Source organism: Acinonyx jubatus, chromosome D3 (assembly GCF_027475565.1).
Source record: "Acinonyx jubatus isolate Ajub_Pintada_27869175 chromosome D3, VMU_Ajub_asm_v1.0, whole genome shotgun sequence".
Lineage (NCBI taxonomy): Eukaryota > Metazoa > Chordata > Mammalia > Carnivora > Felidae > Acinonyx > Acinonyx jubatus.
In genome coordinates this window covers 75664771-75735558 of record NC_069392.1, presented here as the reverse complement: position 1 = coordinate 75735558, position 70788 = coordinate 75664771, and the positions used below count along the sequence as shown (strand labels likewise).

The following is a 70788-nucleotide window of genomic DNA, read 5'->3' as shown; positions in this document are numbered from 1 at the left end:
GGCAAAAATGACAGGATGTCTCAAAATCATGAGAATTTATACCATTTTCAAAGACAATCAAAATTACCAATAGGATGGTTCCATTTTTCTTAGCACAGTTTATTGTTAGTATCAATAGAAGAATTAGGATCCATTAGGCTCTAACGTGCCCTACAGGTCCCCTAAATTCTCTCTCTAGAAGCTTACACTGTGGCGTTTTTCCTGGCTGAGAGGGCCTCCTTTCCAGTCCCTCCTCCCTCTCGCCTTATATTGAAGACTTAAAGGCAGCGATGCTGGCCAAGGAGCTGACTAAGGAGAGAGCAAGAAGGAAGTTTTCCTCCGAGGTCACAGAAGAGTGAAAAGTCAACCCCAGCTGCCCAGGGGCCCCACGCTAACTGCCTTCTATATTCAAGGTGCAACCAGAAGACAGAGTCGGAGATTAGCGAAGAGTTCTGGAACACTGCATCAGTCTAAAATGATTGAGCACCACCAGTGAGATCGCCAGGCACAAGGAGCTTTGTTTAGTCCCGACGCACGGTGGGCAAAACACTTCCCAGAGTGCGAAGCAATTACTTCGGGAGGCAGCACTGGACAGTTCCCACTGCCAGAAAGTTCTTTCCTTTCGCCTGCCTTTCCGCCCCTTCTATCCTCGGGCAGCCTTCCTCTGGATGTCAGACCTCGAAAGCCTCACAGAGAAGTCTATTCCCTCCTCCAGGGGGTGGCCCTTCAAACAACGTGCAGACAGCTGTCACTCACGGCCGAGTCATCTCTCGCTTTCTCCACCACATCTGACATCCACGGAACTAGATTTCTATCCTCTTCCCCTTCCTGGCCACACTCCCCTCACTGCGCTCGGGTCAGCGCAGGAAAGCGTACACCCGTGCCCACACGTAGGTTTGCGCGGACTTGAACCCAGGGCCTCTGAGAGCCAGGTGGGGGAGCCTGGGGGCGCGGGGCGCTGTCCTTGCCCGAGCCCTACCCAGGGAGCCCCGACTTCCCGCAGTCGCAGCCTTTTCTTGCTCCCGGGCGCGTCCCCAGCGCGGGTCTCCCTTACCTGGCGCTTGTTCATCTTCCTCAGGTCCCCGAAGATGTCCAAGCCGGAGGCCGGGAGATGCGTGCCCACGGCGCCCGCGCGCACCATGGCGGGCTCTCCAGGGGCCCACACGGCCCGCCAGCTCCGGGTGCCACAGACAGCTGCGGAGCACCGGCCCGGCCCCCGCCCACCAGCCCCTCGGCCTTGCGGGCCACGTGACTGGCGACTCGCTCGGGCGTCTGGGGGTGGTAGTCCTGCGCGTCTTAGCCAGCGGGCCGCCGGGAAGGAACTGGGAAGAAGAAAACTACCACTCCCAGAATGCCGCGGGGCGAGAGGCTCGTCCAGTGAAGGCCCAGAGCTCCTGGGGAGGGCAGCGATGGGACTCAGGAGCCTTGTCCGACCCTTCGGAGCGAACTTGGAAAAGAGAGTGATCCTGCATATCGCAGAGACAACTCGGGGAAGTGACTATTCAAGAGGAACTGAATTCCCCAAGACTCTGGTCAGGCGCCAAAAGGACACCTAAAGCTCCCTGGCACTCACCTAACCGTGTACCTTAGCCATTGGATGACTGCGCCGGGCGGAGGCGGGGCCTCTGCGCTGGCAGCCGGCAGTGCTGAATCGGGGAGGAGCCTAAAGAAAGACCAGGCGAGTGGGCGGGGCTTGGAAGAGGTGGGATTTTTGAAACCTTGGAGTTCTGTGCTCTGTAAGAAGTGGTAGGATTTTGAATGCAAGGAAGTATCTTTGTATCCTTTTGACCGTAGTTGTGTTGCGCTAAATGTTACTTGAATGAGTAAATAATCACCTAATTTTGTACACGAGGAAACACAGGCCCAGAAAGTCTATATGATAATGGGCAAAGTTAAGGGACAGAGTCTGGATTAGAACTCAAATTTTACAATTTCCAAATCCTGGATTACTGCTGTCCCGATCCTAGATTAGCTAGATCATTCATTGACTCAATTATGCAGTATTTATTTCATTCGTTTATTCACAAATCTTTTTGAAGCATCAACTATGCACCTGGCCCTGTGCTAGGCACTTGAGAAACATCAGTGAACAAAACAAGCAAAGATCCCTGCCCTTATGAAGCTTACATTCTAGCAGAAGTCGATATAATAAATAAGTGAATTATATAGTATCTAGAGGGCAGTGGTGCTATAGAAGAAATAAGAAAGGCAGGTAAGAGGGGTAAAGGGCTCTGGGGGAAGGGAGCAGGTTGTAGTTTAAAATATCCTGGAAGCTAACTCACTATAGAGCTAATGAAAGGTAAACTCTGGGACCCTTCGCTCGCTCGCAAAGGCACTTTCGAAGGACTTGGAGAAAAAAAATGGTCATATAGTTTTGTAAAGTTTTCAAAAGCAAGGTATTTGAATTGCTGTTGGTTGAGTCTTGTTTCTTTGCATTCCAATCTCCCCTCCACCATACTTCATGTTGGAAGGACAGGAGCATTTTGAGGATCCAGCTAAGGAGAAGTTGAGTTGGGTTTAGTTTGGGTTTAGCAGATACATTTGTGTGGTTCACGGTCATTCCCTGCCACCCTGCTGTAGGAATGGCCTTAACACTAGGCTCTTAAAAACAGGGAAAGAGGCCCTTTGAAGAAGGAGATAAAGCAGAGGCTGTGACACCTGACCGGACATCCTGCCCAAGGGCAGGGTCCACGCTCAGCATCCACACATTCCCTCCGTGTGATATGGTTGTGACAAGTGTGATCTTGGAGATCCCTCGGGAATCAACTCCTGATGCTACTGGGCCCTCAGTTTTGTCTGCTTGTCTTGTTCTTACAAAGGAAGTCATTAAAGTAAGTGAGGTCTCGAAGTACCACTAAGCCACCCCGAAGTCTCCAACCCCACCCCCTGACTGGGGCTTTTGTCGCTTTGTCTCTGTTCTCAGCTCTTCATTCTCTATCTCTGGCAGTTCTGTGATATCAAGTGCAGAGTCTGAGCTCCCAGTAGCTTATTTCTTCCAAAGACCGAGGAAAAGGAGCAGAATTGAATTACCGTAAGCCCTGCTGCCAGTATCTGGGGAGATCTAGTTTCGTGCCAGAAATCAAGCATTCTTCTGCCTAGGTGTTGATTCTGGAGTTGCCTTGGATTTGCTGCATATCTTAAACCAAAATGTAATATTGCTTTCTTTTCCTTCTTCCATGGAGAAATAGGCATACTGATTTTCTGAATGAAGTCACCTAAACACAGGCCGATCCCATACACCCTCCCTTCTATCATGTGGCATAATCAGAAACAAAACTTTAAGAGATCGCCTATATGACAATCGGTTCACTCTCTTACCTACTGATTTGTCTGTTCCATTGAGCGCTAGGAACCCAGAGGTGAGTAAGACACAGTTCTTAAATCCAGCCGAAGCTGTATATGTGCAGACATGATTATCATACGGAGTAAGAGGTGAACGACGTAGGACGTAATCAAAGGTATGCACTCTAGTTTAGAACACTCTTAGCACATCTGGGTAGCCCTTGTGAGTGGGGAGAGGGGGGCAAAGAATTGGTACAGAGTCAATACCAGCTAACATTTTTTTTCCATATTTACTTTGTAGCAGGTAAACGCTTCTTTATACTTATTAGCAATTACCAAAATCGTATTTTACAGAAAATGGAAAATAAGTCTCGGATATGATAAGCAGCCTTCCCAACAACATAGAGCTAAGAGAAGGCAGAGTCAGGATTGGAATCCAGGTGTGCCCCGTCCACACTCATTCTCTTGCTTCCTACACCACGGAGTCTCTGTTGCTTTCTGCCTTTTCAAGCCCCTGGGACTGATGAGCAGACACAGTTCCAAGTGGGAGTTTCAACTTTCAATTCCCAAGTCCAAGCTACCGCCTACAGACCGAAGGTATTGGAAACCGTCCTGAGCGCGGCAGAATCTCAGGGATCTTCATGTCCTTGAGCTGGAGGGAGAGAGGTAGGACTCGTTCTTAAGTGAAGACCAAGCAGGAAGACATCCGATGGATGACTTGGAATCTGGTCAGCCCTCACGGGAACACTGGAGCTTGGCTGGCTGGGCAGGAATGAGTCGCTTCGTGTCAGATCTGAATCAGCAGCACCTGGTTAACGGGGCCAGACACCACATTCTGAGTCGCCCTGTGCCCTTGCCACCTTTTGCGTCCGTGGAAGGATACGCCTGGGAAGAGTCGCACCCTCCCTCGGGGACGTCATCATCAGAGCGTGGAAACTTGGCTGCCTCTTCTCCTCAATCTATCTGCCACCTGCTGCCTAAGCGCTCTTGTCAGAATAAGCCACTTCTCCAGCTGTCCACCTCTTCTGTCCCACCCAGCTCCTCTGATTACCTCCCTGTGCGTCACAGTCGCTACGGCCACCCATGAGGGGACTTTATGCTAAGTGTCAGGAACAGCGACGGGAAGGCAGGGAGGCAGACCACGTTCACTAATCAAAGATGCTCATTGCGTTGTATGTCCCACGCCACTTGGCTGTCACGTGACTGTCAAAAGCTTTTGAAACTTGGCTTCTTGGGGCGCCTGGGTGGCTCAGTCGGTTAAGCGTCGGACTCTTGACTTCCGCTCAGGTCATGATCTGGCGTTGGTGAGTTTGAGCCCCACGTTGGGCTCTGCGCTGACAGCACGGAATCTGCTTGGGGTTCTATCTCCCTCTCTCTGTGCCCCTCTCCTGCCTGCTCTCTCTCTCTCTCTCAAAATAAACAAAAGTTAACTTAAAAAAAAACTTAGCTTCTCAGTTTATCTCTATTTGAAAAAGAGAAAAAGCTAGGCATTTTCTTACATTTGCTCTGTCCACGAGGCTCGGTACTTTGTGAGAGAGTGACAGACACAGGACAATGCCCTGTGGTGCTGGGCACCCCGGAACAAGATCCAGGAGATCTGTGCTGCCCTGCTTGCTGTGCCCCTGCAGGGCAGTATCACCTCGAACCACCCATCTTTCTCCTTGGGCCTCCGTTTCCTCATCTGTAGAAACAAAGTTGTGGCCTCTAAGGTTCCGTGGCAAGTAAAATTTCACAGCCATGGCCTCCAGGGGGCAAAATGTAACTACCTTTTCCTATAGCCTGGAAAAGTTCTATTAAAGCCCCCTTCTGCCTCGTTTGCAGTAACTTAATATAATCACTTTCAGTTTTAAAACTGGGTCAATTTGAGAGTATTTAAATACTCGCTCCTACCCCCTCCTTTTCCTCCCCAGATGGCAACCGAGTTAAGGGAGGCATATCCTGACTTGCAGGGCCTGAAGTTTGCATCTGTTTCTCCTTGATCTGTTTCCCTCCTGTTCCAGAATCCTTGAAAATGTAGTTTGTCTTACCTGGTCCTTGGATGTGAGCTCTTCCCCTACGGAGTCACCGGCTTCTGTCCTTGCTGCCTCCATTGACGTGCCTGTCCTGGCCTCAGCCTTCATGTGCACATGCTTCGCCTCAAGACTTAGGGGATCTACCTGGTCTGCTTTTTGGGTCCTTTCTCGACTGTCTTCCCAAGTCTTTCTGATCCCGAAGTGGGTTTCGGTACATCACTCAGCGTCACTTGGCCTTAAAGCCCTGCGTCCCCTTCTCTCTGCTCTCTTACATCCCTGGAGCTCAGGGGACACTGGCAAAGTGCTCAGAGGCCCAGATGATTCACCTCCAGTCTGGAATGACCAATCTTTGAACAAAGCATGTATGGGCCGCCCGGGGGGCTCAGTCGGTTAAGCATCTGACTTCGGCTCAGGTCATGATCTCACGGTTCATGGGTTCGACCCCATATCGGGGTCGGGGCTGACAGCTCAGAGCCTGGAGCCTGCTTCAGGTTCTGTCTGTCTCTTTCTCTCTCTCTCTCTCTCTCTCTGTCCCTCCTCTGCTCATGCTCTCTCTCAAAATAAATAAACATTTAAAAAAAGAAGAACAACAACAACAACAAAGCTTGTATCTTTAGACCTTGCTCGATCTTCAGGACTCAGCTGGAAGGGGGTGGAAGCAGACAGCCTGGTAATCTGTACCAGCTCTCCTCTAACTTTCCTCTCCATGCCCGACCTTAGAGGTTTCAAAGGGATTCAAAGAAAAATTGCTTATGCTAGAGAGCAGCCCCCTTCATATCCTTTTGCTTTTACATCTGAATGGTGCCTTTGCTCTTAGAAAGCAAGAATTCATCACCTTAACCTGAGATCCTGAAAGGATCCCTTCTGCCCCAAAGGGGGTAACTCCCCTTGGGCTGTCTGTGTTGGGGCAAAGACAGAATCTTGGGGTACAAAGGAAGGGATTACGAAGTAGGACATGGAGGGGCACGCGGGTAGCTCGGTCGGTTAAGCGTCCGACTCTTGATTTCGGCTCGGGCCATGGTCTCACGGTTCATGAGATCAAGCCGCACGTCGGGCTCTGCACTGAGAGCGCGGGGCCTGCTTGGGATTCTCTCCCTCCCTCTCTTTCCGCGCCTCCCCTGCTGACACCTGCCCTCTCCCTGTCTCTCCCTCAGAAATAAACATTTAAAAACAAGAAGTGGGACATGGAAACGTGGAGCAAAACTATTAATAATGTACATGACAATTCTGTGAAGGCATGGCCTGCCTCTGCTAAATGTGAATTCTAAGCTTAAAATGAACAGGCTGCTACTTTTGCAGAAACTCATTAAAATGAATTGCATTTATTGAATCTTTACTGCTTACGTTGTCCCAGGACCTAGGTGCTTAGCAGTGCATAATACTGACGGGGTTCCTGCTTGCATGAAGACGTAAACATAAATAGGACAATTTTAGACATTTATAATGTTACGAATGACTAGGGGAGGTCAGCCATGCCACCTAAATCGCGGGAAGATTTAGAATCCGGTTTTCTGTCAACCCTCTGGGGCAGGACAGCTGGGGAACGTGCAGTTACTGGGAGAGTACAGGGCAGTGTGGACGTAGATCAGTGTCCAAGCGCTCAGCTTGGGGGTCAGCCTCTAAAAACAGGGTGTCAAGAGAGGCGGGAGGGCCAGGAGCCGCCCCCATGTTCCAACAGGATCCTGATCTCAGCCATGGGTCCTGGCACAGATTCCCGGTCACCATGGGCCGACCTCAGTGCCTGTCCCATTGTGGCCTCGGTGGTCCTGGCCAGGAATGGGCGCCATACGCAACTGGCACAGAAAAGTCTTTCCCTCCGTGTCTGGGTCTCCGTGCGGTCACGTTTCCTCAGGAACCACACAAGAAGAGACGACGTGTTTACAGAAAGAAGGAGAGGAGGACCCAGTGGGATGTTCCGGGCAAAACAGAGACGAGAGAAGGGGAGCCCCGACCACGTCTGAGTTCCATGTCCCGGAGGTCCCAGGCACGACCTGGGTTGCACGATGGCCCCGGTATTTTTATAATAAAGTCCGCTTTTGGTTTAACTTGGGGAAAACTAGGTTTCTGTCACGGGTTCCAATAGCCTTAACCGATACAGAACATTCTTACAACCGTGCAGGTGGACTCATGTGAAGAGGGAGAATGGGAAGGAGGCGGGCTGGCTTCCATAATAGAAGGAAGTGAGGGGCTGTAAACATTCTTCCCTTCTGCCCTCCCTGACCCCTTCTCCCCACAGAGGCTCTCTGGAGCCAGAAGCGAGAAGCATCGTAGGCTGGGCCTCAGGATAGGCTCAAGGGCCAATCCACTCAGAAGCTGCTACACGGGTCACAGAACAGATGCTACACGGCATGTCGCTTAACGTGGTTGGCTGGCGATTTTGTGTTTGCGCAAACAGGTTTTTGCCAGAAGTGCCAGCACATCAGGGTCGTGCGTTTGTTAAAGTCGCACGCGGGCCCAGGGAGGCCCCGAGAGGGTCACAGGCCACTCGGTCGATTGTCCCCCCGGTGCCCCACAGCGGGAGGAGCCCACGAGGCTGAGGCTTCCTGGGAGCCCGCGCGCCCCTCCCCGGCCCACCCCGAGCTAGGTCGGCCACAGTGATGGCTTGTCACGGATGACGGCCCAGCAGGCTCAACGGGGCCCCAATCTAACAGCCAGCAGCTGGGGGACGACACGAAGGAAAGACACAGACACGAAGGAAAGGAATCACTTAATTCTGGTGGGGAAATCATGGAGCACTCTAACTGGTTTGACATAAAGGCTGTCCCCTGAGGCCAGGGCTAACGGTAACTGTGACTGCAGCCCCTTCTAGATCCCTGTGATGGGGAGGTTACGGTGGGCGAGGGGCTGTTCTCTAAACACGTATGTTGTCCCCATGAGACGGAGCAGGTCCCGGGCAGAACCAGCAGACACACAATGACTCTAGGAGCCTCTGCCTCTTACTGAGGGGCAGGCAGGGGCTGGGAGAGTAGGTGACCCGTCTGTGCTTATCGAACCAGTAATGAGCAGATTCCACATTAGGAAGGAACTGCCTTCATCTGGGAACGCTGCTTCCTAGTTCGTTTCCAGTCCCCAAATGAAGGCAACCTTCTGACCAGTTCGATGACTTTGGGGCAGAATCTTTGAAAGCAAGACCGTCTGGGAAATCTGACATTTCCCCCCCACCCACCCCGAAGAAGCGATTACTCCCCCCAACAGCGCTTCCCACAGGGCAGTTGCTCAGACACATGGAATTTCACAACCTACCTCTGTTCGATTTCTCCTTCTTTTTAATCTCTTTCTCTCCTCATTAGAGTTTGCGAGGCCATGCGTGAGACAAGCGCAAGGCTCTGAGCTTCCTGGGAGCACAATCAGGCCTGCAAGCCCGATCCCACGGCTCCTGGGGAGCTCAGTCCCATGGCTCCTGGGGCGCTCAGTCCCACGGCTCCTAGGGCACTCAGTCTCACAGCTCCTGGGGCGCTCAGTCCCACGGCTCCTAGGGCTCCCAGTCCCATGGCTTCTAGGGTGCTCAGTCCCACGGCTCCTAGGGCACTCAGTCTCACAGCTCCTGGGGAGCTCAGTCCCACGGCTCCTGGGGCGCTCAGTCCCACAGCTCCTAGGGCTCCCAGTCCCATGGCTTCTAGGGTGCTCAGTCCCACGGCTCCTAGGGCTCCCAGTCCCATGGCTTCTAGGGTGCTCAGTCCCACGGCTCCTGGGGCTCCCAGTCCCACAGCTCCTGGAGAGCTCAGTCCCATGGCTCCTAGGGCTTCCACTCCCATGGCTCCTAGGGTGCTCAGTCCCACGGTTCCTGGGGCTCCCAGTCCCATAGCTCCGGGGGAGCTCAGTCCCATGACTCCTGGGGCTCCCAGTCCTACAGCTCCTGAAGAGCTCAGTCCCACAGCTCCTGGGGCTCCCAGTCCCACGGCTCCTGGGGAGCTCAGTTCCACGGCTCCTGGGGAGCTCAGTTCCACGGCTCCTGGGGCACTCAGTCTGCCAGGCGCAGTCAGCCCCCACATCCTGAGGAGCAAGCAGAACCCTGAGGGAGTGAGCACCATGCACCAAACACCCCCCGTGCTGGGAAAACACCCAGGGCCGGTGCCTCCAGCCAGGGGACGGCAGGGACCACCCTGCCCACTGCTCAGGAGGCTGCAGTTTTATTCCTGCTGCTGTTCAGCATGAGCCCCTCTTTACCCTTAGATAGCTCTGGTCCCATTGCGGTCCCGAGCTTCACTACAGGGACTCCCTTGGGCATGGGTGTGGCCTTGCCCTCCTGCGGGGCTATCTTTCTTCCTTTGCTTCTTCCCTCATTCACCGCCTCTATGTTGCCCTCTGGCCACCCATACCCTCCCTCAGTACCAGGCCCGGGGTCAGAATGTACCCACCCTTCTCTTTCCTACCCCAGCCTTTCTCCCATCCTCCAGGCCCCCCCAGGATGAAGCAGAAGTACAGAGGATGGGGAACCCAGAGAGCAAAGAGGACTTTTCCTGGCCCAGAAAAGTCAGCATAATATAATGAGCATCTAACTGCTAACAAATCAGTGGGAAGCACTTCTATTTTGATCACTATGGCAGCCTAGATACTCAGATCCCTTTCATTACAGCACAGCAAATTTGTTTTTAAAAAATTTTTTATGTTTATTCATTTTTGAGAGACAGAGAGAGACAGAGTGCGGGCCAGGGAGAGGCAGAGAGAGAGGGAGACACAGAATCCGAAGCGGGCTCCGAGCTCTGAGCTGTCAGCACAGAGCCCAACACGGGGCTTGAACCCACGAACTAACAGTGGGATCATGACCTAAGTGGAAGTCGGAGGCTCAACCGACTGAGCCACCCAGGCGCCCCTGAATTTGTTTTTTAATTTAATGCACAGTTGAGCTGTCAGGAAAATAGAGAAATTCCTCAGAGAGTAGAAAGGACAAACAAGCTTGGACTCAGAGGGCAAGCAGTTCTACTGCAGGTATTTTTTTGGTCGCCGGTGGCCTAGAGCTTGGACTTTAGCAGGCCACATGCACAGGGGATAGGAATATCCAAGTTAACTTTTCAAAATGTTTTTTAAAACACACATTCAAGGGGCGCCTGGGTGGCTCAGTCAGTTAAGTTTCCGACTTTAGCTCAGGTCGCGACCTCATGGTTCCTGAGTTCGAGCCCCACATTGGGCTCTCTGCTGTCGGTGTGGAGCCCGCTTCAGGTCCCCTGTCTCCCTCTCTCCCTGCTCCTCTCTTGCTCGCTTTCTCTATCAAAAATAAATAAATAAACAAATAAACAAACAAACATTTTAAAAACACACACATTCAGGGGTGCCTGGGTGGCTCAGTTGGTTAAGTGTTTGACTTTGGCTCAGGTCACGCTTTGGATTCTGTGTCTCCCTCTCTCTCTGCCCATCCCCTGCTTGCACTCTGTCTCTCTCTCTCTCTCTCTCTCTCTCTCTCAAAAATAAATAAACATTGGGGCGCCTGGGTGGCTCAGTCGTTAAGCGTCTGACTTTGGCCCAGGTCATGATCTCGCGTTCAGTGAGTTCGAGCCCCGCGTCGCGCTCTGTGCTGACAGCTCAGAGCCTGGAGCCTGTTTCAGATTCTGTGTCTCCCTCTCTCTGACCCTCCCCGTTCATGCTCTGTCTCTCCCTGTCTCAAAAATAAATAAAAAACGTCAAAAAAATTTAAAAAAAAATTAAATAAACATTAAAAACACACACATTTAAATACATAGGGAGCATATGTCAAAATTTCACTTAAGTCATTAATGAGAGAATCAGTAGAATGATAAAGTCAGTGTAAGGGAAGATACAAGAAATTCATGTGAGTGGAATAGACAGGTGATAGATATATTGATGGACAGATAATAGACAGAGATAGATAAAATACTGGATTGTGATTTCTGAATTATACTTCTTTAATGGCTTAATATCCTACAGGGCAAAAAAAATAAAAAATAAAACAGTCATAACTTGTAGAATTATCTTTTACCAGATAAAAATCTTCCGCATCTCAGCAGGTATTTTTTATAAACATCTAAGTTTACAGAGTTGTAAGGTTTCTGGGTCCTAATCAATAGAAAATAGCGAAAGGAACAAAGCTATAATTCCCTATCCAGAGAGTCAGATGACCTTGAAGAAGCTTGTCAGACAATGCCCTAAAGTGACACGAGGCACTTTCACCGGTGGGTTTGTCATATCAGACGCAACGAGATGGGTTCTCTGATAGAACACTCCAGGCTTGACCCAGGTTGCACGATCAATTTGTCCAATTACATTCTGGTTTAAAAGAAAAAAGGAGGACATAGTTTTGTTCCACCCGTGTAGGTAAGTACATTGCCATGAAATGTAAAAAGACTCCATAAATGTAAAATAGTTGACTAAAAGGCATTTTTTAAAAGTGGCATTCACAGGGGTGCCTGGGTGGCTCCGTCGGTTAAGCATCTGACTTCAGCTCGGGTCATGATCTCACGGCTCCTGAGTTCAAGCCCCACGTCGGGGTCTGTGCTGACGGCTCAGAGCCTGGAGCCTGCTTCGGATTCTGTGTCTCCCTCTCTCTCTGTCCCTCCCTCACTCGCAATCCGTCTCTCTCTCTCTCTCTCTCAAATATACATAAACATTAAAAAAAATTAAAAAAAACCAAAACCTTAAAAGAAAAAGTAAGTTGCAGTGTAATTATGTTTCTATAACTTTCAAAACCAGGCAAATTGACGTAATGTTTTGCTCAGGGATATATACATTTGTGGGAAAACTCTAAAGTGAAGAGAGTAAGCAGCGAACAGTTGGGAGATGGTAACCTCTGAACAAAACGTGGGGCTCCTGTGAGACTCAAGGGGCGTGGTAACGTTTTACTTCTTAAAATGGTCAGTGGACACACAGGTGTTGATTTTATTTTCTTGAAACCCGAAAGGCACATTATGCGCTCTTTTGCAGGCACGACCTATCTCACGCACACAGACTTTAAGGTCAGTCGGTATGCAAATAAGCAAAGAAAGGCGGAGGGAGGTAGCAGGAGAGTTTCTTGGAAGCCCTTTAAATGATGCGGGGGAAAACACTGCCTGAACACCTGCCATATGCCCGGAATGATGCGGCAGAACAGATTTCCTGGCTCGTCTTCCCCCCACGCCCTCTGGTGGACGCGAGAAAAGCCACTCATGTCCCTGCTTCCTCCTGCTGTCTACTCACTACTCAGGCTGGAGACTTTTGCCACACTGGCTTGCTCTGTCCTTTGACTGTTTCTGCTTTGACTCTTTTCTTTCCCCCACGGTTTCCGAGGGTTGGGTCTATGCCTTATGTTTCTTCAGGAACTAGAATGCATAAATAGACATGTCAATATTAATTAACTGGGTGAATACTTTCCTTATTTTCTTCCCCCGGAATCTACACAGGAATGTGATTTTGGAAAGACTGGGTTCAGGCATATAGTTTATGGATTATTGATCATTAGTGTCATTAATGATAGTAGAAGTGTCGGGGCACCCGGGTGGCTCAAGTCGGTTAAGCGTCCAACTTGGGCTCAGGTCATGATCTCACAGTTTGTGAGTTCGAGCCCCGCATTGGGCTCTGTGGAGCCTGGAGACTGCTTTGGCTTCTGTGTCTCCCGATCTCTCTGCCCCTCTCCAGCTCTCTCTCTCTCTCTCAAATAAATAAATATTAAACAATTTTTTTTTAAAGAATGATGTGGGAGAATGTTGTTATTATTTTGGTTTGGGTTTGGTTTAGTTTTTACCAAGTGGCTTGTATGAAAAATTGGTGTATTTATTTTGAGAGAGACAGAGACAGCATGAGTGGGGGAGAGGCAGGGAAAGAGGGAGAGAAAGAGAATCCCAAGCAGGCTCCGTGCTGCCAGCTGCAGAGCCCAACGTGGGGCTCAAATTCAGGAACTGTCAGATCATGACCTGAGATCGAACCAAGAGTCGGTCGCTTGACTGACTGAACCACCCAGGTGCCCAAATGGGCTCTATATAAAAATAACCATGTATATCTTAAATTGTGCATGATGCCATTGACAAGGAATGGGGCAGAAGTCATTAGAAAATACTTTACTTCGGGGCGCCTGGGTGGTTTAGTTGGTTAAGCGCCCAACTTCGGCTCACGTCGTGATCTCACAGTTTGGGGGTTCGAGCCCCACGTCGGGCTCTGTGCTGACAGCTCGGAGCCTGGAGCCTGCTTGGGATTTTGTGTCTCCCTCTCTCTCTGCCCTATCCCCACTCGTGCTCTGTCTCTCTGTCTCTTTCTCTCTCTCTCAAAACTAAATAAACGTAAAAAAAAATATCTGCACTTGGAACAAGGGTCTAAATCCACACATGCTCTCAGTAGTTGAAGAGCAGATCATCTTTGGTGCCTTTAATCAGCGGAACTGTATTTGAATTTGTGAAATAGCATATTTCCCATCACGTCAGTCGCCTTGCTGGCTAGGCGTCTTTACACTAGTATAGCCTTCCAACTATGTATCTGGCAAAAAAGCAGATAAAGCATTGAGGTGCGTTTGTCTCCACGAAGCTGCTGAAGGGCTATTAGCAGAAGTGTTTTCCTGAATTGAAGCGAGGACCTGAAATTACCAAGGACCAACCTTTGCAAACTGCACATAAAGGCCAGCTGGTGAAGAGCAGGGACGAAACCGTGGTTTGTAATTACCTGTTTGTCCAGAAATTGTGTGGAAGCGTCTGGGGAGCCCTTCATTTAGAGGGCCCTCCCCACGTGCCCGCTGCCCTTCTCGGCATCCATCGTTGAACTTGGCAACAACTGTTCATCTTCTCGCTGCCTGTGCCAGGAAAACAGAAGGCATGGGAAACAAAGTCTTGGGGGCTCAATTCAGCCAACACTGCCTCTCCTCTTCCCTAGTGGTTCTTCTAAAACACTCGGAAGTATATTTTTAATGTGTTGTTTAGGACTCCGTCTTTCGAGCTGGCTGATGGCGCGCCTTGTCCTCACAGTCCGAAACCGGGACATTGGAGCCCAGCCTGGATTTGCTGCCTGGCTCCACCCCGTGCCAGGTGTATTCATTGGCGAGAGCCACCGTCCCGAAGGGTGACGATGGGGGGCTTAAGCAACAGAAATTTACTCTCTCAGAAGAAGACAGTTCTGGAGGCTGCAAGTCCAAGATCAAGGTGTTTCTAGCTGAAGGTTGTGAAAGGATTTGTTCCATGCCAATCTCCTCCCTTCTGGAGGTTTGCTGGCAATCTTGGGGTTTCTTCTGTCCCATCACCCCAATCTCTGCCTTCGTCTTCATAATGCATTCTCCCGGGGGCGTGGCTGTACCCCAATATCCCACTTTATAAGGACACCAGTCCCGTTGATTAGAATTCCACCCTATTCCAGGATGGCCTCCTCTTAACTAATTACCTTCACAATGACTCTACTTCCAAATAGGGCCGCATTCTGAAGTCTTGGGCTTCAGGCCCCATCACATGAATTTTAGGGAGATGTAGTTCATCTCGCAACACAAGGTGAGTAACCCGGACAAGTTTCTCAACCTCGTGCACCCTCGGTTTCTTGTCTCTAAAATTAGGAGACTCTGCCCATCTTGTGGGGAGCCGCGAGGAGTGAACTCGATAGTTTGGCACGGTACCTGGTTCCCAAAAGACAACTTAAGATCTCTTCAAATGATGGCACATCTCCAAGCTGCTTACACCATAGCAGCTAGATCAGTTTGGCCCTTGATTATTTTATTTACCAAAAAGAATTACTGTATTCACTGGGTTCCACTTCTGTCTAGAGAAAAAGTCGTGCTACTTTTGTCAAAACAAAACCCAAGCAAACTGATGGAAGAAAAGAGACACATTGTACGGTGAAGAGTCCTACGCTAGGACCAGAAGAAGAGGGTCCAACCCTACCCTAGTCAGGTGCCAACCCGCACGCAGGGTGACCCCCGAGCTTCAGCACCCTCGTTCATGAAATGGGATGGCCACCAGGCCTCCCTACTTTATGGAAGAATGAGCAGGATCATTTATGTAAAAGCCATCCATGAAACGTATGCTGTGCAAAAGAATATACTGTGCTGTCTAGCCATGCTCCGTGATCAGAAATATGAGAGGAATTAATTCCACATCCACATCAGTTGTCCCCTATTTGTCAACTCCGCGTTTTATTGATCCCACTCACCGGCGCCTCCCTCGCTCGATGCTGATTTACAGGGGGAAGGGGGGACTCGTAACGCCTGTTTCGTTCATTATACCTCACACCGCTACAAAATCAGTATAGCGGTTCAGGAAGGATCAAATTTCTCCAGACTTTGGCCCACGCCCGTAAACCATGCAACGTTCCGGAGACTGCCATGCGATCCAGTCGTAAGTAGCAGAAGTGAGAACAGGAAGCCGAGTAGAAGAAAGGGAATAACCTCAAGAGAAGGTCAGCATCCCAAACATAAGGCTTTGGGACTTTGTTGCTCAGCACTGCGTTCTGGGGCTTGGTAGACTGTTGGATTTGTGACCCCCGATGATTCCATTTTTCCTGCCCAAAGCATCCATGTAACCCCAAAGACTCTCCAGGGAGAAGAACCCCGCCCTCCCCATCCCCCGCCCCATTCTAACACAATTTAACTAAAATGTTCCTTGGAGAAGGCCAAGCCAGTTGTGTAAATCAGATGCCTTTTCAACCACGACCAAGGTGAGCAGCCTTGGGAAGAAGGAACCAGACCCGGTCTGTCTTCAGCAACCCATTGAATGGTCTTGAATTAGAGGCACGTGCTGATCAGAAGCCAGGCTTCAAATACGACCTGAGACCTTCAGAAACCACTGCACGTCAGCAGATGTCTCTCTACCTATTTCCTTCAGATTAAACACGTGTGGTTTCTTGCATACACCCACGGCAGCCCCAGCTCCCTCTTATCTTGGGTTTTTCTCAGATTTGAGATTTTCCCATTTCTTTGGCTCTGATTTCACCATTGATTGTTGACATTTCCTTCCTGACCAAGGCCCTTCCTTCCCCACCCAGGACTCTGCAATCTGTCTACTGGCGTCTGACTCGGCACAGGTGTCTGTCTCTAGCTTCAATATTTCTGGTCAGTATACAGATTCTAGAAAGACTGTTTTCTGAGCAGGGGGATGACCAAAATCCGATTAACAACCGGGGCCCCATAGGAATGCGGGGGTTTAAGGCAAACCACACAGAAGGTTGAAAGAGAACCTAGAGAAGGACATGGATATTGGGGAGGAAGGCAGGACCATCAGGGATTGAAAAACAGTAGGAATCCGGGATGAGCAGGAGGCCAGCCAGACTTCCCTGAGGTCCAGGAGAAGCAGGTCGGGAAGTGGGGAAAAGTCTGGCCACAGCCCAAATGCGATATTGCACGCACCGTTTTGAAGACAAACAACGCCGGAAGTGAAAACAAGAAGGCCTTGACCCTAAGGGAAACATTCAGCTCATTAGAGGAACTTCTAGAACTCTTTCTTGGGGAAGGGTCAAGACAACGGAGATAAGAGGTGGGTACGTGCACCTGCCTGGACTTGAAGACCGGTAGGGACACCAGACTCTCCCTTGGTCCCTTAGCACTCAGGCAGGCCACGTGGGTGGAGATGGAAACAGCCTCACGCACAAGCCAGCCCACAGCCTTATTCTGAGTGGGGGCTGTTGGCCACTCACCAGGTCCCAGCCAATTGCAGATCATCTCTTTGGGCCCCAACGGCTCCACTGATTGGATTTTGAGGAAGGGGCGTTGCCAGCAAATGTCAGCGATGTTCCATCCCACAGGCCTGTTCTGCTGTAGCCGCGCTACGTTTTGGGGGACCATTCAAACAAGAGAGGGTGCCAGAAATCCTGTGTCAGAAACACAGGAGAAGCTGTGCCCCCAGACAAGGATGACTCCCTTCTGCGGGGCCCTGCTGTGCTCTGCTCCAGCCCTCAGTAGATCTGAGTCAGAAGTGCTGGCGGGGGGGGGGGGGGGGGGGGTCCCTTACCTGCGGGGACAAGAGCAAAGCACCTCTGGGGGCGCCTGGGTGACTCAGTCAGTTAAGCGTCCAACTTTGGCTCAGGTCATGATCTCGCGGCTTGTCGGTTCGAGCCCCGTGTCAGGCTCTGTGCTGACGGCTCAGAGCCTGGAGCCCGCTTGGGATTCTGTGTCTCCCCCCCCCCCCCGCCCCTCCCCCACTGGCGCTCTGTCCCTCTCCCTCTCAAAGATAAATAAACATTAAAAAAAAAATAAAGAGATTGTCACCTCTTCCGGTACATGGTAGGTCCTCAATCCATGTTAACTCCTCAATAGGCTCACTCCCACAACCTGATGAAAATACCACCCTCCTCCTCTCCCCTCTGGGAAACACCCCCCACCCCACTTGGCTTAACTAAACCCACTCGCCCTGTTTGCAGCAGCAAATGAAAGTTCTCTTTTTGCAGCGGTGAACCAGAGCAGGCCGCCCTAGAAATTGATTAGATATTGGCCCCACTCTAGTGGGGGAATGAAAGGAAATCGTGTTCCCATCTTCCCACGCCTGAGGGCCAGGCGCAGATCCCCGCCGGTCTACAGGTTGGAGACTTAGGTGGCTTGTTCCTCCAGTGGATGCAGCGAGAGCATCTGTACGCTTTCACAAGACACGGCAGAGAAGTAATGTGAGAAAGCTAGACAGCCAGGGAAGCCCTGGGAAATCATAGCATTCTTTCCGAGTCAGCTTGTGTCTGGGTCGGGAGGAGTCCAGTCCCTGTTGCTGAATCCACAAGCAGTCAGCTCATCTCTGTCCACACGGCCAGCCGCCAGGCCGCCTCTGCCTCCATTTGATAGGGCAAACGTGTCTGTCTCTACTTGTTGAGTCAGGAATACGAAATACGTATATTGGCACATTTAATAAACAAATAGGCACGAATTCCTGGTAAGCGATATTAAGGGACGTTTTTGAGATACCAACTTTTTCTTATACACATGCCATTACTGAGGGATTTTTTTTTTCTTTTTTATGTGAACCCCTAGGCATTTTTTTTTCAAATACCAAAGGAAAAAATGTTCCTATATGTTTTTAGAGTTACCACTTGTAACATAAAAATCAACAATTGCAATGTGGATATATTAAGACACAAAGTGATAAAGTTACTCTGGAAGCCAATTTAAACAGACATTTAAATTTTGTAGAGGGAAAAGTGGATATGTACATAGAAACAAAATTCCTGGAAGTTTCCACCCCAAAATGTTAACAGTCATCTTTTTACAGCTTGGGGAAGTAGGATTGTGAGTGATTTTATTGCTTCGTTTCATTTCTTTTCCTGTAGCCTCACTAGTCTAAGTTTTCTTTTCTTTTTTTAAGTAGGCTCCATGCCCGACATGGGGCTCAAACTCACAGCCCTGAGATTAAGAGTTGTGCGCTCTACCGACTAAGCCAGGCAGACGCCCCTCTCCAAGTTTTCTGAATTGAGAACATGTATGGCTTCTTTTTAAGGATGTTATGAGAGCAGTTTTAGACTCACAGCAACTCGTTGAGCACATGTTCAACCTCCCCCATTGTGAACATCCCACCAGAGTAGAACATTTGTTAGTTGATGAACCCACAGCAACAGATCATTACTACCCAAAGTCCATAGTTTGCATTAGGGTTCACTCTTGGGGTTGTGCATTCTGTGGGTTTAACAAACATGTAATGACATTTATCTACCATTGTGGTCTCATACAGAATAGTTTTACTGCTCAAAAAATCCTCTGTGCTCTGCCTACTCATTCCTCCCTCTCCACTAACCCCTGGCAAACTGCTGATCTTTTTTACTGTTCCTCCATAGTTTTGCCTTTTCTAGAATGTCATACAGTTGGGCTCATACAGTATGTAGGCTTTTCAAATTGGCTTCTTTCACTTAGTAACGTGCATTTAAGATGTCTTTTCATAGCTTGAGAGCTCATTTCTTTCTAGCACTGAATAATATTCCGTTGTCTGGATGTACCACAGTTTATTTATCCATTCATCCACTGAAGGACATCTTGCATGCTTCCAACTTTTGGCAATTATGAATAAAGCTGCTATAAACATCCATGCGCAGGTTTTGTGTGGGCATAAGTTTTCAGCTCCTTTGGGTAAATACCAAGGAACACAATTGCTGGATCTTATGGTAAGAGTACGTTTAGTTTTGCAAGAAACTGCCAACGCATTGTAGTTGTACCGTTACACCATTTTGCATTCCCACCAACAATGAATGAGAGTTCCTGTTGCTCCAAATTCTCTCCAGTATTTGGTGTCGCTGGTGTTCCAGATTTTGGCCATTCTGATAGGTATATAGTGGTATCTCACTGTCGTTTCAATTTGCATTTCCCTGACGACGAATGCAGTGAAGCATCTTTTCAGATCCTTATTTGCTCTCTGGATGTCTTCCTGGGTGAAGTGTCTCTGTGAAGGTCTCGGGCCTATTTTTTAACCATGTGGTTTGTTTTCTTCTTACTGAGTTTTAAGACTTCTTTGTATATTTTAAATAAGAGTCCTTTCTCAGATGTGTCTTTTGCAACTTTTTTCTCCCAGTCCATGGCTTGTCTCCTTGTTCTCTTGACAGCGTCTTTCGAAGAGCAGATACTTTTCATTTTAATGAAGTCGAGTTTATCAACTATTTCTTCCACCGATGGTGGATGCCTTGGTGTTTTATCTAAAAAGTCATCACCAGGCTTAAGGTCATTTAGATTTTCTACTGTGTTATCTTCTAGGAGTTTTATAGTTTTGTGTTTTACATGTGGGTCTGTGACCCATTTTGAGTTAATTTTGGTGAGGGATGTAAGGTTTGTACCTGGAGTCATTTTTTGCCTGTGAAAGTCTGCACCATTTGCAGAAGAGACCATCTTTGCTCAATTGTATTGCCTCTGCTCCTTTGTCAAACAATAGTCAACTATATTTATGTGGATCCATCTCTGGGCTTTCCATTCTGTTCCGATGGTTGCCAATACCACGGTCTTGATTACTGCAGATTTATAGTGAGTCTTGAACTCGGACAGTGTCAGTCCTCCAGCTTTGTTTTTCTTCTTCAGAAATGTGCTAGCTCTTCTGGATCTTTTACCTCTCCATGTGAACTTTAGAACCAGTGTGGCAGTCACCTGTGTGAGAGGCTGGAAATGGTAGTGATTCCTCAGCCCCCCCAGGCCTCTGTGGGGTGATGGCCCCCAAACCACTGGCCTGGTGACTCCCCAGTCCAGGCAGAGGGGAAAGTCCAGGAAGGAGAGAGGTGACTTTGGCACAGGGTATAGACAGACCCAAAGTAAGTGGTCAGTAAATACGACCTATCATTAATAGACTTCTTGTAGCACGGTGAAGTCAATAAGTAAATAGTGCAAAAGTGCACACACGCACACACACACACACACACAGAAGTCAGTGTGTTGCTATCCACAAAATAACTTACTGGGATTTAAGTTATTAAGTTATTGTTAAGTGTTGAAGCTATAGATCAAGTTGGGAAGAACTGACACCTTGGAAATATTGAGTCTTCCTCAATAGGACATGGGCTACCTCTCCATTTATTTACTTCTTTGATTTCTTTCATCAGAGTCTTGTAGTTTTCCCCATATAGATATTGCACACACTTTGTTGGATTTATAACCTAAGTATTTCATTTTTCTGGATGCTAATGCACGTAGTATCATGTTTTGAACTTCAAGTTTCACTTGTCATTACCACTATATTGGAAACTGACTTAATTTTGTGTATTAACCTTCTATCCTGCAACCCCATTAGAATTGCTTACTAATTCCAGGGTGCCTTTTACAATTAGAAAAAAATATGTGTTTTCAGTTTATTTATTTATTTACAGAGGGGTGGGCCAGAGAGAGGCGAGAGAGAGATAGAATCCCAAGCAGGCTCCACACCGGCAGCATGGAGCCCAACGCAGGGCCTGATCTCAGGAACGGGGAGATCATGACCTGAGCTGAAATCAAGAGTCAGATGCTTAACTGAGCCACCCAAGTGCCCCAGAAGAAACTTAACAGTTATCTGAGATTGATCTTCTGAGAGGGAGGCAATGAGGCTCATAGTCTCTCACTCCCGTTAACTAAGGTAAGGAGAGAGCTCCAGTGTTGATGTGATTGCCAAGAAGCCCCAAGCAGAGTTGGTTATAGAACCTTGCAGGTGGACGGAAGGTGAACATGGAAAAGAAAGAGCGTGCAGCGGCAGGAAGACAAGACGAGGGGGAAACCCGTATTCACTGGGACTACGTAAGGCTGCTGTAGCGCAGAGACTCCGCCACAGAACGTGTTAAAGAACCGAAACTGGCTGCAGGAAGGCCCCCTTCTCTATCTCCCACGGTGCGGTCACCCCAAGAACGGTCAAGGACGGGTCTCCGCCAGGCGATTTCCAGGCCGCTGGACGTAGGAGGCGCCCAGGAAGCAAGCACAGCGCATGTCACGCATGCCTCCTGGCCGCACGCACGCTTCCGCTCGTCTTCTATTGGTGGGAGCTCGGTCACGTGGCTACACCTGCAAGGGAGGCTGGGAAACGGCGTCCAGACCCGCCCCCGCGTGCCTGGCTGCGAAGCGTCGGCCCTTGTGCGCGGAGGAGAAAGTGTGTGTCTCCCTCACAACCAGGGACAACCGCGTGAGGATGGAAGGCGGGGGTGTCCCCCTAGCCTGGAGAAAATCTGCCGCATCCTTCCTTCCCTTTGTGTGGGGTTTAGCTTCTTCGGAAGGTTCTCACGGACGCCCCGTCGTGTCCTTCTCGCAGCAAAACTGCAAGGCGGGAAGAGCCGGCGTTAGTGAGGAGAAGCTCTGGGGGCCCAGCCTGATTGCAGTCCCAGCTCTGTCGTCTACTAGCCGTGTGACCTTGGGGCACTCGCTCAACTCCTCGGAACCTCACTTCCCTGAGCTGTAACACAGGGAGGTTGACTGTCGACTTCACAGGGTCGTTTACTACCTGGTTGTGTGGATGAAAGGGGACAGTCCTGTCGGGCGTGTGTGGCGAGCACTTCACAGATGGGGAAACGGAGGCTCAACTCGCGTGGCTTGCCTAAAGATTCAAAATCCGGGCCTCTAACTTCCAGTGCGACTGTACCTCAAGGCATAATAGCTCTTGCGGGGCGCACAAGATGGGCAAGTCGCTTGCCCGATTGAATGAAAATCAAGAGTGTGAAAAGAGCACGAACTATGCGGATTAGAGCAGGAAATCGAAGGTGGCTGCGCAGAGAAAGGAGCAAGGAGAGAAGAGAGAAGGAACAGGGATGGGCGGAAGGGGCATAGGGCTGTCGGAGGCACTAAGGCCCTGAAGTTCTCGTTGTCCAGAAAGGGAAACTGAGGCCTGAGGCAGCCAGAGAGCTGCCGAAGCCCGGAAGGAATCGCTTCCCGCTGGAGAACTTTCTCATTCTGGGGAGAAATGCGAGGCAACCACCTGATCCGCTCCGGCGCCCCCCATCCCCCACCCCCGGCTCATAGTGCTACTTTCTGGAATGACTTCGGACTCTTCCCACTGGCTGCCCACGCTGTGATCGGACAAGCGAGACGAGCTGAGGGAGGACAGAGCACCACGCGCATCACAATATGCCCTTCTCTCTTTTGCTTTATTGTAATCCCTCCAGGAACAGGCCCCAGATGACCTTTCAATAATCCGAAATCCCAATAAAGAGAAAGACTCTCTGACAAGTGCACAGTGTTTGGGAAGGCTTTAGTGTTTTATAGCCTTTAAAGATTTTCATCAGCCCTCCGAGTTCTCTGTGTGCTTTGGAGGCAGTGAGGGGAGCAGTATTAGCTGGGTAAAAGGTCACTGCCACAAAGGTGGTCTTTGGCCAAACAAATCGGACACGGCAGAGTGGGAGGCTCCGGACAGATAGGAAGCTGTTGACAGTATCGCGAAGCAGGTGCCACTAGCATTTTCCACGTGCCCGTGCGGGCCGGGAGAAGCCCTTCCGTTCTGTGCTTGTTCCAAGGTGCTTTTCTTCTGTTTTTCGTCTTTCTCTATATTCTCTCGTGTTTCCTCCACAATTTACGTCAGGCTTCACCTGGTTTGGCAGCCGTGAGCACTGCCACTGAGATACTGCTTTGCTGGTTCTCAGACTTGAGCGAGCATCAGAATTGCCTGGAGGCCCCACGGAAGCACTACCTGCTGGGCCGCGTCCCCCTCTCCGGTGCAGCTGGTCTGGGACAGAGCCGGAGAATTTGCATTTCTGACAAGTTCGCAGGTGCTGCTGCTGCTGGTCTGGGGGCGACGCTAGAGCAAAGGACTTAGATACATGTCCCTGGGCTCTGCCTCTGCCCCGGCCACCAAGTCACTCGGCACTCAGACTCCCAAGGGGGTTCGGGCTCCAGGTTTGTCCTTAAGTTCGTGATATCTCGGAGCTGCCCCCACAGTCGGGTCAGATCACAGGTTCTGGAACCCCTAGATCAGCCCCGGCCTGAACAGTCTCTCAGCTGTCCTCTGGACACCAGCGCCCTCCACCAAGACTTCCATCACCAAGGAGCCAGCATCGTCCTTAGCTTGGGTGGGGGATGGGGAGGGGTGGAGGTGGAAAGGACACATCTGGGCATTTGTCTGATGCACCGGGTGTTAAAGATCCAGGAATGTGAGGTCAAGTGTGACGGGCTGTCCTCATCTTAACAATTGAAAACCAAATGAAGCATAATGTGCATTTCAACTTCCTCAGAAAAAAAAGGCAGTGGAAATCACTGAGAAGATTATAAGCTGTTTTCAGTTGAAAAGGACAAATAGATTCGATTAGAGGAGATACGTTTCCAAAAGGATTCGGTGGAAACCTTATTCCGGTCCTCATGATGTTCCGAATTTCCTAGCAGGCTGGCCATTTAAGAGGACACCGTGAATACTCTGACTCTTCTAATTAGCCCAGCAACAAGGCGACAGTTTTCCTAGGAAGCTTCTGGTGAGTTTCAACATGGCAAAGGGACCCTGCACTGGTCTTTCGGGTGCTGCCCTCTCGTGGCCGCCTGAGCACATGCAGCTGAAGCTTTCTTCTGGATTCTGTACATCTCTTTCTTCAAATCAAAGGGAGCAAGAGACCAGAACTGACTCCTCCCCCCAAAAGGGGGAAGGGGGTGGAAGCCTGCCACACCACAGATGTTTCCCCGGCTCTGAAACTGTTGCTATGGCTGTTGCTTCATAGTGTCCTGTGCAAAAAGAGGTAAGAGAAATCGTCCAAGCAGGTCATACTGATTTCCCTAGACTTTGTGAATCCAGATTCTGAATCTACTTAAAACAAAACGGAAGAGAAACCCCTTCCCTTTGCTCCTTTCGGACGCCCGAGCTGCTGTCCTTTGCCTCTCCTTTGCCTTGCTTCCTTCCTGCTTCTCTTCCCGTATTTTCCAGCAAAGAACTCCTTATGCTGTCATTCTGGCTTATCTACGTGCCGCCCTCTTTCTGAGATTTTCAATATTATGTAGGGAGGTTTTCATTTTTCCTTTTGAGTCTCAGTCAAGGGTGTTCTGGTTGTCCCATCTCTGTCTCTTCTCTTCTCCTTTGCACCGTCCCCTAAGACTTGGTGTGCCTCCTCCCATGTCTGACATTGCTGTCAGTTAGAAGTTCCTGCTCAGAAGCTGTGGGTATCAGGCTACATCACGGAGCTCCTCTCTCATGCAGGCTAGACAGCAGTCATTCAGTGCTCTAATTTGGATATCGATTTCGAGCACTGATTCTCAACGTGTAATTTGGGTACCCCCCCCCCCCACTTATACCCCAAGGACCTGAGAGCCTTCCAGGGGACCCAGAAGGTCAAAGCTATTATCATAATACCAAGACATTATTTCCAGTTTTTACCCTCATTCCCTCATGAGTATACACTGGAGATTTCCAGAATGTCCCTGACGTGCGATATCGCAACACGCTATCAGCAGGGGCAGATATAAGACGCCGATGTATCTTCTGTGAAGCTGGACGTGGCAGAGATTCCCCGACTGTAACGCAATGACATTCCTCTTACTATTATTTTTGGTTTTGAAAATACAGGTATTTTCCATAAAAATATGCTATGCTAGGATGTAGTAGACTTGCTGTTCTGTTTAAATGCATTAGTAAGTGTTTAAATTTTTTCTCCAGTTTTAGTTTCGAACACAGTGAGCCTCGATGGCTGCAACACACGTAATAAAGGCTCGTGGCTCCCAGACAATTTTGAGGGTGCAAAGGGGTCCTGAGACCAAAAACAGGGATCGTGATAGTATCCGCTTCAAAGAGACTGGAAGCCTCTGGAAGCTTCTGGAAGCTGATGTGGAGAAACCAGGGGATGGTGGGGGTGCGCCAGAAGCTTGGTCGCTATGATACAGTGTGTAAGGAGAGGCTGAGGGTGGCTGCTTGTTCCCAAGGGTGGAGGAGGAAGGTTAGGGTCAACACTGCTGGCCAGTGTTAGATCGCACCAAACTTTCCCTGAGCCCAGGAAAACCGAGGCTGCTTTGCATTACCTCTGTGCGGAGCCCGAAGAGGCCGAGGCCCCCACTGGAGACGAAGCCACATGAGCCGTGCCCTTGTGGGGCAGCAGGGCTCCCTGGCTGAGGGTCACTGACAGGGATCCTTAGCAGCTGCCGGCGACACGGAGGGCTTGGGCCCGGGTTATCCCTCTCAACCTCTAACCTCTCTTCTGTAGAGCCCAGGAAGCCAGACATGACCTCTCTTAGGTTCCTTTGCAGCTGGCATACTACTGTTAGGGGCTGAATTATGTTCCTGAGAATTCGGACGTTGCAGCCCTAACCCCCCTTGTGTGACTATACTTAAATGGGGTCATCAGGGTGGGGCCCTCATCCAAGAGAAATACTTAGTGGCCTTACGAGAAGAGGGAGAGAGGCCAGAGATGTGTGCACAGGGAAGGGCCACGTGGGAGCACAGCAAGGGGGCCATGGACAAGCCACACTCCCCCCGCCCCCTTCTCCCCTCTGCCACGACGTCACAGGGGATCCCTGGGATTAGCTGACTAAGAAGAAGTTGAGTCCGGTCTTCCGAAAGTTCCACACAACAGTCTGAAATAAGGCAGCAGGCTGATACAGTGTCCTAACCCCCACCGCGGGGCAGGCCCTGTAAGGACAGAGGAACCCTTGCACTGAGCAGGACTCTGGGTTTCCTGAAAGCGGACATGGTCAGACACGGCCCCTCACTAATTCCTGGGCAGCGACTAACCACTTGGCTGCATGGTTAGAAGCTTGGGAGGAGCGAGACCAGGGGAACTGTTGACGGGGTGGGGGCGGGGACAGGGAAATTGTAGGTAAGATCCTCTCAGAGGGAGTCCCAGGGGTGACAATGATCGCACCCTGCGTGACCGTCACCAGAGTGATGGTGGAAGCATCAAGCTTTTGGTCGTGCTCTTGCTCTGGTAGCGGGCACCGTTGGTGGAGGGATCTGTCTGGAACCCTCCCTGGGAGCAGCAGCCCGGCCACCGACAAGGCGGAGCCTTAAACCACAGAAGGGCCACACAAACTCGCGTCTGCTCCGCGTTCCTAGAAGGGTTCACACCCCAGATCACAGGGGGCTGTGCCCCGACGGCATCCTGCTGACCGAGGAGGCGGGCAGCAGGAGACCAGAAGGCCAGAGATCACACACTCAGCAGCCACTCCCCACCCGGGAGACGCTCCGAGGGGACACGACTCCTACGCTCCCAGCTGGGACCCGGTTAGGGCCCATTGGCACGGCAGGAAGACCTGATGGAAAAGTCCTGCGGCACCCCTTCCCCTTCCATTGTGATTCGAGCACGTATTAGGTTGTTCGGCAGATTCGGTCCAGTTTCCTACACTCTGGGGAAAGAGAAGCTCTCCGCCGCAAATCCATTTCCCGAGTAGCCAAGGCGCCTTCCCGTTCCCTCCAGTCCCAGCCAGTTGTACGGCTTCCTGCAGCCACACAGGCCGACTCTGCCGCCGCCATTCCCATCTGGTCCCTCTGTCCCCACCTCCCCACCTGCTCCTCCATGAAACTCTGCCGCTATTTGCTTTTGCCTCGGTACGCCCGGCCTCTTTATCCTTTTCAGCGCAGCCGTTACAACCTGCTCAATTGCCTCGCCCCAAATAGTAACACACACACCAAATTCTGGAAACCGGGAATAGTGACTTCACCAACCAAACGTCTGTACCTCGGGCCCACGATGGATGGAAAACAACCTTTTGGGCTTTCAAAATGTAATTAGCATTCCTAATTAAGTTAAATGGTATTTCTCCAACATTCCCAAGAGCAGGCAATGAAGGATAGAATACCTAAACACCTCACCGGCTCCTGTCTCTTGTAAAATAGACCCTTATAAAATCTGTCCTAGAGGTTTTAGGGAGTGAGATCATGGGTTATGCTCGCCTTTCCAATGCAGAGACAGTCGTGGGGCATCTATTCAGAATAAGAGACGCTCCCTCATAAGACTTGGCTCGATTACTCACGTGGGACACTGATTTGCTGTGCGACTTGAGGCACATTTGTCTGAGGTCATGGTCTGTAACTGAAGACGTTTCCCAAGCAGGGGCTCCTCCGTGTCTCGGAAGGCTTTATGAGGCCATGAGCTTCATCTGATGCCGGAGGAAGAATTACCAGCCCTCTGTGCACATGTCCGTCCCATTCCCAGCGCAGATCCGGAAATCATGGGCTGCCAACCTCTGGAAAGGACTCGGTGGTTTCTGGCCCAGATCTGTGCAGTCCCTGAGCATGTCGGTAGAACCTGGAGGGCGCCAGGGGGCCTTCTGGGGAGATGCAGGGAGACTGAGCAAAGCTGCACAGAAGGACATTTGAAGGAACCCTGGGTTGCCAGGTCTGTTTGTGAGCTCTCCCTTAAATGTCCGTGGTCCTCATGTTCCTTCAAGTGCTGAGGAAACGCGGAAGTCCTCCCAGGATCCTCCACGAGTGCGAACGTTCTGTCTTTCTATCCCCCAAGCCCCCGTTACACTCCAGCTCCCAGCTGTCCCTCCCCTCCCCTCGCAGCCCACCTTCATCGGTAAATGAGGATGAGAACAGCATTTAGCTCAGAGTGCTGTGTTAGGATTAAATGCCTTGGTTTCCACAAAGTGCCTAGAACAGCATATGGCATGTAATGGTCCTCGCTCAACACAGCTGTTATTATTGTCTTTCAAATCTCAGCTTAAGGCTCCTTTCTCAGAGATTCCTTCCACGGCCTCGCGGTGAAGGTCAGGCTTTCTTAATTCTCACCTAAGCTGTAATTAGGTATGTCTGGTGGTGTTTATTATTACCCCCACCTGGGATACTATCAGATCAAAGGGAGCGGAAATTGCCTCTGTATTTGTCAACATTGTATTCCCAGGGCTTAGCACAGTGCCTGGCACGTGACAGGAGCAAATAAACATTTGTGGGTCATACAGCCCCCGAAGGAATGGGTGAGTGAATCTGTGAGTGCCCATTTGCATCCAAATATGAATGGAGGCTGCCTATGGAAGCCATCTTTGGCTGTGGAAGCCATCTTTGGCCAAGGGATACCTGGTGGCTTGATCAACTGACTATGACTCCCAGAGGGAGCCTTGTAGGGAGTCCCTTGGGGCATGAGAAATGTCCCTCTGTGCGTGTCTTGGAGAAGCTGCTGTTTGCACAGGAGAGTCATTAATTCAGACTCTGTGACATGGAACAAATCCTGTTACTCTTTGGGTCCAGGGCTTCAAAAGCATGGTTAGCTACTTACTAGAATCCTTCGGGAATTTTCGAGACAAGCTCACACTGCTGAGTCCCACCCCACCTGCAAATCCCCAGGAGTTTATCCTGGGAACCTGTACGTGTCAAAAGCTTCTCAGGTGATTCTGCTATAAGCAGCCTGCACAGACCGGCACTTGAGAATCCCTCATCTTGTCAAACTCTGTCATTTTATAAAGGAAGAAACAGGCACACTGACACCGTATCAAGATTGAGAGCACGACTGTTTTAATCAACAATGAAGTAAACATAATTTGCCCGGGACCAGAAAATATGCTGTGCCTTTTGAACCAGCACATAATACAAATAATGCATGTTAGGGTCCATTAGCATGGCAGTAAGACCTGATGGAAAAGTCCTGCAGCACCCCTCCCCCTTCTGTTATGATTCGAGCACGTATTAGGTTGTTTGGCAGATTCAGTCAAGTTTCCTGCAGTAGACTTACCACACTTGGCTGGGGTGTATTTGCCAAGTTCAACACAGAATGACCCAGTGCTGACGGCCCCAGACACAATGCCAAGTCCCTCCATGTGGGGCTCTGCACCTGAGGGTTCCTGGTTTCTGAGAACACAGCAAAGCGATCCTTCTAAACTCAGTTTCTCAACCTGGGCACTATTAAATTTATCAGAGAATTCTTAGATGGGGGCCGGGGTAGCTAGCCCATGCACTGTAGTGCTGAATAGCATCCCTGGCTTCTACCCACGAAAGAACAACAAAAATGTCAGCAGACATTGCCAAATCTCCCCTGGGAAGACAAAATCATCCCCTCTCCCCCGCTGAGCATTATTTATTTATTTAACCTTATAAATTTATTACATTGTTTTTTATTTTATTTTCATTTTTTTAATGCTTATTTATTTTTGAGAGACAGAGACAGAGACAGAGTGCAAGCTGGAGAGGGGCAGAGAAAGAGGGAAACACAGAATCTGAAGCAGGCTCCAAGCTCTGAGCTGTCAGCACAGAGCCCGATGTGGGGCTCAAACTCACAAACTGTGAGATCATGACCTGAGCCAAAGTCAGACGCTTAACCGACTAAGCCACTCAGGCGCCCCTAAATTTATTACGTTATTTATCCAACCTTACAAATCTACCTTACAAAGAAGCAAAGGACATTGTAGCATGAGATCAGGAATTTTTACTGGAGCCTTTTGCCCTATGGAGAAAATTAAAATAATAATTATATATATATATATTTCATGAATAAAGCCCCAAAAAGCACAAGTCAGAAGGAAAAGATTGGTAATCTTGCCTATATTAAAATGTAAAGCATGTATCATATACAGAGTTGCCACAGATTGGGAGAAAGTATTTGCAACACAAATAATCAACAAGATTAGTCTTTGGGATAAATAAAGGACAGCTTAGAATCAATAATAAAAAGGCAAACACCCAAGAGAAGAATGGGCAAAGGATATGGTAGGCAGTCTCTGAAAGAGAAGCTCCATGGGGCCATTACACACATGGAAAACAAACATTCAACCCCATTGGTAGGCCGGGAAATGCAAATTGAAGTAATCAGATACCACCTTACATTCGTCAGGGATTTAACAGTAAATTAACAGGTTGATAGAACCACGTGTTGGGGAGGGTCTTGACTGATGGTATCTACTCCCCTTCCTCCACTAGTGACGGTGAAAATTGGCAAAATCACTTTAGAAAACTGTATAGGATTATCAGCCAAGGTTGAATATACATTTACCCTATAACCTTGTAATTACTCTCCTGACTATACACCCTGGGAAACATATCTCCATGAGGAAACACAAACAAAGAGTTTTGTTACAACCATGTTTGCAACCATGAAAAACTGGAAACATACCAAATGTCTACCTACCAACTGGTGAATGGATAAATATTTAAGGAACACGTGCACTCAGTAAAACACTACGAACGCTTAACAATGAATTGACTGGCTAGCCAAACTATGTTTAATGGGGATATCATATTTCGAAAGGACATTACAGCATGGGTCTAATTGTATAATGCTTAAACACAACATACTATATAACATTTATAGACATCTGCATGTTATTAGTAAGCATAAAAACATGGCGGAAACTTGGATAAGAAGCGGGGAAGGCAATGAGATGTGGGAGGTCTACAACTGTGTTCGCAATGTTTTATTTTTAAACAAAAAGAAACACATCTGAAAGAAAAATGTAAACTGTCAACCTGTGTTTCTTAGGGATGATGGACATGTGGGCTATCAGTTGCTTCATTTCTTTAGGCTTGGACTGTGAAATATTTTACATTTGTAAATATTAAACATTCAAAAATAAATACATCTGGAGAAGGCAGAACTACAGGGATGAGAGACAGTTGCTAAGAGCTGGCGGTGAGTGTATGCATCCGTCAAAACTCACGAAAAGTGCACACTTTTAAAAAAGGTGAATTTTTAGGGGCACCTGGGTGGCTCAGTTGGTAGAGCATCGGACTTTGGCTCAGGGCATGATGTTGCGGCTCATGAGTTCAAGCCCCACGTTGGGCTCACTGCTGTCAGTGCTCAGCGCAGAGCCCCCTTTGACTCCTCTGTCCCTCTGTCCCTGCCCCTCTCTTGCTCACGCTCTCTCTCAAAAATAAATAAAACATTAAGGGGCGCCTGGGTGGCTCAGTTGGTTCAGCGTCCGACTTTGGCTCAGGTCATGACCTCATGGTTTGTGGGTTCATGCCCCGCGATGGGCTCTGTGCTGACAGCTTGGAGCCTGGAGCCTGCTTCGGATTCTGTGTCTCCCTCTCTCTCTGCCCCATCCCCACTCATGCTCTGTCTCTCTCTGTCTTAAAAATAAATAAAAAAAATTAAAATAAAAAAATTAATAAGCAATAAAACATTAAAAAAAGAAAAAGGCAAATTTTATTGTATAGAAATTATACCCAATTAAAAAAAAGAAAGATAGGGGCGCCTGGGTGGCGCAGTCGGTTAAGCGTCCGACTTCAGCCAGGTCATGATCTCGCGGTCCGTGAGTTCGAGCCCCGCGTCAGGCTCTGGGCTGATGGCTCGGAGCCTGGAGCCTGTTTCCGATTCTGTGTCTCCCTCTCTCTCTGCCCCCCCCATTCATGCTCTGTCTCTCTCTGTCCAAAATGAAAATGAAAAAAAAAAAAAAAAAGAACTCGCGATAGTGTGGTGCTGGTGGCTCAGTCGGTGAGCATCCGACTTCAGCTCAGGTCATGATTCACGGTCTTGAGTTCGAGCCGCATCAGGCTCTGTGCTGACAGCTCAGAGCCTGAGCCTGCTTCGATTCTGTGTCCCTCTCTCTCTGCCCTCCCCGTTCATGCTCTGTCTCTCTCTGTCCCAAAAATAAATAAACGTTGGAAAAATAAATAAATAAATAAAAATAAAAAAAAGAAAGATAAAGAATTCATCTAATACATGTAGGACAAAAGGTGCAGCATTGGACCTTGCTTTATGAGCCTCTTATCTAATAAAAATGAAATACTACATAAAATTACAGTTACTTGGAAGAGTATATTAATGCATTCCTAGTCATCATCAACAAATTTTTAAAAGTCAACCGCCATTTTAAGTAATAATCATCTATCTGTACTGCACAATCTGCTGAGATACCCAGCACTTGGCCCCTTCCTTAGTCCAAAGCAACTCTGGGCCATTCCTGGCTGCTCTGGCTGCCCTAAGAGATTTCCGGAAGCTCCTTCACAACAGGATGCCTGACATTCGCATCAGTAGTCCTGGAGTCCTTGCCGATAGGTGGTCGTTAGAAACATTCGCTTCTTGACTGAACGAAAGAGGAGTCACTTCTTTGTCCCGGCATCTTCAGTGGAGGCAGCCCCTTCTCTCACCTCTGCAAGGACAGTGGCGCGTCCCTGTCTGCCCACGACTGAGGGGAGTCGGGATGGGGAAGGGTTCGGTGCCCAAACCGACGAAGTCCCGGGCACATGGGGATGCGTTGGTCACCCTGCTTTGACCCTGTGATTAGAACCTGTCACCTCCGAGCTTCACCGGAGGGCACCGGGTGAGGACGTTTTGGGAGAGCCTTTTATGTCAATGGTTTTCAGGCTTTGGTCTTAGGCCCGTCAGAATCCCCAGAGAAGCGGCTTCCAATCTTCTGCCCGGAGAGTCGAGCCCTGCGAGCCCTCAGGATACAATGTCCAGACAGTCCCTTAATCGTTCTGTTTTCAGTACAGTGTCACCACCCTCACTCTGCCTGGCCTCCCTCAGTCCCTCTGTCAGCCTCCGTGTGCCAGCCTGGCCCGCCTCCATTTTCACAGGATGCGGCCACAACCCCAAACAGCACCACATCCTCACAAGGCTGAGGGACGCGACGACGAGAAGGACTTTCTCCTTGAAGCTCCCCAACCCCGACCCGTTTCCGCGAGGACAGTCTTTCCCAGAAGTCCCCGGCGCACGCCTCCTTAGGTCTCATTGGGCAGAGCTGGGTCACATGACCACACTTGGGCCAATCACCGGCAAGAGCACCGAGGGAGCCAAAATTGGCTTTTACGAAGTATGGGGCCTCCCCAGTGTTGAAGCTGGAACGTCAGAGTTGGTTTCGCGAGGGTGGAGGGAATAGGCATGTTCGGGGGCCACCCAAAATGGCTGCCTCCGCAATATGAGCACAGCCTTGTTTTCCATCCCAGGTGGGGTCTACGGACTCTAGTTCTAAAGGCTTCTCACCTTTTTAAAAGTACCTGGGAGCCTCTCAGCTTTGACCTTCCCAAGAAGGGGGCCTGCTTGGGCCATTTGGGGATAAGAGTCTTACAAAACTGAACATATCTAAGACCTGCTTGAGAGGTGCCTGCCTGTAGGCACGAGAAGCCTCCCAGAAAAGGAATCACCTAAAAAAAGAAGGGGTTAATTCCATCACTGCCTCAGCCGCCATTTATTGATCACCTACTGTGTGCCAGCCATGGTGATCAGGGCTAGTGGTGAACAGCACAAATGCAAAGGGCAAACAATTGTCACTGTCCATCCCAGCGCCCATCGGCTCATGGGGCACCCAAGGGAGAACGACCTCTATTAGAATAAGGAAAATCTGCAAGAGCAGTTTCTGGAACAACATGCTGAGCACTTAGCAGCACTGCATCAAAGCCTCAATGAGGGAGCACAGGTGGCACAAGGCGGGGCAGAGGGGACTTACCTGCTTGTGACATTTATGGAGATCATTTGTGCTCTGGATGGACGCAGTAGGCTGAGCACGGAGCCAGGCGGGGTGGGGGAGGGGTAGCGGGGAGGGTCCAGGCGTTTACAAGACCAGCGAGATATCCCTGGACTCTCCCAACACCAGTCGGGAGGAACTTAAGGGCGGCTGGAGTTCCTTTAGACCTGCGGGGGTGACTATACTGTCAATGTGACCTGTCCCCGGGTTGGTATGTGGGGACGAAACATGAATTTCAGAATTTAGGGAGAATTAGAGGAGTCACCCATCAATTCTCTATGCTGATGTCGCCGCCTCTAGAAATTTGCTTCAGTTTATTATATACAAAAATAGAGAAAAAAAAAAAAACCAGTATAATGAGCCCCCACATACCCATCACCCAGCTTCAAAAAGTATCACGACATGGCCAATCTTGTTTCTGGTCTCCCTTGTCCTCCTGGTATTATTTTGAGGTAAATACCAGATTTTATCATTCTGTCCATAAATATTTCAGGATGCAGCTGAAAGATAAAGCCTCTTAAAAAAACAAAAACAAAAACATGGCCACAATACCACTATCACATTAAAACATCAGTGAGTCCTTAGTATCATCGAATATCCAGGCTGTGTTCAAATTTCCAGCTGTCTCATAAATGTCATATGCTTTTTTACAGTTTGCTTCGGGATCGAAAGAAGTTCCACATACTCCATAAATCTTAAACCCCTCGGGAATTCCAGATCGAAACAAAAGCCAGAACAAAATTGGATTTCTCTATCCCTACTTTATATTTTGTGAAATTGCAATCGTGGAGAGGGTATTTTTTTGTCCTTATTAAAAAAAAAAAAAAAACAACTTTCAAAGGCAATGTCACTAGTCGTTATGAAAGCTATTTCCACGGCCCCAAGTTTCTAGCCTCATAACCAGAAGCACTTGGCAATCTGACTGCCCATCAGTGTTGGCGGGGGAGTCATTTCCCACCAGCATCCATCCGGACTGTAGGGTTCCTCCTGCAAAGGTCACACACCCTCAAGATCTCCTCTGAGGCCTAATTAAGTCAGAGGTGCCAAATCAGCCACCAGAGGGCTCCCAAAGAACTCCATGAACTTGGGGGTTACCCAAAAACCCAACTTGGTGCATTCTGATACAGACACTGAACATGCCGGGCAGGGACTTGTCTCCTGGCTCAGGTCAGATTCTACCAGGAGAATAGACCAAGCCTCCGGGAGATGAGGCTCCCCAGGGTGGGGTGGAAAAGGACAAGGTTCGCTGTCGGTTGCTCTGGCAAAAGATTTGAGGCTTACAGCCCTCCCCACCCTCCAGTGGTGGTCTTAGCAGATCCGCTTGGAGAGACACAGTACAGAGATGGGGAGTCTTCTGTGCTAATTAGCTCCTCATAGCCCTGTGATTGCTGATAAACCCTTTATTTATTGAGTACACAAAGAGAGCGTTGTTTTAAGTGATGTTACGCAAATGCAAGTAGGGATGGTTAACGTGAAATCACACACCCGGGAAGGAACACAAGCCTGAGAGCCTGGACACCCTGGCCTTATAAATCTCTCCATTTCCAGGCCTTGTTGCTGGAAACCGAAGAGTTGGGATGGGAGCCATTGATTGGATCTCGTCCTTCTCTGTTGGGAGTTTTGTTGAGGGACCGTATTCTTTGCTAGGGTTGCACAACTGGCTGATTTACAACAGTAAATCATCTCACTGTTCTGGAAGGCTGCAAGTCCTAACTCAAGGTGTCAGCAGGGCTCTGCTCTCTCTGACACTCTAGGGGAGAGTCCTTCCTTGCCTCGTCTAGCTTCTGTGTCTGCCTGAAATTTTTGGTGTTCCTTGGCTTGTAGATGGCTGCCTTATTGCTGTCTGTTTTCACGTCTTCCCCCCTCTGTGCATATCTGTCTCTATGTCCAGATTTCCCTGTTTTACAAGGACACCAGTCATACTGGATTAGAGCCACCTCCCCCCATGACCTCATTTTAACTTGATTACTTCTGTAAAAACACTACCCCCCCCCCCCAAACAGGTCACGTTCTAAGGTATGACGGGATTAGGACTTTGTATCTTTTTCGGTGGACACATTCAACCCATAACAGCGACCGTGTTGTAAAATAGATAATGTTTGGAAGGCCTGTAACGACACACCCATGAACTGGGCACGCTAGTGGGTCACACAATCCTGAGGCTCCAAAATAAAGTTACAAGTCCTCAAAGGTATCATGATAACACAAAGATAACGATGATGTGAAAAACTACATACTGTGACTTTACCAAGAAATGTGATTATAACCCAAGTTGCATTAAACTCACTAGATTTGATGTTTTCCTCTGATCATTGGTACAGAAAGTACATGCCGAACAAGATATCACAAATCTAGATTGTTTTTCTTTGGTTTTGTTTGTTTGTTTGTTTTTTGTTTTTTTCTAAAAAGGTACATCAGAGAGTGATTATTGTGCTACCCAACAGGCTATCACAGAACTCTTTTATATAGTAAATAAACACTCAGAACTCTTTTTGCATTAAGCACAGAGAACTTGTATATCTTAAGCATTCACCAAATCAGAATTCACACCGCTTTTCGGGAACACAAGCGTTTGTTACATAAATGAGCCCCTGTCTACTTGAGCTCATTGCCAGCAGAAAAAAACCCAGTCATTCTCTAGGGTTTTACCAGAATGTTCATGGCCCAGCAGGCACTGGTCCCAACAGGTACCGCTTCAGCTCCTGACATGGTTTCTCAATGAACAGTGTCAGGGCCAGCCCAGTGATGAAGGTCAGCAAACAGTGTCCAGAGAAAAGGTAGAACTGGAGACAAAGAGGGGCAGAGTAAATGCAATCCTACTCCCAGATTCGTACTATGTTTGGTTTTAAAGGGCATCATCCCGGCCCTATGATCTAGATCTGTAAGACCCCCAGCCCTGAACGTTAAAACTAAGGTAGGAGCGCCTGGGCGGCTCAGCCAGTTGAACATCCCACTCTTGACTTCGGCTCGGGTCACGATCTCACAGTTCGTGAGTTCGAGCCCCGCATCGAGCTCGGTGCTGACAGTGCAGAGCCTGCGGGGGATTCTCTCTCTCCTTCTCTCTCTGCTCCTCCCCCACCGGCTCTCTAACTGCCTCTCAAAACACATAAAAATAGGGGCGCCTGGGTGGCTCAGTCAGTTGAGCGTCCGACTTCGGCTCAGGTCATGATCTTGCGGTTCGTGGGTTCGAGCCCCGCATCAGGCTCTGTGCTGACCACTTGCTCGGAGCCTGGAGCCTGCTTCGGATTCTGTGTCTCCTACTCTCTCTGCCCCTCCCCTGTTCACGCTTTGTCTCACTCTGTTTTTCAAAAATAAATGTAAAAAAAAAAAACCAATACATAAAAATCAACTTAAAATAAATAGGATGAATAAAATCGAAGAAAGATATTATCCCAAAGCCCTCCCTCAAAGAAAGCAAAGGACAATAGGCCCCTAGCAGCCCCCACAACAAAGCGAGCTTCTCTCCCCGAGCCAGTGGGCTGCGTGGTGGCTCCAGCAGAGAAGGGACAGTGGAGCCACACGAGAGCGGAGAGTGGGGACTCACTCACCATGTTGGTGTCGCTGTAGTGAATGAGCGTTTCTTGAAGCCCGTTGTAGAGCATGATGAGGATGGGATGAACCAGGTAGCAAGCGTAACTGATGCTGGCCAGGAAAGCCCAGATGTGGCAGGAGAGGAGCCTGTTCACCAGCCCTGGAGGGAACGGGCAGCCTGACTTACGGAGCCATGACTCCGTCCGGTCCCTCTGGGCGCTGTGCACCTGTGTGCGTGGACTTCTAAGAAGGCCTTTATTCTCCTGATTTTTAAGAGAAGGTACCCCACACCAAACCAAACTTTGCAGGAATGTGAAAAAATAAGAGACGCTAATACAGCGTTTCCAGTCAGTTGACTTCCTTAGTACGACCTCAAGCCCTGAGCACCGACCGTTCCGCGTGGGAAACAAGGAACCAAGTCCTTCCACCGGCCTGGGTTCTGGCTCAAGATGCAGCATGGGAGCTGCTGGGCCCTGGGACGAGATGGGTCTCGTCGCCTGGCCTCAGGCTCGTCCTCTGTTACTGAGAGGCTTGCGTCTGGTCAACGTGTAGGTCCCTTTGGGGACAAATATTCCGTAACTCAGTATAACTTCTAGAACTGCGTTGTCCCACGCGGTAGCCATGAATATCCTTATAGAAGGCGGAAGAGGAGACACAGACACACAGGGGAGAGGCAGGGCGAGAAGGCTGTGTGAAGGTGAGGCAGAGACTGTAGTGATGCACTTTCGGGCCGGGAACACAGGGCTCGCTGGTAGCCATGGCAGAGATCCCCCCTCGGGGCTTCCAGAAGGACCTTGCCAACACCTTGATATTGGGTTTCTAGTTTCCAGAACTATGAGAGGATTGATTTCTGTTGTTTCAAGCCATGAAAGAAAGGCAAGAAAGGACAGGAAGGAAGGAAGGAAGGAAGGAAAAAGAAAAGAAAAAACTCGTTTCTCCTTTGCACAAGGCTCATCTCCAGTGCTCAGTCATGCATCACTGTTGTATCAGTTGCTCAGGACAAAATCTTTGCCATCCCAAATTCTGTTCTTTCTCCCATATCCCACAGAGTGCTACCATCTGTCTTTAAAACTGTCTATCTCAAACTGGACCATTTCTTCCCATCTCCTCCACTAACCCCCGCATCAAACCCACCAGCTCCTACTCCCTGGACCTGTACAGTAGCTTCCTGATGGATCCATTGGTCTCTCTCTGCTCTCCTTCTTGCTGCCCTGCAGTCTCCCTGCAACGTCCAGAGTGCTCTTTTAAATCACAGGTCAGATTACGTTACATGGTTTTTAAAATAAAATCCGGGGCACCTCGGTGGCTCACTCGGTTGGGTGTCCGACTTCGGCTCAGGTCATGATCTCACGGTTCATGGGTTGGAGCCCCGTGTCGGGCTCTGTGCTGGCGGCTCGGAGCCTGGAGCCTGTTTCGGATGCTGTGTCTCCTCCTCTCTCTGCCCCTCCCCTGCTCATGCTCTGTCTCGCTCTGCCTCTCAATAATAAATAAATGTTAAAAAAATTAAAATAAAATCCAGTCCTTCCCCTGGGCCTTGAAGACCCTGCATGACCTGGCTGCTACCTTCCTCTGTGTTCTCATTCCCATCTCTCTCCCACCTTGATCTTGATTCCTGTCTCACCGGTCTTCTTGCTGCTTCTCCCGCCCACTAAGCTCGTTCCAGTCTTGAGACCTCTGCCACACCATCCCTTTGCCCGCAAATATTTGCAAACTCACCCCTACTCCAGTTACCCTCCGATCCCGGCTTTATTTTTATTCCCTATATATATCCACACTGGAATTATACACGTATTTACTTAACCTGGCTCCAGATTTGTTTCCGATGGCTGCTGCAGCAAATTGCACAAGTATCGTGGCTCGAAACAACAACAATCTACTCCTGCATCATTCTAGAGACAAGAAGCCCAAACCAGTATGGCTGAAATCACGGTGTGGACAGGGTCACACTCCCTCTGGAGGCTCTAGGGGAGAATCCATTTCTTGTCTCCTCCGACCCCTCCCGGCTTCTGGCTCTCCTTGGCTTGTGGCCCCTCCCAACAACATCAGCAGTTTCAAATGTCTCCCCACTCCATCTTCGTGTCGCTGTCTCCTCTGCGAGTGTCCCTCTATCCTCCTCTTTGGAGGGTACACGTGACCGCATTTAGGGCCCATATAATCTCCCCGCCTCCCAATCTCGTGATCGCCGCCATCACATCTGCAAAGTCCCAGTTGGACCTGATATACCAGGGGTCGTTAATGCAGCTTACTAGAGTCTCCCGGGCTGTGTCCCCTACCCCCCCTGTGATCTCCTACAACAGAGACGTTTTTTCTTGTCTACTGCTCCACATCCTGTGCAACTTGAACAGCGCTTGGCGTAAAGCGAGCATTCCGGAAGTATTTTATATGATTGAGAGAACAGAGATGGAGTCACCGGCCAAAGATACCTTTGCCCCAAGTGAATGTCAAGGGATAAGATCAACCAAGACATTTCTGGGGAGCAAACAATATAGTTATAGGAAAATGAAGGCAACAGAGAGCCCGTGTCACGCAGGTAAACGAAACACAAAAGAACATCCTTAAAGCAAGCAACCTCCTGGTCACATCATGAGCCACAACTGGCTCCAGTCAACTGTTAATCACATTAAATTAATGTTGTTAATTCAGACCTTGTTTGTTTTGTAGTTTTATGGTTACTTTATTATTTTTTTCTGAAGACTTTATTTTTAAGTATTCTCTACACCCACCATGGGGCTCGAGCTTACAAACCCGAGCTCAAGGGTCGCATGCTCCACTGACTGAGCCAGGCAGATGCCCCCTTTTGTTTAAATTTTTTAAATGTTCCTTTATTTTTGAGAAAGAGTGAGACAGAGCGTGAGCAGGGGGAGGGGCAGAGAGAGGGGGAGACACAGAATCCGAAGCGGGCTCTAGGCTCTGAGCGGTCAGCACAGAGCCCGACACGGGGCTCCAACCCATGAACCGTGAGATCATGACCTGAGACAAAGTTGGATGCTTAACTGACTGAGCCACCCAGGTGCCCCATTTTTGTGGTTACTTTATAACCACATTTGTTTTGACTTTATAAATCTATGTATTATAAACATAAAAATTTATATCTAGATTTATGTATGCTCATGTTTAGGTAAAATTAGAATTAAAATAATTTAAGCCAATACTAAGGATCCCCAAAGACTTCTTGTTCCTTTGGAATGGGTCCATGTATTACTAAAGTTCAAGGACCCCTGAAGGAGAGACGGCACCACCGAAAGGTTTTAACTGGTGGAGTCACGTGGTCAGAAGATGGCTCTGGCAACTCAGCATGGAACCAAACCCTCATGGTCTACACTGGCCCTGACTCAGACGATGGAAAGATGATTTGAGGCATCAGGACCCCCCTTCTCACCCTGAGAGTCTCGGTGAAACACTTCCTCAAATGTTCCTTTACAGATGTACTTTTCTAAAGGTCACCAGGTGGACACATATTTTCTAGGATTGAACCTCACCTGTCACCTCCTACCTTGACCTGCTAACCAATCTTGCTATCTTATAGCACCAGAGATGCAAACCTAGAACATCAGTCGCGCCTGCAGTTGTGATGGGCTAACAACAACACTCTTTGAAAACACGTATCACTCAAGAATGCATCAAAGGACTTGTCTGTCGTCTGGATTAACGGAGGCGTCGTCCATGCTCAGGCTAAGAATTGCTAGCATTTACTAGCTCCACGGTAATGATAATGCCGCAAATCTGATTGATCTTTTAAAAAATATTTATTTATTTATTTTGCGAGAAAGAGAGAGAATGTGAGTGGGTGAGGGGCAGAGAGAGAGAGAGAGAGAGAGAGAGAGAGAGAGAATCCCAAGCAGGCTCTGCACTGTTGGCGCAGAGCCCCGCGTGGGGCTTGAACTCACAAACGGTGAGATCACGACCTGAGCCGAAATCAAGAGTTGACACTTAACTGACGGAGCCATGCAGGTGCCCCAAATTTGATTAATCTTCTTTTTTTCTTTGTAATGTTTATTTGTTTTTGAGAGAGAGAGAGAGCTGGGGGGGAGAGCAGAAAGAGAGAGAAAGAGAATCGATCCCAAGTAGGCTCTGCACCATCTGGGCAGAGCCCGATGCAGGGCTAGATCTCACAAACCATGAGATCACGACCTGAGCCAAAATCGAGAATCGGACGCTCAACCGCCTGAGCCACCCAAGTGCCCCCAATTTGACTAATCTTCTAACTTGACCTAAGACTCTCCCCCCAGCAAGTTATTCTTCAGTTAGCACGACTTTTACAAGAGACAAGAATACTGTTATGCTACCACCATATCGTGGGCGGCCTGTGCCAGGCCAGGGAGAGGAGTTGCCTATGTTCTGAGGCTCTGGGGACAGCTCATGGTCATTGTCACCAGGTGGGAGCAGTGTTAGGGTGGGGTCCTGTGATTCAAACAGCTGCTCAGAAATGCAAATACATCCGTCAGCGAGAACGCGGCCCATTTCTTCTTTAACATCATTTCTCCATAGAAGGGAAAGCGTTTAAAATTAAAATATTAAAGAACAAATTCCTCATCCTTATATACTCATCAAATTCAGAAACAGTTCTACCAATCAAACATCTGAGAGGGGTCCTATTGCACAGAAACGACGGTCACGGGCTTTGGGCATCGGCTTTTCACTCGGTCCGGGGTTCGTTTTCTAGCTCAACCACTACCGAGCTGCATGACCTTCAAGTGTTATCTCCAGGCGCCATCTTTCTCACAGAGAAATAGCACGTTATAGCTGTACCCACAGCGGTGTGGCCAGCGTCACCCAGGATCACATGGGTGAAATTCTCCATGAGACCTGGCGTAAGCCCGTGCCCCGTCAGCAAGAGTTGTTGTGATCAATTTATCGTTTTCCTCCTTAACCCATGAATCCCAAACGCCTTTGCTGAGGCTAAGTGGGTTGGGTTCACAGGCCAAACTTTAAGCTCATCCTGATTATTTCCCTAGGGTATATAAAGGTGTCATGACTCCATCTGGCTGTATTTCCAACCCTTCAGGGCTTCTGGGCAGTGCAGGGCCAGAACTTTTTCTGGATGATTCTTGCCAGTCTTTCTCCTGTCATTTTATGACACCCCAAGCATCCAGTCCCTATCTCATGCCAACTAGAAAAGAAAGGGAAAAAGACATCAGGTGACTTGGATAGCCATTTCTAACGTGAAGAAAACCCCTTTCTTGCCATTTAGGCCCCTTTTCTGCTTGACTTTCCACACATTGAGAGCCAGGCTCAATAGACAGTTCCCCAGCTTGTCACAGGGCTGAAGGGGATCTTGGGAACTATTCGGTCTCTACCCTCAGATAAGGAAACCGAGGCCCAGGGTGGGTGTGACCACCACTTTGGTCCCTGCCACTGGTATTTTGTTCTTACTGTAGGACCCTCTTTGTTCTCCTCCAGCTTCTAAAGTAGCTTCATTGGAGAGGCTCAGAACCCACATTCGTACATAAACCAGTGTAGAAACTGAAAACAGAATATGGGGGGGTTCCCCCAGGATACAAACAAATTGATGTCTTTGAGTCAATATCAGTCGTTCAACAACAAATAAAAAAGCCCATCCGCGCACACTGTGTTTTCGCATTTGTCCCCTTTAAAAGGACACAGTGTGAACCTATAAGCAACCCCCCGTGCTGCGTTGTACCTCCATAGCCTTCCTGACATGCCAACAGGACCCAGCCCACGGCTGCCGCCCACAGGGTCCGGTGGAGGGCCTGGTACAGAGCAACGGCAGGTGAAGAGGTGACAGAAGTATCATCCACTGCATACGCCAGAGCGACCACTGCGAACAGGGTGGCCAGGGAGCAAGTCCACCCCAGCAGGGCCTGCGTCTACAGGGAAAGGAGAGACACGGGTCAAGCTCCTTCTGGCCATTGTGTATTTACTTCCTTTTACACGAATTTACTTTTTGGTCACTTTCAGTATCTATTTGTAAACCTCGATCGGTGCCCAAAATGTCGCTAACACAAAAGGTTCGGATTACTGGTTACGATGGGTTAGGTTTGGGGTGCAGTGAGGGGGAGTGAGGTGTGTGACCACGGAGAGATCTTGGTGGTGACAGCAAAGTTCTGCACCTTGCTTGTGGTGGCGGTCACACAAATCCCCACGTGATAAAATTGCACAAAATGGCCATGAATCCCAAATAATTATTAAATGAAAGTTCAAGGGGGGAAAAAAAGGGAGAAAGAGAAGATAATGTTGGAGCCCGCTCTTGACCTCCCATTCTGTTCCTTAACCTAGTAAGGCTCCTTGATTGGTTCTGTCCCCACCAACAACTCAAGGGCCTCCGGCACCCAATCCATACATGGGCTGTACCCTAGTCACTGGGGTCATAAAATGGCAGAGGGAGTGGGAGAATGGAGAACTTTCTAGCTCAGAAAATAGCACCATGGGTTAAGTTCTATTCTGGGGCTCAGTTCAAGATCTTAGATTTTAGGTCATCTAACTCGACCTTTTTAGACCCAGATCTGTCTTCCAAGAGTCTCTCTTGCTTCTAAGCTTCAGTTCCCAGGTTGCTATGATAACGTCTCCATTGAACCAAACTAGCATCTTATCAGTCTACCATCTTGTCTCTAAAGGGAAGCTCTCCCCCCCTGGGCCTCAGATTCCTGTGGTAGGCTCTGGCTACATGGAAGGAAAGGCATTTCCTCGGGGGCTCTCCACAAGTCCCCCTTTTTAGGCTAGGATCCCCTTCACCTTTTCACTCATAATGCACACCGCCCCATCTCATTCCCAGCATATAACATATGCCCCCTGTTGCTTCCAGCTTGGACACTGTGTCCTTATTTTCTGGCTTCTAGAGGTTTGTGTTTGGTCTGCCCGTCCCTTCCACCTTGTTTCTCCAGCTCAGCTTGACTTGTGTTCTGGCTCTATGCTTCCTGGTCCTGACTCAGCCCTCGGAGTGGTTCACAAATACTCCGTCCTTGAGGCACCTGGGTGGCTCAGTCAGTTAAGTGTCTGCCTCTTGGTTTCAGATCAGGTCATGATCCCAGGGTCATGGGATCAAGTCCTACATTAGGTTCTGTGATGAGTGTGGAGCCTGCTTGAGATTCTCTCTCTCTCTCTCTCTCTCTCTCTCTCTCCTGCTGCCCCTCTCCCCTGCTTGCTCACTCTCACTCTCTCTCTAAAATAAAATAAAATGAGGGGTGCCTGGGTGGCTCAGTCGGTTGGGCATCCTGCTTTGGCTCAGCTCAAGATCTCACAGTTTGTGAGTTCGAGCCCCGCGTCAGGCTCTGAGCTGACAACTCAGAGCCTGGAGTCTGCTTTGGATTCTGTGTCTCCTCCTGTCTCTGCCCCTCCCATGCTCATGCTCTGTCTCTCAATAATAAATAAGCATTAAAAAATAAAATAAAATAAACAAATGTTCTCCCCGCATCTTAGATTTCACCTCTGCCACCAGAGGAACTTTTGTGCAGTTCAAGGGCAACACCAGCTAGTGTTTTAAATAGATTGCCCCAAGTGTAGATTTGAGATCAAGAGATGAGAAGAGCTTCACCAAAGTCAGCTGGACAAGCTAAGAGAGGACAGCAGAAGAAACGATCAGCAGGGATTCACTGGAAGCATAGGGCTTCACCGGAAAGAATGGATATACAAGGGCTACGTGACTTTTCCTATAGGCTCGAGTTATGATATTCCCCTGTAGATGCACGATTCACTTGTAGATTACAACAGAGTGCCATTAAAGAGGCGCTTCAGCAGGGACTGGTGGAAGATTGCATGGGAGGAGTGGTCAATGAGGAAGACGAACCCAGCTTTCCAGTTTGAATCTCGAGGTTGGTTGGTGAATCAGAGTGATTACCCGCAAAGAAGCCAGGGAAGGAATTTCACCTGCAAGGTAAAGTAACAGCTTCTTCCCCCTTAGATACCGCATGTCCTGATTCTCAGATGGAACCAATGAATCTGACCAAGAATCCTATCTGTAGAAACCAAGGAGCTCATGCTATTAAAAAGTAACTATGGGGCAGGGGCACCTGTGTGGTTCAGTTGGTTAAGCGTCGGACTCTTGATTGCCGCTCAGGTCATGATCTCACGGTTCGTGGATTGGAGCCCCACGTTGGGCCCTGTGCTGACAGCGCAGAGCCTGCTTGGGATTCCCTTTCTTTCCCTCTGTCTCTGCCCTCCCATACTGCCCATGCTCTCTCTCGCCCTCTCCCTCTCAATAAATAAATAAGCATTTTAAAAAAGTTATAAGACAAGTAACTATGGGAGCCTGGGTGGCTCAGTCAGTTGAGCGTCCAACTCTTGATTTCAACTCAGGTCATGATCTCATGGTTCGTGGAAGTGAGCCCCACATCGGGCTCTGGAGCCTACTTGGGATTCTCTTTCTCCCTCTCTCTTTGCCCCTCCTCAACTCTCTCTCAAAATAAATAAATAAACTTAAAAAAATTAATTATGAAAACAAACAAACAAGTAACTATGTTCTTTCAGAAGAGGGCCTTGCCATTGCAATCTCATTGGGTGTGTTTTTCCCGTGTCAGGGATTTCTCTGGGTCTGTACCAAGGGTCCAACCGGTGGAACACCTCTGGGTTCCAATTCTGGAGCTTTCTTAAAGGAGCTCCGTGAAGAAAGCAGAGAACCAGGCTTTCACGAGAAGATAAGGTCTCTCTTATTCTCTGGCACCAAGAGACATTGCTAATGCAACACAACACAATAAAGTACTGAGCAGTCTGGTTCCTGCCCATGGCTTTGGAAGAGCCTGGCCGAATGGGCCACTCCAGTCCCAAACAGATGCGGCCCTTACAGTGAAGTATGGGACAAACTTACCTTGGTTTTAAGAATGTTTGCCTGGTGGTTTTGGTGCATGAAAATGCTCAGAAAGAGCCCCACGAGGAATGGTCCGAATCTGCAGTAGGGCTTCGTGTAGTACTCGGAGAAGTACAACACAGTCACGTTTTCACTGAAAAACAAAAGAACATGAGGCAAAAGGTCATGTTTGATCTAGACACGAAGAGAGGAATGTCTCAGATGTCCATCGGCACAATCGGCAAATCCAAAGGAAAATTTGGGGTGCTTTTGTTCATTTCCTCAGTCGGATCTACAGGCGGTACCCTCAGGGTCCTGCCTTGTGCCACAGCTGGCCTGCTCAAGTTCCAAATGCCCCTGGGCCCCTCCACCCTGGACCCCAAGGAAATACGATGACCGAGTCCATTTTAAGGAGCTGTGCTGGCAGCTGGCACATCACGATAGCTCTAAAAATGTGGTTTTCAGAAGTGAACGTCTTCGTGGAACGTCTTCGTGGTTGCTTGGGCCACATCCCCGGAGATTGTGGTCTGAGATGATGCTTGCTGGAAGCATCAGCGGGATTTAAGGTCTCCCCAGGTGATTCTCATGTGCTTCTAGAGTTGAGGACCTACTCTATTAGATTAGATGGGATTGGATGGGAATGAGCCTCTCCCTCAGTCACCTGGCAGGGCCCGCAGGGGCCAATGATATGACAGGAAGGGCATAGTGAAAAACCTGGGGTGTCTTCATTCATTCATTCATTCATTCCCCTCGCAAATACATGTGGAGCACAATGTGTGCGAGTCGCGGTGCCGGGCTATTTTGCATCGGGAGGTCAGTGAAGGCTGCTCTGAGAAAATGACGTTTGCACTGACACCTGCAGGAAATGAAGAAGCGAGCCCTGCCAAGATCCGGACTTCAAAGGAAAAGCATCCTAGCGTGAGGGAACAGTGAGTGCAAAGGCCTGAGGAGAGAGCGTGCTTGGTGTGTGAAGGCTAGAAGGCTGGCGTGGCTGGTCCAGAGTCAGCACATAGGGGAGTGATGGAGGAGGTCAGACAGGGCTTCTACCGTGAGAGCAGTGGGCAGCCTTTGGAGGAATTTGAGCAGATGACCGACAGCATCTGACTCCCATTTGTATCACTCTGCCTGCTGCATTGAGAACAGATCAGCAGGAAATCGTGCCGCTGTTTCCCGCGTGATGCACAGGGTGGTGATAAGGAAAAATCGTGATATAAACCTCACTGGGGAAGCAAAATAGCATAGCGGGTAAGGTCCTCGGTTCCACTCACACCTATGCCGCTTACTAGCCGTGTGACCTTGAAGGGATAACCCCCACTTCCGTAAATTTCAGTCTCTCCAGCCAATAATTGAGCTTCCGAGCTGCAAGTCGGCGGCGGGAGGAGAAACCCAATACAGCCGCGTGGGGGCGCTCCTCTCCTCCGAGAAACATTTCAACGGGCAGCCCACGCGTTCCCGGTACTTTCAGAGAAGACCCCCCAGCGCAAGTTGAAAGGGTCAGAAGTTTGGGAACAAAAACGCAATCAACTTTCCCATCCAGGCTGAATATTTCCCACCCAGTTTTTCCACGAGCCACCGCACACAGCGCAAACAGCCTGGCGCTCGCTGAGCAGCCTCCCTGGGAGGTCCTGGCCATTCCGAGGGCAGGCAAGCAAGAGGGCCCGGCTGGGAACCGTGGGTTACCTTGCTTCTGACGGAGCTGCGACCGGAAGGGAGTAAGCCAGGGTGAGCAGAGCTGTGGCAGTGAAAGATGCCAAGAACAGCATGGCCCCGAGGAGGACAAGGACATGTTTACTTCTGCAAAGAGAGGACATTGACAGAAGCACTCTTCAGTTTCCTTCGCTGCAAAATTTGTGGCCACGAAAGACTTGAAAGCTTGGCAATCAGAGGCACTTCCTGCCAGGCCTGCCTTTGAGAGAGGCTGATGTGGGGGCAGCTGTGAGTTAAGAGAACTGGCTTAGCCTTTAAATGTGACCATTTACTGGCTGTGCGACCCTAGGCAGGACCTTGAACTTGATTTTCCTCATCTTCACCCTGAAATGTACTGTACGGCTCAAGATGTGACCATGCTTGGGAATGTTCCTTGCCACCCACGAAGCATTATGCAGACATAAATGGTGGTTGATTCGGGAGAGAAAGGACTGTCAGGCGCAGGGGGACGCAGGGATGGGGTTAGGGTAAGAGGCGGTCCAGGGATTCTCCCCCCACCCAGATGCAATCTGAAACAAACATCTGGGTGCAGGGAGTTGATGTGGGGGTAGGAATGAGGGATGGCATGTAGAACAGGGAAGCAGGGAAAACTAACACAAGGATGTGCTGTCAAGGTGGCCAGTACTCAATTCTTCCAGAATGTTCTGTGGAAGATGCGCCTGAAAACTGTCGTGGAAGATGAAAGAAAGAGGCATTTTCCCAGTGTCTTTTATCCCCCATGAGCCAAGGGTGGCTCCACGAAAGTTAATTCCTCCACAGTTTGGGACTACACATGTGTAAGGCCAAGAAGGGTCCCGAAGGAGGCCCAGCTGTAATATGTAGGAGGTTCTGGGGCAGGAAATGAGATTTAGGGACATAGGCTTTAGAGTTAGAGTAAGGTACTGGTTGCACCTCCTCAGAATCGTGAGGGTCGGGACAAAGACGATGTGCAGTAGTATAGAAGGAATGTCAAACACAGGCGTAAGACAAGACTATCCAGGCATAACCCTGCCCAGATGGTGCCTTTGACAATCCCATTCCACTGCGTGAAGTTGCCACGGTTCTTCATGAGGAGGGGATAAGGGACCATTCGTTTATCATGAGTGAGGCAAACGGCAAATGATTTTCATCCAGAGTGCCAATTCTAGTTTAGTGTTAATGCTCGGAATGGAGGAGTGTTAGCTCGGTGGTGCTGTGATTGATTAGTAATGTCTGCTGTGAGAGTGGGCTGGGAAGGTATGACAACAATGCTGTCTATTTACTGTTCCTCTTGCCAGACCATTTAGTTCTGCCCTCCTTGGATTACTGGCATTCTATACAAGTGTGTTCTCTAAAGGAAAACAGCTCTACCTTTTATATACCTCCCACCATTTAGAAGCTAAACGTAGTTGCACGGCCACAAGCTTGTATAGTGCTGGTTTTTAGCTGAGGAATTGAAAATCTACCTTCCATGACAGCCTCTAGGAAAGATGCTGACCTTGGGGACTCAGGGGTCTTAACACACAAGGACACTCAAGTAGGTCCCCACCTACTACCTACTCTAGTAGGTCTAGAGTGAGGAAGTACTAAGAATTCATTGTCTTAGGTCAATGGTTAACCATCCAGTAAGGCCATCCAATAAAAACCTGCATGTACCCAAGTCAATATTTGTTTAACTCCCTGGGAGACTTGAGCCCAACCCATGGCACCTCCTCCCAGGAGTCAGACAAGTCTCCACGGGCTAACTGCCTCTATAATAAAACTAATAAAGCCTCCTAATCTAGACTGTTATGGGCTGGATTTTGTCCCCCCCCCCCCAAAATTCTAACTTCCATCACTTCAGAATGTGGCTCTATTTGGAGATAGGGTCTCTAAAGAGATAATGAAGGTGAAATGAGGTCATTGGGATGGGCCCTAATCCAATGTGACTGGTACCTTCATGAGAAGAGATGAGAAGACTGACAACCACAGAGCAAAGACCGCGTGAAGACACAGCAACAGGCCTCAGAAGAAACCAACCCTGTGCCAAAGGGTCCCCTCTGCCAGCTCGGGTCAGTGGTTGTATTTTCTGCCTGTTTGAGGGGACTCCTCCTATGACCGTGGGATTGAGAAAAGCCCAGAGCTTCAAGTGCCACCCACTATCCCCATTCTCTCAAGAGGGTTGGTCCCTCAGAAGGGCCCTCAGGGGCCATATAGCCCAAGAGGAGGAAGGAATGGTCTGAAAAGACCCTGGTATTCTTTGAAAGCCTGTCAGCCCCCAGCACCCTGGCCAGGATGCCCCACAGGATTTTTCTCACCGTTTCTTCACAAATACCTGTACCATCAATGAGCACATCCTGCTGCAAATGCCACCTCCGAGGAGACCTGTGGAGGCTCGCCCTTTCTCCTCTGCCAGGGCTGCCGGGCCTGCAGAGGCCTCACACCTGCCCCACCTGTTCCCCGCAGGCGCTTGCCAAGGTCTCCAGAGCTCTTGGAGCAGCCATAGTCCGTCACAGAGCCGAGGCCTGCGACAGCCCCAGAGAATTGGGCCAGGTGCTCCCCTGCCCCTGGAGCTCTGAGGGTTTGACTGCCTTGTGGGAGGGAGAGTCCACCCCCGTGGAGGCCCTGGGGGCCTGAACAGGTCTAGCCTCCTGCTCAGGGAGCCCCTCTCCAGCAGCAGCAGGGATCAGCGACCCAGGAGTGTCCCAGGAATCCCCACCCTCTCTAAGGGGCTTGGAGAGGGAAGGGGAGGGGAAGGGAGGTCAGCATCCCAAAGCCACCTTGACCTACTCTCAACCTTCCTTGTCTGATCCACACTGAGGTGAGAGTGGGAGGGCACACTAATTCCTAATCCCCACTGTTCTCAGCGATTTCATCCTGGGAGGTGTGAGTATAAATCAAGGAGGCAGAGGGGTGCCTGGGTGGTGCAGTCGGTTAAGCGTCCGACTTCAGCCAGGTCACGATCTCGCGGTCTGTGAGTTCGAGCCCCGCGTCAGGCTCTGGGCTGATGGCTCAGAGCCTGGAGCCTGTTTCCAATTCTGAGTCTCCCTCTCTCTCTGCCCCTCCCCTGTTCATGCTCTGTCTCTCTCTGTCCCAAAAATAAATAAACGTTGAAAAAAAAAATCAAGGAGGCAGAGAGTGGTACGTCTTTCTACCAGAGGATGTTCGGAGCTATTTTTTTTTAAACCTTCATTTCCAAGATAGAAAGCAATGTGATTCTTAGATCTCATTTCCATCTTATCGTCGGATTTTATTTCAATCTCATATGCTCTTATCAGTTCTATTATGCTATCCAAAATTGCCCTCTCCACCTCCCAGCCCCCACTCTGAGAAAATAAGCCATTTGATTCAGATGCTTTTGTTTCAGGAGACGGGGTAGGGAAGAACTTGCCACGTCTTCTGACTCAAACTCACTATACCAGCAAAACCGCCTCTGTGCTGAGTGGAATCCATGGAACATTTTTTTAACGGTTAGTAAAAAGACAAAAACCAAAAACCAAAAAAACAGCTCCTGTACATTTAAATTTAGAAAGCATTGTGTGCTTAAGATATGTGAAAAAGCAGATTTCCCTTTGTTTTTTTTAGGTGTTTAATTCTTAGATTAAATTAAAATCAGGATGGCTTGAACGATTGCATTTGGCTAGAACAGGCAACCTCATGGGTCAGCCTGTGATTCAAAGGTCTGTCCTACAAAGAGTAGTAACAGGTAACCACAATATAGAGCAGGTCAAGGCGTATTTAGAACTCCGCTTCACCCCTAGGAGTTAAAAACTTGCAAGTTAGATAGGAAAAAATGACTATTTTCTTACATATCCAAATAGCAAGGTTTATATTTTGTTTTGTATTATTAGGAACATTCCATATTGGCAACCGTGTAATTGGTGGCCAGAGGACTGAACATTGATAAGAAGCTTTAAGGAAAGCAATTTGTCATTATGCTTCAAGAGCCTAGAAGACATTCATGCTCTTTGACCCAGGGATTCCCCTTAAAGATATGCATTCTAAAGAAATAGCAGAGTGGAGACTCTGATCACCACGAAAATAGTTATCAGACGATTATTCACGAAAGCAAGCATAAAATTGGAAATAATCCAAGTATCTAACACCAGGGGAAGGTGTAAGGAGATTACAGTTCATTCCATAGAATGAAACATTACACACACATTAAAATTATGTTTACTTAAAGTAAATAAATAGGGGCGCCCGGTGGCTCAGTCGGTTAAGCGACCGACTTTGGCTCAGGTCATGATCTCACGGTTCGTGGGTTTGAGCCCTGCGTCCGGCTCTATGCTGACAGCTCAGAATCTGGAGGCTGCTTCGGACTCTGTGTCTCCCCCTCTCTCTCTGCCCCTCCCCCACTCATGCTCTGTCTCTCTCTCTCTCTCTCTCTTTCAAAAAATAAACATTAAAAAATTTTTTTAATAAATAGGTAAAATTGTGTCTCTTAGAAGTACGCTTAGAAAACACTTACGTCATGTAACTATTAAAAGAAAGATACTGATGTATATACACAGAAGCCTTTCATGTTTAAAAAGTGGTGCGGAAAAAGATCAGAAAGATAAACACAGAAATATTGACAGGGAAGTCACCTCTTCTTGAGTGAGGAATGGGTCTAGGGTGATGGTTTTCCCCTCTATTCATCCTACTATCTTCCCATACCTCTTAAACTGAACATGTATGTTAACAACAAAAAAAAAGGGAAAAATCTTTTAAGATATGGCATGGATATCCCATAAGCTATAAGTGTCCTCGTGAATTATTGAGGCCTGAGAGCTTTTCTAGAACTAACAAAAATTACGGTAATAAATATCTGATGGGGGGAACAGGTACACTGATGTATCGCTGGGGGCGCGGTAATTACTTCCCTCTTTCTGGAGAACAACCTCACAATATGCAACAAGCAGCAAGAAATCGTTCCTGCGCTTTGCCCTAGTCATTCCACTTGGAAATGGGTCCCCAAGGAAATGAACAGGAGGAAAAAGACAGTCACTGAGGTGCCATCTGGAGTCATGAACCACTGGAAATAATGTAGATGCCCGACCATAACAATGGCATAGAAATCCTAAAACCGCGGAGTATGTGGCTCGTGTCGCTACGCGGAAATGTTTACAAAGACAGGTGAATGGAAGAGACTGAGACTGGAGATTACACACGCCCTGATTACGACCCTGCAAAAACACAGAGGGGTGTGTGCAGGACGAAGCTTGGGGGAGAACGTGGAGGAAGATCAACAGAAAAGGATTCGGTGTCCACACTGCTCTGAAAAGTTCGTTTCCTAAATCGCAAAGGCTGCTCTGCCCAGAGCTGGAGCGCTCGCTGGGAGTGCCGTGGGAGAGGTCCCGTGGCCAGACCCGCTGGTCCCGGGGACACTCACTTTCTGTGGATGAGGACGATCGCCGGCGTGATGAGATGGCACTGAAAATCGTTGGCCAGGTACCACGTCCAGCCATTACACTGAAACGAGAGGAGCAGAGGTCACTCACCGGGGCCACTCGCTCACCTTCCTGGAGCTGGAGGCTGGGGAGGTGTGGGGGGGTGGGGGGGCGGTCCAAGGGAAGAGAAAGGAATTTGGGGCCACAGGATTTCACGTACCTCATCTCACTTAATCCTGTAAGGAGCCTAGGTGCTGAGTATTGTTACTGCCAGGTTACAAAAGGGAAATGCAGAGCTTTCTCTCTTGAAAAAAGCAGTAAAAGCTAAGCTCCCAGGGCAGTTGGAGGAACTCAACTCCACCCAGTTACACGAATGCAAGGGACAATTATCGTTTCGGTGCCCTCAGAGCCGGTAAGGGTCCCTGTTGTCCTCTCTTCCCTGCCTTGCCGGCCCTCCCCAGCCCCGGGGAAGGAATGTGCTCATCTAGATTGGAAGCCTGGCTCCAGACGAGCTTGTGCCGGAGAGCCCAGAGTTCCCACGTGTGAGAGACGTGCGGTCGTCTGGCCAAAGCCACATCTTTCCGCAGGCTGTCCCGGTTGGTGTGAAATGAGCCGGTTACCTGCCTCATTCTTCTTCAACGCGACGAAGTTCCTGGGGGCAGCTCCCTCCAGGGCTCCGGAGGTAAAAGGCTCCTTGCTCCCTCCAGTCCCCAATCCGGTCCTCGAGAGCCCAGACTTATCCAGCACAAGCGACAGCTTTCCTTGTCCCAGCTAAAGGGAAGTGCCCGAGGTGGGGGATCGGTGAGACCTCCAGGCCAGACGGCCCTCACACGTCCGCTTTCAAGGACCAAGGTGGGCTTTGCCTCAAACAGGTGGCTGGCTCGTGTCCTCGCCACTGATTCCCACGTGGGGCCCAGGCCGGTCCGCACCTGGCACGCACGATTCAATTACCCCTATTTCACTTTTGTTGACTCCGAAGTCATCGTGAGGATCCGAGGGCTTCGGGGGAAGCCCCAGCCAGTATAGACAGATGTGGTGGCTCTGTCTGATCTGGCTTGAAACGGAAAAATGACTCATTATGGCGCAGGTGAGGCGCAATGTTCCATCCCAGTTACAGGCCGTCTGCGTGGAGGTAAGGCAAGTGTCCTTTCTCTGTGGGGTGTGACATGGAACCTTGACGGAGCAAGGTTGGCCGCTTCCGGACACGCACCTGCACAGTTGGCCCCTCAGTGCCCACCACCCTGCTCCCTCCCTCTGCTTTTCACAGCAACTGCCCCTGCCAAGGCTGGTTTGGTAACACTCACCCATCCCGAGAGGCTAGTCTCCCTGCCCCCAGCCACCCCCTTCCTATGGCTTCACTGTTACTCCAGAGAAAGTGCCAGAAGAAAGGGCATCAGACCCAGGCCGGCCCTTGGAAAGTTCACGAACCGTGTGAAGTGACACCCCGCGTTGGCTCGTGCCCATCTGCCTGTTCCCAGCCCATGACGCAGGACTCACCGCGTTTTGGACCCACAGGAAATTATTTAGCAACAGCAGATTCGTCCACCACGCTCGCCGGCAGTTATCCACGTGGAACTTGGGCACTTCCCAGACGGGTCCCCAGGGAACAAGAGAGAACAATCCAGCCAGCAAGCACACCGAATACATGTGAAGGGGCTGCAACCTGGCAGGAAAGAGCCAGAAGAGAGAAAGGGACTCTCCACCGTGGTTCCATTCAGTCCCCGGGGTGAGCGACAGAGACGCTCTGAAACGGATTGTGCTGGGTGGGCGACCAGCTGCCCACCCCTCAAACGTTCCTACGCTCGTGGGTAAAATTCTTGAGCTCCCACCCCGGGGCTCCGGTGCTGCTGAGGCAAACGTACGTCAGTCACTGAGCAGGTGGTGATGAACTCGTGATTTGTGAGTTCGAGCCCCGCGTCGGGCTCTGTGCTGACGGCTCGGAGCCTGGAGCCTGCTTCCAATTCTGTGTCTCCCTTTCTCTCTGCCTCTCCCCCACTTGTGTGCTCTCTCTCTCTCTCTCTCTCTCAAAAATAAACATTAAGAAAAAAAAAAAATACTCCCATCAGGGGAAAAGTACCTCTATTTTACCGATGGGGAAATCACAGAAGTTTGGGTGACTTGGCCAAGGTGGCCCAACCACCCAGCGGCACTGAGGTCTGCCACCAGCTCACATCCTTCCCCCTGTGGCCACCCTGGATGACAATGCCTTTCCTCGCTCCTTCCCTCTTTTCCTTTCTCCCTCCTTGTTTTCTTTCTCCCTCCCTTCCTTCATACCCTACCTCCTTCCCAGCTACAAAGACGGTGGGGGAAAGGCACAGGTGTCCTTTAGAAACAGAATGCCAGCCCTATCTGCCACCTGCCTTAGACTCTCCAGCAGCCGCATTTGTCAGTCAAAAGAAATAGCCACAATGAAGGCCAATAATATACTTTACGTAGCCCAGCGTATCCCGAATGTTATCGACAGGTAATCGCTATAAAAAAAACTAGCGAGCAGTTTTCCATCCTTCCTTCTTTGAGTCTTGAGAATCCCGCGTGCATTGTACGCTCACGGCACACCTCAGCGGGCCATATGTCTGGTGGCCACCTACTGGACATCGCTGGTGCAGAGGTTCGAAGCGAGGCCGTAGCAGGGGGGCGGACGCAATCCCGGCATGGATTCCGGGTGAGCTACGATCAACAGCCGTCTTTTAAAAGGACATATGTAGAAATTCCCAGTTGAGCACAGGGCCCAGCAGCACCTCCGGGCATCTCAGGCGGGGGTGGGGGGGAGGGGAGGGTGTCAGGGCCCCGGGCTGGCTGTGACAGATGGGAAGGGCCAGACTGCTGGAGGTCCACACTCCAGCAGAGTCGTAGGGCAGCACCCAGCTGCCCCGTGGGCACCGGGACCCAGACCTGTCGGCCTCCGGTGCTCCCCACGCTGATACATCCTTCATAGGCGTGCCTAGCAGACAGGAGGGCTGGGGGCATGCGGGGAGCAGCCTGGAATCGCAGATCACGGTCAGAGAGAAAGGGCTGCTGACTGGGCCAAAATGCATCTCCCCAGATCAGCTCGGACAACAGCCACAGAGCCCTGCCTGGGCCCGGGCCCCGCCACATTAGCCATCTGACCGAGCTGTCCTACAGCTGAGCCCGAGGCCTCCGCCTCCCAAGCCTTCCTTCTCACCATCTGTCGCTTCCCTGGGGACAGTAAGTCACCCCCCCCTCCCCCGCTCCCCTCTGAACGGAGTTCAGGTCAGATGCCCTCAGGGGGGAGCACGGTACAGGCTGTGTCCTCCCCAGTTCAACCTCTGAGTGGGGGGGCCCATGGGGGCAGGGCAGAGGCTGGGCCTCACCTTGAGGAGCAGAGCTACGGATATGTGGCTTCTAGTTCTGTCGAAATGCTCCTACTGAGAAAATCATGTAACTTCTCTCCTCTTCTAGGGGGACAGGGTGGGGGGGATGATGATTCCTTAGATTCTTTTAAGGAGCATCATGATTCCTGCCTCCTAAGGGTTTTTGAGAATCAAAGGAGATCAATAAGAAAACAGCCGGCAACATGGAAAGAATCGCATAAATGTAAATTGTTCTTCATTTTTGTCCAAGCTGCTGGGAGATTGAAAGTCTAGGAGGGTTTTCAAAGATTAAAAAGTGCAATATTGGCTGTCATGCGAGGTACAAGAAGCAGGCATTCTCTTAGCCGGTGGGTGGGAAGGGAAAGTGGAAGATGTCCATCAAAATGTGAGATGCACTAAACCACCAATTCTAGAAATTTACCCCCAAAGATGTGCACAAAAGTGTATTGATATTGAATCATTGTCTAAGATAGCAAAAGCTTGGGATTACCCCCACACCCATTAACAGGGGCACGTTAGATTCATGACTGTCCACCCACACAGAGCCATCCCAGGCCACCTTTAAAATCAGTGGGGTGCCGGGTGCCTGGGTGGCTCAGTCAGTTAGGCGTCCAACTCTTGGTTTCATCTCAGGTCATGATCTCACGGTTTGTGGGTCCAAGCCCCATGTCCAGCTCTGTAGTACAGTTTGGAGACCACTGGGGATTCCCTTTGCTCTTCCCCGCCCCTCTCCCACTCGCTCTCTCTCAAAATAAATAAATAAACTTTAAAAAAATAAAATCAGTGAGGTGGGTCGTTGCATGCAACAGATTGATATGCCAACATGAAATCATTATGTGAAAAAAGCTACCTGTAAAATAGCACGGTTTATAGTATAATCATATTCTTAGAAAGAAAAAAAGAAAGAAAGAAAGAAAGAAAGAAAGAAAGAAAGAAAGAAAGAAAGAAAGAAAAGAAAGAAGGAAGGAAGAAAGGAAGGAAGGAAGGAAGGAAGGAAGGAAGGAAGGAAGGAAAGAAAGAAAGAAAAAAGAAGAAAGAAAGAAAGAAAGAAAGAAAGAAAGAAGAAAGAAAGAAAGAAAGAAAGAAAGAAAGAAAGAAAGAAGAAAGAAAGAAAGAAGAAAGAAAGAAAGAAAAAGAAAGAAAGAACCCAGGGGCACAGGGGTGGCTCGGTCGGTTAAGTGTCCGACTTCAGCTCAGGTCATGATCTCACAATTTGTGAGTTCAAGCCCCACGTCCCGGCTCTGTGCTGACAGCTTGGAGCCTGGAGCCTGTTTCAGATTCTGTGTCTCCCTCTCTCTTCGACCCTCTCCTGCTCACGCTCTGTCTCTCCCTCTCAAAAATAAATAAACATTAAAAAAAGAAAAAACCCAGTGCCTGTAACTATGTAAGTACATGGAAAGTATCTGCGAGAATTTACAAGAAACCGTTAACAAAGGTGCCCTGCGGGGGAGTGAGACTGCAGTGGGTACCCTTAATTTTAGTGTATAACCTTCTGTGATAGATATTTTTATTAGTAATGTTTTTATTGTAACAAAAACTCCCTTTTTTTTTTTTTTTTTTTTTTTGAGAGAGAGAGAGAGAGAGTGCACGTGCGTGCAGAGAGAGACCCTAAGCAGGTTCCACACTCAGCACAGAGCTCAGCTTGGGCTCAGTCTCCCGACCATGAGATCATGACCTGAGCCGAAATCAAGAGTCAGAGGCATAACCGACTGAGCCCCATAGGTGCCCCCAAACCCCTGATTTTTAACATGTACCTCCTAGTTGGAATAATCACACAGTCTCAAGGGTCTGAGACATCTTCTCTCCTTGTTTCCCGTGACATAATCTTTGTTCCGATTTACCCCGGGAAGCTGGCGTTTTGCACTTTCTTATAGCTGCTGTAGCTCCTGGGTCCCCCGTCTCCTGCCCCTGTCCTCTTACTGTCTATTCTCAGCGTGATTCTTGGAGAATGTGACTCGGCCCGTGCCACTCCCCTGCTGGAACCCTCCAAAGGCTTCTTGTGCCCCAGTAAAATAGAAGGTCCTTAAAGCAGCATACAGGCCCTCTAGATCCTGGCCACGGGGCCCCGCTCCACCTCTCTGACCTCGTCCCCTCCTGTTCTCCGAGCTGCTCTCTCCACTCCAGTGGGCTCTCCGCGGTTTCTCAAACATGCCAGCCACATTCCCTTCTCAGGACCTTAACACCTGTTCCCCACATGGGCCCTTCTTCCCCCACAGCACTCTCTTTGCTTAGAACATTCTTTTACTTCCTTTGACACAGGTCACTTTCCCTGACAACCCTTCCAGAAGAAGACCCCACCTTGCCTCCTTCTCCAAATAAGCACTTTGTGCCACCTATGGTCCCTGACCTGCTAGAAATGCATTTGTATATTGCAACTTAATGTCGCATATTTATTCATGGATTCTCCATCTCTGGTCACTGGAACGTAACCTCCAGGCCAGAAGGCACTTGCGTGGTTATTAACTATTGAATCCCCAGGGCTTACAACAGTGCCTGGCACACAGTGCTCCCTCAATAAATACAGAAAGAGGGGTGCCTAGGTGGCTCAGTCGTTTGAGCGCCTTACTGTTGATTTCTGCTCAGGTCATGATCTCACAGTTCATGAGTTCAAGCCCCCTGTCAGGCTCTGCACTGACAGTGTGGAGCCTGTTTGGGGTTCTCTCTCTCTCTCTCTCTCTCTCTCTCTCTCTCTTTCTCTGTCCCTCTCCTCACTTGCGTGTGCTTGCATGCACACATACTCTCTCTCAAAATAAATAAATAAACGTATAAAAAATACAGAATGAGTGAGTGAACAAATGATCTCATTTCCAGTCCTCTTGGAGATAAGTAGGCAAGTACTTGATCATAACTAAGAACAGTGGGTTTTGCTGACAAGAATGAGACCATCAAAGAGGCTGGGAGTGTGGCTGCTTTCGCACTGGGTTTCCTTTACGGAGTGAGTTCAAACTGGGCTGGTGATGTTTCCCCCGATTTTTCAACAAAGTTATGTCCCGGGTTGGACTCTCTCTTCCTGGCTCCAATCTGCCACTTTCTCAGAGCTCCCTCCTCAAGAACATCACCACCGTCCGCCATATTGTACAGATTGGAAATTCTGCGTATCCTTGACTTGCCCTCTCTCCGTTCCCACGGCCAATTGTCAGTCCAGATCTGCTATCCTCCCCAAATATTGCAATAGTTTCCTCACGGGGATCCTCACCACCATCTTGACCCATAAGACCTCTCACACACAGACACACACACACACACACACACACACACACACACACACTACTGCTTTATCTGCCTGCTAAAACACTTCCTGTCCTTCAGTCCCCAGAACAGGACTTTTCCTCTGAAGTAGATTTCCCAGGCAGACCCCACCATGCCCTGGATTGGATGCCACCATTGGATTCCACGCCCCACCCCCTAACACTGCATCAGCATTTATCACTAAGAACCTGTGGCCTGAATGTCAATCGGTCCCTCTCCTCCAGAAGACCACAGGGCACAACATGCTAAACCCAGGGCCACGCACCCAAAAAAAGGAATAAGGAGTCTGTCAAGCATCCAGGACAAAGGCTAGATTCAATAGAGTTTGGAAGAAACCGCAAAGGCCATGGTGAAAAGAAATCAATAGAGGCCCATTCCGTAGCCCATACTCATTCTTACCCGATTTTCCGGAAAAGTTAAAAGGTGTGAGTGGCGACCACAGTAACAACGACGGCTTCTACTTGCGGAAGGCTTACTGTATGTCACACGTGCCTCTGAGTTCTCAGCGCACATGCTCTCATTTAATCCTCGCAAGAGTCCCGTGGAGTGAGTGCCGTCATTCTTCCCATTTTTTGAGATGAGAAAACTCAAGCCCGGAAAGGGTGAGGCACTGCCTCCAGGTCACATAGCTGGTAGAGGACTGAGCCAGCATGAAAGATTTGACAAACCAGAGTCAGAACTTACCCACTCCATTTTCCTAGCCCACAAGATTGTTGCAACAGCCCCCTCCCGCTCTGTGACAACGAAGCGTGACAAGAGAGGCAATGGCCATAAGTAATGAGAGCCAGCTCTAGCTCAGTCAGCAACAAACCGTGATTTAGAGACTGTACAAAAGGAGGGTGGGTTCCATGAGCTGAAGTTTCCTCTGCTTCCCAAGCTCCCTGTGTCTTTACTGCATCGTGGGTTCCATCCTTCGTCCCAGGACTCTATCCCCTCCTGCCCCAACCAACCACCCATTCATAAGGAGGGGCCATGTCCGCCCCCCTTCCCCCTCAGCAGAACCACCATCACCCCAAGCTTCCACCAACCCCTCTCTTTGCTGTATCTTATTTGATTTTTATCGTCACCATCGGTACTCTTATTTACAGGACACAATTACCACTAGTTCGTACAAGACATACACATTCTCCCGTTGAAGACACGTTCCATAGAAATCAGACAGCACGTTTATGGAAATCTGCTGCCCGTCAGCGGAGGAATAAGGAGGTTTCTGCTGGTTTCATATAGTTCAAATTCTATTAGGGCAAATATCACGAAAATCGGCATCTTCCACTGGCAAAAGCTGCTAGACAGCAAAAACCAACTTCATGAAGAAAACGATTTCTCTCCGTTTACTTTGCTTCGCACGTTCCTTCAGAAGAGGGTTAAAGACTAAAAAGCAATACGTTGTTACACAGCAATAATGGATTGAGACATTTTATAAACAGACCTACCTTGTAAGGCGGCTGAGGAAGTATCTGAGGATGACATTAAGGGTTGTTCCTTTGTCCGAATTCTGATGCATCCTTAGAAATGACCTTGCGCTTAGCCAACCACTGAGAGAAAGAGAAGAGCCACAGGAATTACTTATCAATGATACAGTTCATCCGATGATTAATTTGGTTGTCTCCATCAGGGTACAATAAGTTATGCAGCAGTAACAGGGATCTCCAACACGAAAACAGTAACAGTTTTTTTCTTGCTCGCGTGATATGCCCACGGCCAGTCGCCTTGACCTCAGCGTCTTCCAAACTAGGGGACCCGGGCTGAAGGAGCGGTCACTGTCTGAAAGGTCACTGGTGACCACGGCAGAGAAAAGAGCATTTTGGAGGGCTTCAAAGCGGCAATTAGATGTCCTAGCCCAGAAGCGACATGTTTAAAGCTCTTAGCATCACGGCAACCCCAGGCACCCCTCCTTGGCCAGACCTGGATTCCACCTAACGACAACGGGTCTGGGAAGTTGACTGTTACCAAGTGCCCGGAAGGAAGAGAGCCAGAAATATTTGGTGAACAACACTAAGAGCTACCACATTGGCCTTTTGAAACGATAGTGTCAAAGCTTTCCACTTCTGTAGGGCCACACCGTTTTCAAAGTCCCTTCACTAATGGTGTCACTTGTACTTCTCGTGTCATACCGACCTACTTTGCAATAAATGTCGATTGAGTGAGTGATCGGTAGAAGGGAAGATACTACGATCCCTGCATGCCTACTAGGAAATCGAGGCTCAGAGGGTCAGCGGGTTGCCCAAGATTCTCAACCGACACATCCTGACGACAAATTTGTTGCCCAGGATGTTCAGCTAAAGAAACAGGCTACATCTCTGAGTTACACCTTGATGATAAGCGAGTCTGCGAGTGAGCTTCCTGACCTTCCGACGTTTATGCCAATGGGCCTCGTGGGTGTTTCTCTAAGGAACAAATGCATTTCCTGTGGCCAAAAAAAAAAAAGGCTGCGTGTGTGTTGGAGGGGATCAGGGAGGGTGAGAGAACGTCTTGGTTCTCCGCCAGCGTGATTTTTTTTTGTTTTTGAAACGCAGCAAGTTGGATTCACTAGAATAGGAATGCAATTGACAGAGACGTGTAGAAGGGAGTGTGGAGATGTGGAAGTAGGCCAGCCAATTCCGAGTCCAGGCTCCTCTTAATTTCGGGGAAGAATGCATCAGGGTCTCCGTGTGTGGCCATGCAACACCCAGCCATTCAGTGCGGAGAGAGGGCAAAGAGAAGGCTGGCACGGAAACAGGCTGCCAGCAGAAGAACCTGCTGGAGGAAGCTGGGAAGATGCAGAGACCCGACCCCGCCGCGGGGAGCACGACCCCGCCACAGGAATGGGTGAAGTCAGCCGGGCAGGTAGAAGAAGGTCCCCGAGCCGTCACCAGGGATGGTCAGAAGCCTGGTTTCGCTACGTAAATGTGTGCGTGACATGGCGGTAAAGACCTGCGTTTGGCGTGAAACAAGCATCGTGTTCCCGTTCTCACTCGAACTTTCCTAGCTGGGGGGACTTGGGCAACTGATTTCATCTCTGCACATCAACTTTCTCATCTGTAAACACGAGCATGATGATACCGGCTCCAGCTTCCCGGGTTTAATGGGAGAATCATCCGGAATAACAGGTTAAAAGCTGTTGGCACGATGGCGATACTAGGGGTCCCTTCGTAAGACTTCCATTGTCCAAATGAAATGTTTCTGTAAAAAGAATCGGTGCATCTCTTTTTTTACGTGTACTTATTTGTAAGTAATCTGTACACCCATAGTGGGGCTTGACGTTGTGACCCGCGAGATCAAGGGTCGCACGCTCTTCTGGCTGAGCCAGCTGGGAGCCCCCGTGCGCACTTTTTAAAGTAAACAAAACGGGGGCGCCTGGGTGGCTCGGTCGGTTGAGCGTCCGACTTCGGCTCAGGTCACGATCTCCCGGTCCGTGAGTTCGAGCCCCGCGTCGGGCTCTGTGCTGACAGCGTGGAGCCCGGAGCCTGCTTCGGATTCTGTGTGTCCCGCTCTCTCTGCCCCTCCCCCGCTGGCACGCGGTCTCTCTCATTAACATTAACATAATGTTACATGAAATAAACAATCAATACATAAACATTAACAAATTAAGAAAGTAAACAAAATGAACGCTGGATGGGAAGGAAACAGGAGTCCTGGCCTCTTAGCTGGGTGAGGCCCGGGGTGGGGCCTGAGAACCTGCATTTCTGACAGCCTTGCAGATGACGCGGGTACAGCCGGACTGGGACCATACTCTGAGAACCACTGATAAAAGGCCCGGCACTCCCCGGGCCCCAGAGCGACCCAGGGGTCGGATATGTCATCTTTTTACCAATAAAAGGGTGCAGGGTTGCAGTCGTCTTGAACTTCTGAAATTTCATAGCCTTGGCCCGGGGTTTTGGGGTATCTCAGGGCTGACCCAACGGTGGCTCTGGTGTCTCAGGGACTCGCACTGATAGTCCAGGCATGACCGGTGGCTTTCCAGGCCCTCATTCTTCCCTCCTGGTGGCAATTCTCCAGCTTGAGTTTTTGGCTTTGATTCCAGCCATGCTGATCTGCCCTTGCCAGCCTCCCTCCCACGGCTCGGGGCTCTGCCAGCCAGTCCCATCTTTTTGGCCTTGTTCTTGCTAGGTCCTCTTGCAGGGAACAGAGTTCTGGACGTTGAGGGCCGACACCTGGGCCGACCTCCCCACCCAGCGGGGGCCTGCCCCAGGTCTCTGCGGTCGGGTTTGCCTGCCTGGTTAGACCCAGTTACGCCCTCCCGGCAAGTCTGGTGCCCAGTGGTTCCCATTTCACCGCAGAAGTGGCCTCTGACCCTCGCCTGTCTGGGCCCCTTTTTGTCACCCTGGCCACCTGGTGACCGGGTCTCAGCTCATTCTGCACCCTCCTTTCTCTGCCTTACCCCCAAGAACCTGTCACACCAGAAGCTTGAGCTAAAACAACTAAGAAATCATTTCGACAACTCCTTGTTGGACAGTCCCATATGCCTGGCATTGCTTTGGGCTCCAGGGACAGCAGGACACAAAACAGAAAGAAGTCCCATCTTATAGTACAGTGGAGAGACACCGACAATAAATACATGAATAATAAATATGTGGCATCTATAAGGTTAGGTAAAGAGGAGAAATAAATCAGGGGAAATGAAGGCAAGAGTGTGGTGGGTCCGTGTTAAACAAGGGAGACGAGCCAGGCGTTGTTGGGAGGTAACATTTGGGCAAATGCTGAAGGAAGAGAGGGAAAGCCACGAGGACCTCGGGGAAGTAAGTGTGGCCGAAAATGATGGTCATTCGTCCCCCCGTGCTGCTGCTCTGCCCTGTTCGCAGGCTGGTTCTCTCCTAATCTGGCGGTTTGTACGCTTTTGAATTTCACGGACTTTAAAATTACAAACATCGGGGCGCCTGGGTGGCTCGGTCGGTGGAGCATCCGACTTGGGCTCAGGTCATGATCTCACGGTCCGTGAGTTCGAGCCCCGCGTCGGGCTCTGTGCTGATGGCTCAGAGCCTGGAGCCTGTTTCGGATTCTGTGTCTCCCTTTCTCTCTGCCCCTCCCCTGTTCATGCTCTGTCTCTCTCTCTGTCAAAAATTAATAAACGTTAAAAAAAAATTTAAAATTACAAACATAACGAAACAAAACCACCAGAAAACAAAACACAAAGCACAAGAGGCACGATGGGGCACTTATCAGAAGCTTGCTCCGTTGTTGTTGGGCCAACAACCTCCACAGCATTCATCGGGGAGTCGCTTTCTCTTCCGACGTGTCAGCGTGCGATGGGGACGCGTTCTCAGATCCCTCGCTTTCCTGATCGCGCCCTGCCGCCCACGCACGGCGGAGCCGGGCCACAGTCTCCACGCCCTGCCATCTGGCCCCAGGGCCCAGGCTGCGCGGCCACTCCCCGGACAGGGGCACCAGCACCCCTCTGCGTCGCCAGATACGGGGGGCACTTCCGCGTCTCTTCAGCTCCCACAGAGTTGCCCTTCCTTCCTGATCCGCTGCCTTGGCTTGGCTTCCTGGGCCCCGCAGTGTCTCGCTTGTCCCGTCTCGTTTCCCCGGTCGCTCATTCGCAGACTCCGTGGGGGCTCCCCTTCTCCCCCACTTCTGCAGGCTGGGGCGGTGGAGGTCCTAGCATCTACCCCTGCCCTGTCCTTGCTTGTGCTCTCCTCCCCGCGAGATCCGGGCCAGCTCTGTGGCCTCCCTGCCGCCCGTAACCCAAGGTCCCCAAGTTCCCATCTCTGGCCTGGACAATTTCACTGAGCTCCCGGCACACGGAGCCCCTGCTGAGTGAACACCACTACCTGGGTGTCTGGGTTATCTTCACCGGGTTGGCACCCTTTGATTCCAACCGAAGGCCTGGTTTTCCCGCCAAGACTCTCTTCTGCTCCAGGCTTTCTGCTCAGCGAATGCCAGCCACCCCCCACCCCCCCCCCTCCTCCTCCCACCCCCCCTCCCGACACAGACCCCCCCCCAATCCCCCATCTCAGCTCCTGAGCCCAGCCGGAAGTCCTTCTGAAGTCCTCTCTTTCTCGCCCTTCACATCCAATCAACAGGTCCTGACAACTCCACATCTAAAGCCTATCTTGGACATGACCTTCTCACTCTATCCCGCCCACCGGCCCTCCCCTTCCCCCCGTCCCCTCCAGGCCTCATCGTTTCTCATCAGAAGTATAGCAAAGGTCACCTGATGGATTTCCCTGCTTCTATCCCTGCCTGCCTTAGATCTGCCGTGAACACAGGAGCCAGACGGATCATTTTTTAAAATGTCAGATGATATCGCTTTCAAACGAAAGCAATCCAACCTCTTCCCGTCCCACCAAGACTAAAGTCCAGGCTCCTGAGTCTTGCTACAAGGTCCTCTGTGGTCTGGCCCTGCCCGGCTCACTCCCTCTCTCCCCACCTTCACTATGCTTCGGCCTTCTTTCTGCTCCTTTAACAAGGATCTCTGTCTCTGTCTCTCTCTGTTTCTGTCTCTCTCTCTCTCTCTCTCTCCTTAGCTCTTCGGCACTGGTGGCTCCCTTGGCCTGAATCTTTCTTATCCAGGATTTTCCCAGGGCCAGCTCCTTCTAGCCACAGTAGTCCCTCATCAGACAAGCCTTTTCCAACAAGTCTAAACAGCTACCCGCTCTCTCTCACAACTGCTGTGCTCTTCTTTCCTAGTAGCTATTACTATCCGATTTTGTTCTTGTTTATTTGTTTGCTTATTGCTGGACACACACACGCACACACACACACACACACACACACACACACACACATAGCAATATGCACAACAGCAGACACAACACCACATTACCTGATCAGGAAGAATGTGTCAACCCCAAGATAGAATGGGCCACTCCGAGAATAAAGGTACAGTGGATTTTTAAGCACTCTGCTTTTCCACTCAAGCACATTATCTGCAACAAACATAAAAACAGTTGTCTTTCTGTTTCACCGAAGAAAGTCATGTGATTTACGTTTTCAAAAAAAGCAAGAGGAGCACCTTCGACTTTCATAGTATCGAGGGGATTTCGGGGCGCCTGGGGGGCTCAGCCAGTGAAGTGTCCCACTTCGGCTCGGGTCGTGATCTCACGATTCATGAATTCGAGCCCTGCGTCGGGTTCTGTGCTGACAGCTCAGAGCCTGGAGCCTGCTTCGGATTCTGCCTCTCTCTCTCTGCCCCTCCCCCGCTCACTCTCTGTCTCTCTCTCTCTCAAAAATAAATAAACATAAAAAAAAAAAAAGAGGATTTTGTGTATCCCCACAACTTACTGAAGAGAACACAGATCGGAATAAGAAATGGTGACTGAGGCACCTGACAGTATCTGCCACGGAACCATAACTCAGGCTTTGAACTGCTTCCTGTTCTCACGGTGCCCACAGCTCCTGGGGGGGGGTGGGCAGCAACATCCCCTTGACCTGGTGCACATACCCCCCCACCCCGCCCCAGGAGCAGCTCCCGTGCTGCTTCCGGAGTGAGGCAGCAGGCCGAGAAACACGGCTTTAACACCGGTGCATAATATTTATCTGTTTATGCTTGACTATCTTTCCAGGAGAAAAAAACATGTTAGTTTCTGGCTTCGTCGAGTAGGACAAGAGGGAATCCGGCTCTTTGGACGACGCATGTGTGATCCTCGGGTGTCGCTTGTTCACCTGGTCATCAGGTGCCTGGTTTCCACCCATGAGGAGGGGGAGCAACTACTGGGCATCGGTTTGGGCCCTCCCAAAACTCACTTGTGGGGGGGGGGGGGTCACGGCTACGTGTCTAAAACAGAAGGAAGGCTGCTGGCTCGCGTCCCGGGCCCAACACGATCCCCTCACGCGAAAGCGGCCCTCTTCCTCGACTGCTCGGAAAGACCCGTGAGTTCTCCTCACCCAAAGACAGCCAGGCAGTCATCTGACTGGTGTGCCCGGATATGATCCAGAGGAGGCTCAGAGCCCGGATGCCATTCAGCGCAGAGCACACGCCCCCCGGCGTCTCTGTGGTCCAGATGGCCGGCACGTTCTTCTGCCATGAAAAGCATTTCAGAGCGTGCTCCGTGGCTCCTAAAAATCCTGGACGAGAGCACAGGTGTTACTGTCCGCCCTGAAGTGCCTACGTTTCCCCAGCTACAAAAACGGGAATCAAAGTCCATCTCATAACCTTAGGATTGTCATGAGGAGCAAAGGAGACACCATCACACCTGCCACACTCACTATTTGAAGCCCAATTGCTCTCGTCCCTTCTACGTCCCTTCTTCCGTTTCATGTCTACAAAATTTTGATCGGACTCGTTGGGATGCATTCCAAACAGCCGGACCTGTGAACCAGGAGCCTCCAAAGGAAGGCGCAAGCCGCTCCAAGAGACTCACGGTTTCTCTTGGTCGAAGCTTGGTGCTTAAACACTGCAGGCTCAAGAAGTCCCCGCAGAAATGAGACTTAATTACAAATGAGAGCTGGCGGATAACCCGGCTCTGCAAATCTAAAATCAGTTTCTGAAATGGGGGAATGTAATTGTCAAACCTTCGGAGGTTTCGGCCGTAAATAGGGGTTTTTCCATCGGAGTCGCTCTCCCGTGTGCCTGCCTGAAATCACAGAGCTCACCCTCTCCTCTAGGGGCATTTTCACCGACCGGCCCTTGGCACAGCACGGCCAGTCGTGTCCTGCACCCCGAGTCCCGGCTCCCCTTGGCTCCCCAGAAGCCACGTGCCACGAGAGAGAGAGACACGCACAGAACCCGGGCTCTGGCTGGTTCTGCCTTCTCTTCAACCTCTCGGGACCTCTTCCCTCACCTTTAAACTGAGCACCCTTTTTGGCCGGGCTGCGGTGAACATTTGAACATAATTGCCAAACATCTGGCCTGACGCCTGCCCACCTTGGCAAGGGAGCCCTGAATGCATTTTGCTATCATTCGATTTTTTTTTTTTTTTTGCATCTAAATTCTACTTGTGGCTCCCCGTAACTAGTAGCAGCTTGTAACGGTGTCTGAAAATAACCGGTCTGTAGAGAAGACGGCCTCTCTGAGTCCCGTTTACTCGCTGGTAAGTGGAAAGGATAAACCAAGGGGGATGGGGAAGATCAGTTGAAAGGATGCCTGTAGGTCAGAGGTTCTCAAAGCAGGGGGTCCCCAGTCCAGCAGCTTCAGTATCGCCCGGGAACCTGTTGGAAATGCACGGTCTCAGGCCCCACCCCAGACCCACCGACCCAGAACCTCTGAGGGCCGGGCCCCGCAAAGGTGCTTGTGCTTCGACAAGACCTCCAGGTGCTTCCGGAGTTTGAGGACCAAAGTTTGCGAACCACAAGGTGTCGTGGCGCTTTGAAAGACCTTGTGGCCCCTTTGGATTTTCTCAGCGATTATTACAGTGAGCCCGCTTGAAGTGACAGACCACATAGTAAGAGCCCCTGCCTTCCAGGGGCTAAAATCCATAGCCGTTTGCTTCGTGGAAACTTCCTCCAACACGTGCTGGTATTTTTTCTCATCTAAGTAGGAAAGGGCAGGCTCTTGTAACAGGAAACCTCTCTAAGCGAACGCAATGATTACTTGGAGGATAAAGAACCAGGAATCTGAAATACCCAATTTGGCTCTAAACTTCTAGGAGACACGGTAGTCTTATGTTGATTTGACTCGCTGGTGAGTGCAAATGTGGAGACGAAAAAGATGCTGACCCTAGGGCTCTCTGCATCTCGATTTTTTGTTTCCAAACATTCAGGATGTGATCTTTTACTCTGATGGTATTAAATCCAAAAAAAAAAAAAGTTACAGCAAGAGAACACGGTCCCCCCACTTCCGCCATTTTGAGGCCACAGTTAAACATAGCTGCTAAAAAAGTGAACGTAACCTTCGTGTCCTGATCATAGAGAGTCCTGTCTTGGGCCAAAACCCTAACGTATCGGTGGCTGGGTCCTGACACCGTATCAGGTGCATCTGCCTTAAAATGCCAGGCTCCGTGGCTTAGTCTTCAACCTAATGACAGGCAGCGGTGAATTTCGGTGGCTGTAGGCTCACCCTCAGTCTGACAACTAGAAGCCCGTGGCAGGTGCCTGGAACCCAGCTGACCTCAGCAAGGTCAGTGTTAGCGAGAGGTCTTGGGCAGTTAAAGCCACTATCCTTTCCTCCTTCTGGCTTAAGGGCAGCGAATGAGGAAAAAGGCAACGTAGCAGGAGGATGGAAGTTTCCATTACCTCATTTAATTCCTTCAACAAATCCCACTGTATGTCCCAGTTTTACACATGTGGAACCTGAGGTTCTTAGGGGTCAAACAACCCCACCAAGGGCAGAGTTAGAAACCCAGGCAGGATTGAGCGGAGGTCGCTAAGCATGCTCCACGCTCGTGGAACCTTCTCTACATGGCAGCTGGGGAGCCAAGTTCTTGAACAATGTCACGTGAGGAGTGACTGAGGGGCTCTGAGACTATGACAGGAGAAGCCATCATAACTGTCCCCAGTATCTGATAAAACAAGAGAGTAAGTAGGAGGGCAAAACAAGGGCCCATCGGTAGAAATGACAGAGCAGGGATTGCTGGGTGGCCCAGTCAGTTAAGCGTCCAACTCTTGGTATTGGCTCAGGTCATGATCTCATGGTTCGTGAGTTCCAGCTCCAAGTCAGGCTTTGCACTGACAGCGTGGAGTCTGCTTAGGATTCTCTCTTTCCCTCTCTCTCTGCCCCTCCCCCCCCATAATAAATAAATAAACATGAAAAAAATTAAGAAAAGAATTGTTGTTTGGGAGCTGCTTGGGAGCTCGTGTTGTTGGGAGCTCGTGGTAGTGTTACCACTAGCTTGTTGCTGGGAGCTCGTGGTAGTGTTACAGCGGTTTTTATTTTTGCCCGAAGATCCAAAGAGGATCTGATAAAATCATCGCCGTGCCCTCTACAGTGGACATATCCCCTGCAGCTGCTTGATCACGTATTCATAATCTTTTGGCCCATTCATTGCTATGGTGTCTTATCTTTATCCCCCGAGTTGGAGTAAGGGAAGATCAATTGTGTGCAGGTCCAGGGACTCTGCCAGAAACGATTCCCCATGTGCTAAATCTGTTTGCATGACGAAGCGGCCCTTGTTTCAGGGTGTGTGTGTGTGTGTGTGTGTGGTCTTTGCCTTGCCATATGGGCAGGGGGAAATGAAGATAATGCTTTTGATTTTCAGCTGCAACACAACGCAACGTGACCAACTGCTAAGCGCCGTCCAGCTCGCCCTTCACTAAGTGG

The 70788-nt window shown here is 49.8% G+C and overlaps 2 protein-coding genes across 2 annotated transcripts in view; both read right to left on the bottom strand.

Annotated features, from left to right (window-relative positions):
- The window catches only part of SEC11C (SEC11 homolog C, signal peptidase complex subunit), a 15371-nt gene extending 14138 nt beyond the window's left edge, over positions 1 to 1233 (bottom strand). Inside the window, exon 1 of the mRNA XM_015076667.3 lies at positions 1034 to 1233. Coding sequence (XP_014932153.1) covers positions 1034 to 1120 — 87 coding nt within the window. The 5' untranslated portion in view covers positions 1121 to 1233. The remainder of the gene's footprint in view (positions 1 to 1033) is intronic.
- A 32858-nt stretch (positions 1234 to 34091) lies between these two features.
- On the bottom strand, positions 34092 to 61642 carry LOC106978892 (O-acyltransferase like protein). Its single transcript, XM_015076652.3, has 8 exons — positions 61106 to 61642; positions 54589 to 54754; positions 53094 to 53173; positions 47756 to 47869; positions 46097 to 46229; positions 42977 to 43163; positions 37353 to 37495; positions 34092 to 36587 (listed from the first exon to the last, which is right to left on the bottom strand). Exons 1-8 carry the CDS (start codon positions 61174 to 61176, stop codon positions 36462 to 36464), a joined length of 1020 nt encoding a protein of 339 aa, XP_014932138.2. The 5' UTR covers positions 61177 to 61642; the 3' UTR covers positions 34092 to 36461.
- Positions 61643 to 70788: the final 9146 nt, after the last annotated feature.

What these genes read in the sequence shown, in the direction of transcription:
- LOC106978892 (XM_015076652.3), bottom strand. Translation starts at nt 61,176, where the DNA reads ATGCATCAGAATTCGGACAAAGGAACAACCCTTAATGTCATCCTCAGA. An exon ending in TCCTGTGGGTCCAAAACGCG is followed by an intron (nt 53,174 to 54,588) that starts GTGAGTCCTGCG and finishes CTCTCGTTTCAG; the next exon opens with TGTAATGGCTGGACGTGGTA. An exon ending in ACTACAGCGACACCAACATG is followed by an intron (nt 36,588 to 37,352) that starts GTGAGTGAGTCC and finishes CTTTGTCTCCAG; the next exon opens with TTCTACCTTTTCTCTGGACA.